Source organism: Alnus glutinosa, chromosome 13 (assembly GCF_958979055.1).
Source record: "Alnus glutinosa chromosome 13, dhAlnGlut1.1, whole genome shotgun sequence".
NCBI classification, from domain to species: Eukaryota; Viridiplantae; Streptophyta; class Magnoliopsida; order Fagales; family Betulaceae; genus Alnus; species Alnus glutinosa.
This window is the reverse complement of record NC_084898.1, coordinates 2,788,618-2,844,961: the sequence shown is the minus strand read 5'-3', so window position 1 is coordinate 2,844,961 and position 56,344 is coordinate 2,788,618. Positions and strand designations below refer to the sequence as shown.

The window sequence follows — 56,344 nt, the reverse complement described above, 5'->3', positions numbered from 1 at the left end:
ATATATATCTTGCAAGCCAAGGTTATTTATCAATAAGTCATCCAACAACTCTCAAAATACACAATTAAGCACAAATTCATACCCCACAAATTACATGCTAACGTGCTCGTGATAGTTCAACTCAAGTGAAATCTTACTAGCCCAAAAATAAGTCAAAAGACTCAGATTCCTAAAGACATGATGTGTTCAAAAACTTAAGCAAGCCGATGAAATGCAAACCACAGCTATGGCTTAACTCAAACTTGACAACATAAATTTTTTTTTTTTTTTTAATTAAAACATTTTAAGAACAAAAAGACAACTAAAAATAACTAAAAACAATTAGAAAAATTAAATAAACACACAAATGGAAACTTAAACAAACAGAAAATTTAAACAAACAAACAAATGAAATAAACAAACAAACAAATGGACAGAGTGCTTTTCCATACCCCCAAACTTGAATTACACATTGTCCGCAATGTGTAGTGTAGAAATACATTACCAGAAATACGGAAACATCGAGGTGTGAAAGGTCAAGGCGTCCCCCAAACTTAAACACCAAAACACCTGTCAACAAAAACTTAACAGCAACATTTCTCATAGACACAAACATCAAAATGTTAGTTGCTGTTAGAAATAAAAGTAAAATGAAAAGAAATAAAAATGAAAGAAATCAACTATACAAAAAAAGTAAAAGGGAAAAGAAAATTTACAGCGCCTTCTCAGGTGGCCAACTTGCTTGCTTCGCAGGATCTTCGTAGCGCCATTTTTTTTTTATTATTACAGTCCATAAATAAATAAAAAATAAAGAAAATAAAAATAAAAATAAAAAAATAAAAATATAATTATTGTCTTACAAAACGAAGTACTTCTAAGAAAACATAAATAAAAATAAAAAATAAAGAAAATAAAAATATAATTATTGTCTTACAAAACGAAGTACTTTTAAGAAAACATAAACTTGCGAATCGGACCTTTCCTGCAACATCCCCAGAGTATGCTTATACCTGACTAAGTTTCTGGGCGGAAAACCCTGAGGTTTTGGACTACACGCAAGAGGTCCTGGTGTTGCTCTTGGAGACGATTGGTATTTTGCTCCAACTCAGCATACCTCTTCTCCAAGTCTTTCGCATATGAATCTACCACCTTCTTCAGCTTTTTATTTTCTTGCTGTAGGACCCGATTCCTACGCCTAAAGTCCATGTACATTCGCTGCAAAGCCAAAGTTTGAGCTTTTAGCACTTGGACTTCATTCCCTCGAACTTGCAGACGTCGAGCCATGTTTGTAACTGAAGAAGCACTCTGAATACTGAAAGCCAAAGAGTCATTGATGGCTTGAGCATCAGTCCTATCCGCCAACAACTTATTATCTCGAGGAGTTATGATGCCCTGAGCCATGGATGCAGCTGCTGCATCATTCAGCATCACAGAGTCATTGGTCATGAGAGGACCTTTTTGCGTTAAGAATAATGGACGCCAAATCTCGGGTTGTACTACTGGCGTAGCATTCAGATCAAGATTATTTTGGGAAGAGGAAGAAGCCATTTTTCTGGAAAACTTAGGAAACGATGATATTCCTCAAAGAATCTGAAGGAGAGAAAGATAGAAATGAAGCGGTGATTCAAAATATTTGAAGGGAAGGAAAGAGAACTTAATCACTGGGCGAGACGCGGTTTAATCAACGTCATTCTGAGCGCAGCCTCCACTATCACTAGTAGACAGCCGCCCACGAATCACGAGTTCTCTTATTTTTGAGTGCAGCCTCCATTATCACTAGTAGACAGCTGCCCTCGAATCACGAGTTCTCTTCTTTTTGAGCACAGCCTCCATTATCACTAGTAGACAGCCGCCCTCGAATCACGAGTTCTCTTCTTTTTGAGTTTTCACCCTTTTCACCTTCTCGAATTCCGAATTTACCCAATGACTTTTCCGGATTCATCGCCGCACTTTCCGCAACTAGCAGTCGTAGAGGGGCATCCCGAGAATGAGCTGGATGAGCGTTCCGAGAAAGGGATGGAGATATTACGATTCACTGTCGGCACCACTTGCACCGTCCCCTCTCAAATTTTCTCTATAAATTTACTCGTCTTCTCTCTGGCAAAGCACACCTATGAGCTCTCAACCCTTCACACTTCGAGAGCCAAATCTTTCTTCTAATCTGAACTCATCATCGCTTCTTGGAAGGGAAGATGTAGTTCATAACCAATTTCAAAGTTTAAAGTTGGGAAAAATGCAGCATCACAACCAGATTCACAAACAACGAAGCAAGACTATTCTTGATCATACTATCCAGAAGCAAGATTATTCTTGATCATGCAAGACCTTCTCTTCCGTCTTGTCAACCTGGACGCTCTTCACATCTATCCTCAATCCGGTGATGGCGATCTATGACAGAAGAGAGAGAGCACTACGATATGAGTACCGCACTCATATCCTTTCCGGATTGCTTGCCTCGCCTTCTTTGCTTTCTTCACATTCCCCACCTTCCTCTCCTTCGAGGCTTCCATGTTCTCATTTAGCAAGCTTTCCATGGTTCATGTGGGTTGAAATTGTAAGGGTAGTTGGTTGGAGCAAGTGTCCTACCACTAGGTGAAACATGTTGTACAGAAGAATCTCAATAATTATCAAAATAAGAATCCATGCTTCACTTACACCCTATAGCAAGAAGTTATCCCACCATTGAAAAATTAAAAATAAACTAACAAACAAAAACAGACAACAAAATAAGGTAAAACAGAAACAAAATATTTAACAAAAATAATTAAAAAAAACAACTGTGCGAAAAGGTAAAAGAAAATTTACAGCGCCTTCCCCGATCATGTGGATGTCCAACCAATCCCTTCCATCCTTTCTTCTTACAGAATTGATGTCCCTCGAGAGAAATGTTTCGCCATCTTATGTAGCTAACTTGCTTGCTTCGAAGGATCTTTGTAGGACGATGGTTCCTAGATTTGCGCGGTTGTGTGCATAGATCCTTGACAGTTTTGGCATAAGATGGCTCTTTGAGACATGTAAGAATTAAAGCTTGGGGCTCATGAAATGTCTCAAGAGGGATGGTGATGAAGGAATGAGCTTCAGTACTCATTCCGTATTCGGACATTTTTGGATTTGGCGGGGGCGCTGCTTGCTCCAGGTGCTCCTCCTTTTCTTCCTCTTCATTGCCATCCACCATTTTCTCACTCTCAATTGTTGATGTGTCTTGGACATGCTCATGATGAAGATTGCTGGAATCATCCTCATCAATCATGTAGTGCCCTTTAGCCATCAACTGACCTTGAAACTCTTCTTCCTCCAGTCTGTTATACTCGGCAACCAGATATTCGAACTGTCTTTCTATCCTGGCAATCGCCTGAGTGTTTTCCAAGGTGGCATTCTTTACTTCATTAATGGTCAGAATGTTTTCCAAAGTGACATTCTTCATTTCATTAATGGTTTGGCTTGAAAACTGCATGAAGTCCTTGAGAGTGTCTTCTAATGACAGCTCTGGGTGTGGAGCTTGAATGGTGGAGTGGCCAGTCATCTCTATGAAGTCCTTCAGTGTATCTTCTAATGATTTTTGGGGAAGGGGATCATAGGATGAGCTTTCGAACTGCAGATATTCAGGATGATGCAGTTCCTGGAATTGGGGGGCATAACTTCCCATGGCTTGAGCTTGCCATGAGAAGTCAGAATGGTTGCTCCAGTCCGGGTTGTAAAAATTGGGATTTGAATCGAATCCCGGGCTGGAGGAGTTAGTGTTCATTTGCTCATGTGAATAATGATAGAATTGTCCCCAAGAGGGACAATTACTAGCACGGTGATAAGGATCAGAGCAATAGGAACATGGTTCATGTGGGTTGAAACTGTAAGGGTAGTTGGTTGGAGCAAGTGTCCTACCACTAGGTGAAACATGTTGTGCAGAAGAATCACAATAATTATCAAAATAAGAATACATGCTTCACTTACACCCTATAGCAAGAAAATATCCCACCAAAGATATGAACCAAATTTTTTTGCTGCAAGTGGGGCAAACAGAATTCTCTAAGAGCCCAGGTTCGTTCCCAGGAAAGTGAGGGGGGTCACACCGGACACACTTAAATCCCAAGACTTTCCTAGCCAGAACTTGCCTCGACACTTAGATAGCGCCGTAAGACCACACTAGCAAAATATACTTTTTTTTTTTTTTTGTTTTGAAGATTAAAAGAAAAAAAAAAATAGCACAAACAAAATAAATAAATAAAAAAAAATTGAAGACTAACACGAATGCATAAAACAATCAAAGACACCAGAAAGGCAAGAATTAAAACTTACAAATTTGGACCAAAAAATAAATTTTTTTTTTTGGCAAGAATTTCTGCTACTGAACTATTCCAGGTAACACCTCCAGTGTTGGTTCGATCGATCGACTTCGTAAAATTCCGCACAACCTGAAATAACAATAAAACAGAAAACCTTGCTTCTTTTTTTTTTTTTTTTTTTTTTGGGTTAGACAATAAAACAAAAACAAATAAAAATAAAAAGAAACAAAAATTGGAAGAAGAAAAAGAAAACAAAAATCTACCTAAACTAGTAGAAAAATAAAATCAATTCAAACAAAAATCAACTTCCACAAACAAAACAATTCCCCGGCAACGGCGCCAAAAACTTGATGTGTTTTAAAAATAGTACTCGCAAGTGCACGAATCGTTATGCAATATAGCGTATTGCAAGTGCGAGGTCGATCCCACAGGGAATTGTGTTGCGAAAATTAATCTCTATTCAAACTAATCCTATCTTAACCTAGTTCCAAATTTAGGGTTTTTGTTAAAAGATAATATAAACAAAAATAATGAAAATAAAGGGGTCTAGGGTTTTGGAATCCACACTCACCAAATCATATCAACCTAATCTCATGCTCATCACACTTATTCGAGGTTGTCACGTACAAATCTTAGGTATGCTCTACATTGCTTCAAAAATCATTTAGATCATTCAATGATTTCGTTCATAGCACAAATCACAAAGAGTACCAATTGAAATCCAAACATCCAATGTATCATTCAATCACAATGGATATCTTCATTCGAACCGATAAAACAATGTATTAGTCAAACGACGCACAATGAATGTCCAATGTTTTGATAGATGAAAAACCAAGCAACCGATTTAATGAAACTTATTCCACATCATCACTTGTATCCGGAAACCACAAGAGATATCAAAACATCATTTCAAGAAAATCGAAGTAGAACAATGAGAAATCAAACCCATAAACTCAAATAGCATGAACAAGCAAGAAACTCGGTTTCTCTTCAATGGTGAGGTTTCATCCTCAACCCCAAACGAAAATATTAGCTACACATGATAAAATAACTACAACTTAAAACATTAAAAGCATAAAAATCAAAGAGTTGCAAAAGGAAAGAAATAAGCTACAAGAAGAAGAGAAACAAGAAGTTATGTACAAAGAGGCTCATGCCTCTTCTCCTTCTTGATTTTCAGCCTTGGTCTCCTTTTATAGCCAAGTGGTTTGTGTGGAATGGGTGAGTGGGTGTATGAGTGGAGAGATGAGTGGTGAGTGTTTTATGGAATAAGTGGTGAGTGTTTTATGGAATGAGTGGTGAGTGTTTTATGGAATGATGTTGAGTGGAAAAAAAGGTGATTAAGTGGCTGAGAATGTGGAGAAAAACGTGTATTGGCTCTAGCTTTGGGGAGACAAGGGATGAAGCAAAAGAAAAATAATAAGAGAGATGGTTCCGGATTTTCGGGATGATCCAACGACTGAAATTCAAACAGCCATATCTTTTTCCACGCATCTCCAAATTAGCTGAAACTTGTTGCGTTGGAAAGCTGACATCTTGAACTTCAATTTAGACCTAAGAAACTCCCAAAAAGGATATCTTTTGGTTCTGTTATGATCAGTCTAAATGTACTGGTCTGCTGCATCCGAATTTCCTTGTATTTTGCTTGAATTGTATCATTTCTCTCTTATTGTCCTACAAAATATAAAAACACTAAAACTAACCAAAGCATTAGAAAATAACAAAGCTAAAGGTTTAACTAATGTAAATTAAGGGGTCCAAATACACAATATTTGGTACTCATCAAATACCCCCAAACTTACATTTTGCTAGTCCCTTAGCAAAACAAAATGAAAAACAAAATCAAAGCATGAAACATAAATCCTCTTTCGTGGGAGACACGATTGCATTTAGCATATGCAACAAGCCTTTTAAACCCCTAGGACTCCCTAGTGGACGAGTGAAGTCTCGTGAGGGTTTGCCAGAAATGATACCCACAAACATTCAAACATTATGCTGTCAACGAGAAAAAGTTTTACCCAGACCATGGTTCATACGTCATTGGCATGCTTAAAAAGACAAACCCCATCATAAACATCAACAGGGGATCCAATCATCAAATCACTCATAAATGGACAGTTAAGACATCACATTTCCTCAAAAGTGTAGAGTGAAATCAACATGCAATTATGAGGTTTCATTTTAATCTCAAGATAAGTAGTTCAAAAATCATTGGAATCCCTATCAAATGAAACAACCAAGGCAAGATATGCAAATTATTTTATTTTATTTATATATATATATATTTTTTGTTTTTTTGTTTTTTTTTTTTTTTTTTTAATATGTTGGCTGTGCAATGCTCGGCTCCCTTAAGCTTTCTAATTGACCCATGTAACGAGTGTTGGGCCAGTGGCTCCCAAACCAAATGGTCTTAGGGCACTAGATGTAGAAACATCCCTAAGGGCTTAATTACTCAAGTCAAAAAGGCTACGAAGCCAAACTAGCCATACAATTAACCAAATTGAAATTCTCACCTTTTGACGCGAACACTCAATGCTTAGTGAGGCAAGAGGCCCGGTTACTCAGTGAAAAACTCAAAATGATCTTCTTTTTTCTTTTTTCTTTTTTTTTTTTTTTTTTTTTTTTTTAATATATATATATCTTGCAAGCCAAGGTTATTTATCAATAAGTCATCCAACAACTCTCAAAATACACAATTAAGCACAAATTCATACCCCACAAATTACATGCTAACGTGCTCGTGATAGTTCAACTCAAGTGAAATCTTACTAGCCCAAAAATAAGTCAAAAGACTCAGATTCCTAAAGACATGATGTGTTCAAAAACTTAAGCAAGCCGATGAAATGCAAACCACAGCTATGGCTTAACTCAAACTTGACAACATAATTTTTTTTTTTTTTTTTTAATTAAAACATTTTAAGAACAAAAAGACAACTAAAAATAACTAAAAACAATTAGAAAAATTAAATAAACACACAAATGGAAACTTAAACAAACAGAAAATTTAAACAAACAAACAAATGAAATAAACAAACAAACAAATGGACAGAGTGCTTTTCCATACCCCCAAACTTGAATTACACATTGTCCGCAATGTGTAGTGTAGAAATACATTACCAGAAATACGGAAACATCGAGGTGTGAAAGGTCAAGGCGTCCCCCAAACTTAAACACCAAAACACCTGTCAACAAAAACTTAACAGCAACATTTCTCATAGACACAAACATCAAAATGTTAGTTGCTGTTAGAAATAAAAGTAAAATGAAAAGAAATAAAAATGAAAGAAATCAACTATACAAAAAAAGTAAAAGGGAAAAGAAAATTTACAGCGCCTTCTCAGGTGGCCAACTTGCTTGCTTCGCAGGATCTTCGTAGCGCCATTTTTTTTTATTATTATTACAGTCCATAAATAAATAAAAAATAAAGAAAATAAAAATAAAAATAAAAAAATAAAAATATAATTATTGTCTTACAAAACGAAGTACTTCTAAGAAAACATAAATAAAAATAAAAAATAAAGAAAATAAAAATATAATTATTGTCTTACAAAACGAAGTACTTTTAAGAAAACATAAACTTGCGAATCGGACCTTTCCTGCAACATCCCCAGAGTATGCTTATACCTGACTAAGTTTCTGGGCGGAAAACCCTGAGGTTTTGGACTACACGCAAGAGGTCCTGGTGTTGCTCTTGGAGACGATTGGTATTTTGCTCCAACTCAGCATACCTCTTCTCCAAGTCTTTCGCATATGAATCTACCACCTTCTTCAGCTTTTTATTTTCTTGCTGTAGGACCCGATTCCTACGCCTAAAGTCCATGTACATTCGCTGCAAAGCCAAAGTTTGAGCTTTTAGCACTTGGACTTCATTCCCTCGAACTTGCAGACGTCGAGCCATGTTTGTAACTGAAGAAGCACTCTGAATACTGAAAGCCAAAGAGTCATTGATGGCTTGAGCATCAGTCCTATCCGCCAACAACTTATTATCTCGAGGAGTTATGATGCCCTGAGCCATGGATGCAGCTGCTGCATCATTCAGCATCACAGAGTCATTGGTCATGAGAGGACCTTTTTGCGTTAAGAATAATGGACGCCAAATCTCGGGTTGTACTACTGGCGTAGCATTCAGATCAAGATTATTTTGGGAAGAGGAAGAAGCCATTTTTCTGGAAAACTTAGGAAACGATGATATTCCTCAAAGAATCTGAAGGAGAGAAAGATAGAAATGAAGCGGTGATTCAAAATATTTGAAGGGAAGGAAAGAGAACTTAATCACTGGGCGAGACGCGGTTTAATCAACGTCATTCTGAGCGCAGCCTCCACTATCACTAGTAGACAGCCGCCCACGAATCACGAGTTCTCTTATTTTTGAGTGCAGCCTCCATTATCACTAGTAGACAGCTGCCCTCGAATCACGAGTTCTCTTCTTTTTGAGCACAGCCTCCATTATCACTAGTAGACAGCCGCCCTCGAATCACGAGTTCTCTTCTTTTTGAGTTTTCACCCTTTTCACCTTCTCGAATTCCGAATTTACCCAATGACTTTTCCGGATTCATCGCCGCACTTTCCGCAACTAGCAGTCGTAGAGGGGCATCCCGAGAATGAGCTGGATGAGCGTTCCGAGAAAGGGATGGAGATATTACGATTCACTGTCGGCACCACTTGCACCGTCCCCTCTCAAATTTTCTCTATAAATTTACTCGTCTTCTCTCTGGCAAAGCACACCTATGAGCTCTCAACCCTTCACACTTCGAGAGCCAAATCTTTCTTCTAATCTGAACTCATCATCGCTTCTTGGAAGGGAAGATGTAGTTCATAACCAATTTCAAAGTTTAAAGTTGGGAAAAATGCAGCATCACAACCAGATTCACAAACAACGAAGCAAGACTATTCTTGATCATACTATCCAGAAGCAAGATTATTCTTGATCATGCAAGACCTTCTCTTCCGTCTTGTCAACCTGGACGCTCTTCACATCTATCCTCAATCCGGTGATGGCGATCTATGACAGAAGAGAGAGAGCACTACGATATGAGTACCGCACTCATATCCTTTCCGGATTGCTTGCCTCGCCTTCTTTGCTTTCTTCACATTCCCCACCTTCCTCTCCTTCGAGGCTTCCATGTTCTCATTTAGCAAGCTTTCCATGGTTCATGTGGGTTGAAATTGTAAGGGTAGTTGGTTGGAGCAAGTGTCCTACCACTAGGTGAAACATGTTGTACAGAAGAATCTCAATAATTATCAAAATAAGAATCCATGCTTCACTTACACCCTATAGCAAGAAGTTATCCCACCATTGAAAAATTAAAAATAAACTAACAAACAAAAACAGACAACAAAATAAGGTAAAACAGAAACAAAATATTTAACAAAAATAATTAAAAAAAACAACTGTGCGAAAAGGTAAAAGAAAATTTACAGCGCCTTCCCCGATCATGTGGATGTCCAACCAATCCCTTCCATCCTTTCTTCTTACAGAATTGATGTCCCTCGAGAGAAATGTTTCGCCATCTTATGTAGCTAACTTGCTTGCTTCGAAGGATCTTTGTAGGACGATGGTTCCTAGATTTGCGCGGTTGTGTGCATAGATCCTTGACAGTTTTGGCATAAGATGGCTCTTTGAGACATGTAAGAATTAAAGCTTGGGGCTCATGAAATGTCTCAAGAGGGATGGTGATGAAGGAATGAGCTTCAGTACTCATTCCGTATTCGGACATTTTTGGATTTGGCGGGGGCGCTGCTTGCTCCAGGTGCTCCTCCTTTTCTTCCTCTTCATTGCCATCCACCATTTTCTCACTCTCAATTGTTGATGTGTCTTGGACATGCTCATGATGAAGATTGCTGGAATCATCCTCATCAATCATGTAGTGCCCTTTAGCCATCAACTGACCTTGAAACTCTTCTTCCTCCAGTCTGTTATACTCGGCAACCAGATATTCGAACTGTCTTTCTATCCTGGCAATCGCCTGAGTGTTTTCCAAGGTGGCATTCTTTACTTCATTAATGGTCAGAATGTTTTCCAAAGTGACATTCTTCATTTCATTAATGGTTTGGCTTGAAAACTGCATGAAGTCCTTGAGAGTGTCTTCTAATGACAGCTCTGGGTGTGGAGCTTGAATGGTGGAGTGGCCAGTCATCTCTATGAAGTCCTTCAGTGTATCTTCTAATGATTTTTGGGGAAGGGGATCATAGGATGAGCTTTCGAACTGCAGATATTCAGGATGATGCAGTTCCTGGAATTGGGGGGCATAACTTCCCATGGCTTGAGCTTGCCATGAGAAGTCAGAATGGTTGCTCCAGTCCGGGTTGTAAAAATTGGGATTTGAATCGAATCTCGGGCTGGAGGAGTTAGTGTTCATTTGCTCATGTGAATAATGATAGAATTGTCCCCAAGAGGGACAATTACTAGCACGGTGATAAGGATCAGAGCAATAGGAACATGGTTCATGTGGGTTGAAACTGTAAGGGTAGTTGGTTGGAGCAAGTGTCCTACCACTAGGTGAAACATGTTGTGCAGAAGAATCACAATAATTATCAAAATAAGAATACATGCTTCACTTACACCCTATAGCAAGAAAATATCCCACCAAAGATATGAACCAAATTTTTTTGCTGCAAGTGGGGCAAACAGAATTCTCTAAGAGCCCAGGTTCGTTCCCAGGAAAGTGAGGGGGGTCACACCGGACACACTTAAATCCCAAGACTTTCCTAGCCAGAACTTGCCTCGACACTTAGATAGCGCCGTAAGACCACACTAGCAAAATATACTTTTTTTTTGTTTTTGTTTTGAAGATTAAAAGAAAAAAAAATAGCACAAACAAAATAAATAAATAAAAAAAAATTGAAGACTAACACGAATGCATAAAACAATCAAAGACACCAGAAAGGCAAGAATTAAAACTTACAAATTTGGACCAAAAAATAAATTTTTTTTTTTTGGCAAGAATTTCTGCTACTGAACTATTCCAGGTAACACCTCGAGTGTTGGTTCGATCGATCGACTTCGTAAAATTCCGCACAACCTGAAATAACAATAAAACAGAAAACCTTGCTTCTTTTTTTTTTTTTTTTTTTTTTTGGGTTAGACAATAAAACAAAAACAAATAAAAATAAAAAGAAACAAAAATTGGAAGAAGAAAAAGAAAACAAAAATCTACCTAAACTAGTAGAAAAATAAAATCAATTCAAACAAAAATCAACTTCCACAAACAAAACAATTCCCCGGCAACGGCGCCAAAAACTTGATGTGTTTTAAAAATAGTACTCGCAAGTGCACGAATCGTTATGCAATATAGCGTATTGCAAGTGCGAGGTCGATCCCACAGGGAATTGTGTTGCGAAAATTAATCTCTATTCAAACTAATCCTATCTTAACCTAGTTCCAAATTTAGGGTTTTTGTTAAAAGATAATATAAACAAAAATAATGAAAATAAAGGGGTCTAGGGTTTTGGAATCCACACTCACCAAATCATATCAACCTAATCTCATGCTCATCACACTTATTCGAGGTTGTCACGTACAAATCTTAGGTATGCTCTACATTGCTTCAAAAATCATTTAGATCATTCAATGATTTCGTTCATAGCACAAATCACAAAGAGTACCAATTGAAATCCAAACATCCAATGTATCATTCAATCACAATGGATATCTTCATTCGAACCGATAAAACAATGTATTAGTCAAACGACGCACAATGAATGTCCAATGTTTTGATAGATGAAAAACCAAGCAACCGATTTAATGAAACTTATTCCACATCATCACTTGTATCCGGAAACCACAAGAGATATCAAAACATCATTTCAAGAAAATCGAAGTAGAACAATGAGAAATCAAACCCATAAACTCAAATAGCATGAACAAGCAAGAAACTCGGTTTCTCTTCAATGGTGAGGTTTCATCCTCAACCCCAAACGAAAATATTAGCTACACATGATAAAATAACTACAACTTAAAACATTAAAAGCATAAAAATCAAAGAGTTGCAAAAGGAAAGAAATAAGCTACAAGAAGAAGAGAAACAAGAAGTTATGTACAAAGAGGCTCATGCCTCTTCTCCTTCTTGATTTTCAGCCTTGGTCTCCTTTTATAGCCAAGTGGTTTGTGTGGAATGGGTGAGTGGGTGTATGAGTGGAGAGATGAGTGGTGAGTGTTTTATGGAATAAGTGGTGAGTGTTTTATGGAATGAGTGGTGAGTGTTTTATGGAATGATGTTGAGTGGAAAAAAAGGTGATTAAGTGGCTGAGAATGTGGAGAAAAACGTGTATTGGCTCTAGCTTTGGGGAGACAAGGGATGAAGCAAAAGAAAAATAATAAGAGAGATGGTTCCGGATTTTCGGGATGATCCAACGACTGAAATTCAAACAGCCATATCTTTTTCCACGCATCTCCAAATTAGCTGAAACTTGTTGCGTTGGAAAGCTGACATCTTGAACTTCAATTTAGACCTAAGAAACTCCCAAAAAGGATATCTTTTGGTTCTGTTATGATCAGTCTAAATGTACTGGTCTGCTGCATCCGAATTTCCTTGTATTTTGCTTGAATTGTATCATTTCTCTCTTATTGTCCTACAAAATATAAAAACACTAAAACTAACCAAAGCATTAGAAAATAACAAAGCTAAAGGTTTAACTAATGTAAATTAAGGGGTCCAAATACACAATATTTGGTACTCATCACTTGCTAACCTAAAAACGTTGGACTCTAAATCCACAAGAGAATTACCAGCTTGTCATTTAAAGTGCAAATGAATTAGTTCATTGATGGCGAAAATTGGATCTTTAACGTAATTGACCCAATTCCGAAGGAGTCTGCCTAATAATGTTTCACTTCTCAAAATAGTAACACACCATTGAATCCAACATTGACTAGAAAACCAAGAAAAAAGAGTAATGCAAAACAACGATAAAACACCAAAAACTTGAATCGCGATATAGATATGTCCCTTAACCAAAGTCTTGAGCATTACATTTGCAAAAGTAATAGAACTATGAGCTTGTCCTTCCTTGTACTGGTTGGGAATTAACTCCTTAAGATAGAAATTAAAATATCATAATTTGCAAGAGTTGTGCCCTCGGGAGTGCCATTTGCAAGAGTTGTTCCCTCTGGTCGTTGCGCAAGAGTCCATGAAGCCGATGCGGTTGTAGTTGGAGGAGTACCTAAGGCTGAGGCGGTAGTAATTAGAGGCTTAGAGGTTGAGGCGGAGGTAGTTGGAGGCTATGATGGTAGTTGGAGGAGGCTTAGAGGTTGACGCGGAGGTGGTGGTAGGTTGAGGCCCTGAGATTGAGGCGGTGGTAGTTGGAGGCGCTAAGTCTGATGTGGTGGGAGTTGGAGGTGGCTTAGAGGTTGAGGCGGAGGCGGTGGTAGTTGTAGGAGGCTCTGAAGTTGAGGTGGTGGTAGGTTGAGGCCCTGAGATTGAGGCGGTGGTAGTTGGAGGTGCTAAGTCTGATCCAGTGGTAGTTGGAGGAGGCACTGAGGCATCATGTTCCAGGCCATTTTCAAGGCGAAATTGAACCCTGCCCCCACGTCACCCCCTAGCACCTCTTCTACCCCTGCCGACGCCTCCTCTTCTTCCGTCTTGTTCTTGTCCAACTACCACCGCATCGGCTTCAAGGCCTCTTGCACCACCACCAGAGGGAACAACTCTTACAAATGGCACTCCCGAGGGAACAACTCCTGAAAATGATGATATTTTCATTTCTGCCCTCAAGGAGCTAGTTCCCAGCCAGTACAAGGAAGAACAAGCTTGTACTTATATTACTTTTGCAAATGGAATGCTCAAGACTTTGGTTAATGTACATATCTATATATCGATTCAAGTTTTTGGTGTTTTATCCTTGCTTTGCATTACTCGTTTTTCTTGGTTTTCTAGTCATTGCTTGATTCAATGGTGTGTTACTATTTTGAGAAGGGAAACAATATTAGGCAGACTCTTTCGGAATGGGTCAATTACGTTAGAGATCCAATTTTCGTTATCAATGAACTAATTCCTTTGCACTTTAAACGACAAGCTGGTAATTTCCTTGTTGATTTAGTCCAAAAAATTCGAAATAATTTTGTGAAGGTATGTACTAGGATCCAATTTTCGTTATATTTGTGCATCTGCTTGCCCCTTTCTAATATCCCGCTACTTTGTTTTGCAGGCAACACTGGATTGCTTAGCTCTGTATTTAGATTATGAGAAGTTCCAGAAGTTGGATGTGTGGATGTGAAAGATCTGGAGTCCGCAAAAAGAAAAACTTACTGGTGGATGAGCTACTTTCGTCTGAGGAGTTCAAGGTTTCTATGTGAGAAAGCAAGCTTAAGGAAACCTTGAACTCCTTTGCCTCTTGTCAAAGTCACTCGTTTACATCTGGCGAGACATACCTCAATTTCCTTCCCTTCACACCCATTTCCTTAAAAAAAGTTTGAAAATAAATATTCTTTTTAAAAACTTTTTATGGATATAAAACCTCTATTTCTAATACAATCCGAAACATAATCTAATATATTTTAAATGATGTGGCAATTTCTAACCATTAGAAATCCTAGACATGTACCGGCTACTCTCCGATTCAAAGAAAAATGCTTCCGAGCATTCTTTGTGGTCCTTTTCTCGGCATTCTATCCAATGTGGCAAGTCCATGTCTTTTTTGAAACTGTTCTTTTATACATGTTTCAGGCTTCCATCTCTCCCTCTCTCTCATAACACCTCTCCCATTCTCTCTCTATCACGGCGCAACAGAATAAGATTCTCTGGTTCAGCTATACTTGACCTTTAACAACGATTTATTGGAATGTAGGTATATGCACAATATATAAATAAATCTGAATTTCTTGACCAAATTCAATTATTCATGTATTCCAGCGCTCTTAAATTTATATCCTAATCCTAGTTTGAACATTTTATTCAGGCAAGGGATTCATTGTATTTCTATTCCTTTATTGGTTGGCAGATTGTAGTTTCAAGTACATACATGGAGAATACAACAGACAAAATAGAGGATATCATATAATCATAAATCCAGTGAATACCTGGAAGTCATCAAAACTTCTTTCCATGATTTCCACAAGAGATGGAAGTATGCCAATAGTTCCGGCACCAAGCAAGGGGCACAAGAAAGTGTGGTTTCCCATAACTGGAAAAATACGACAATTGAACTTAGCATGAGCTGCCAGAAAGAAATGCTCACCTGTCATGCTGTCCTCTAGAAGTTCATCTGGGCTATTTATATCAATTCCCTTCGGCAGAATGGGCAGTAGCATCTTGTAGCAAATGGGTGATTGACTGCCAAGTGCAACCACAAGGTTCCGCAAAGCAGAAAGGAGCTGAATCTGCAGCAGGCTTTCACCAGAAGATTCCTCCCAAACCTATTTAAATAAGAAATAAAATAAAAATAAATAAATAAGTGCAGAGCCCATCGATTGGTAAAGATAGCCATTGCCACATTAATGGAAGTGAAAATCCAAGTTTGAAGGTTGGACAAGGTTACTAGCCAATTGCTTAATTTTACCATAGCAAACTCAGTAACTCCTCATCTCTATTGAGTGACTTACAATAGCCAGAGTCGACTCAACCAGGAACTTGGCTTCATGACCTTTATCTCTCTCATTAGTACATAATTTTGAACATTAAGTGACTAAAGACAGAAGTCACTACAACTACAATACCTTTTGAAAAAATTGCACCAAGTTGTCCACAAATGGAATGACTTCACCAACATTTGCAATAAGAACAGAGATCAAATTCAAAACCTGAAACTGAAATAAAAGAAAGAATAACAAAGACAGTTGAGTTACCAAAATTAGAGTTTTAATACAAATTATATACTACGCAAAAGTAAAGTCAGCTCTTGCAAAACCCAAACCTACTGTTTGATAACAAGCAGATTCAAAGAATTGTAGAACATTTAGACAGGAAAAATGCACTGCAAAGGCGAAGAGGCATTCCTGAATCAAAGAAAAGTATTGCATACCCAAATTTTCGTAGTTTTACTAGTTGAAACAAGGTGGACGTACAATCAAATTATGCAGAAGGTAAAAACGAAATCAAAAGGGGAAATGACATCAATCTCAATGAAAAAGGACTCTCTCTTAAGTGCTTAGTATCGAAGTGATGCAAAAGCTATGTTTTACCTTTGAGTCAAACTCCTGTACTTCCTCAACCAACTTAAAGCATGAACCCCAACATATTGGAAGAAGATCAATAAATTCTCGTTTTGAAAAGTTCGCATCTTCAATGTGTGAGCACAAAGACCGATAGGCTGCCAGCTTTACAAGGAATGCAGAACTTCAATAGTTGAAACAGGATACAGTAATACAGAATTAGGAGACAGGAATATGTCATAACCATGCAGAAAGAGCAGGAGAGGTGGTGTACGAAAGAAAAATGGACACATGCAACATACCCTGACAGAAAGGTTTTTGTCCTGTAACAATTTGATCAAAGCACAGTATACTTATCTTCTCGTGTCATCTTTAATCTGTCAAGTGCAAACATCAGAAGTTTCAATTACTCATTTTAATTTGTGATCAAAGTCTGAACAAGAATGGCTCATCAAAAACCAAAAAGAGGCACTATGTGTGATCGCAGGATCGAATTGCCATAACAAATATCAATTCAGCTGATAGAGCATTATAGATTCATTGATTATTGCAAAAGGCTCCAAACATATAGAGAAGAGGACTCACAAATGGCATCATAAACCCTCTTACTCTTTTTAGAAAACTAATGTAACCAACCAACTATCATCCACAAAAATGGAATATCTTATAAAGGATAGACCATAAGTTACAGCCTTGAATTAAACATTAAGTTATAAAGGGACAGATTTAGGACTTCAGCCCAGGGAACAGCAGCCTAGGGCACAGCTCTATCCAAGCAGAGGGCATGTGCTAGATTCTGTTGATGTATAAGCAAAATCTCGAGAAGTTGATGAGGTTGCTTGCATAAATTATGTGCATGCACTGAGCCACCTTACATCTATACACTTGTGAAAGAGAATGCAAATACTAGGACATTCTTTCCATCTCTCTCTTCCATGTAGAAGTTACATGTTTAGTGAGACTCGTCCATGTTCTTCCCTTTATATCAAATACTTTTTCTATCCCAGTTTCATCACTTGAAGAAACACATTCACTAAGTTTCCTAGGATAGAATAGACAATATATTAGTTTTAACACAGGAAATCATTGGAAGCATGAATTCTTCAATGGCATAGAAGTTAGAAGAAACAATTTTGGACTAGCTATTGATTCTAAAAGAAGGGCAATACTTCATCTCTGCATCCTTCAGTGACTATTCTGCCTTGCATAACCATATAGAGGACAATCCCCATGCAAGCAGACACCATCTTGAGAAAGCTGAGATCCTAAAAATCATAACAGCTCATGTACTACACGACTTGCAGAATTATGTTACCTCAGAAACCCACTGTCCCAATATTAGTGCAACTTTCCGATGGATGATATGCATATTTGGATGGTCATTTGAGAGTTCTGGGGATAACGCACCATATACCTGCAATCAATAGTTTCAGGAAGAAAAGTCATAAGCTCCTAATTAACAATTAAACATTTAAAGAATGATCAAATGAAAGGAGCATATTTGAAAATGTCAATGCTATCTTATCAACTCATAACACAGAGAAAGATACTATAAATTAATGATCCAAACAATCGGCCAAACTATAGATGGTGACCAAACAAATTTCCCTACTTTTCACTTACAATATGATCTTTTTTGTTGTACAAAAGCTAACTATAAATGAAAAATCAAAATGTCTCTACATAATCAAGTGTTCTTGAGGAGCTTTAGTATGATATACTAATAGCCACTGGTAACTATGAAAATAAATTCCATAACTAAAGTACTAAACATCAAACTTAAACAACCAAAAGAAAACAAATTGCAAATAACAAATAACTAGAACCAGTTGAGCTCCAGAAGCCTTCTAAATAATCCACTCTGTCACTGAGTTGAAGAGAAAAAGATTGTAGAAAAATTATCCCTTGTGTTTGTTGCCGTGTTGCTTCTCTTATAGAGATAAGAGTTCTTCTTCTTTTGGGATTCGTACAATTATAGGAATCCCAGTCTTCTATTTGTTGCACGTCTCTCTTTTACACTTAAAACAAAATACTACTTCTTTCTTTTTCTTTTTATTTCTTTAGTAATTCCTACAAAACACAATCTCTTGCATTAATATCATTTAAGCTTAAGATTAACAATTGAACAATATTCCACAATTAAACATAAAATGCAAGAATTAAATCATAATAAGGTATGGTAATGTTTACTTTAATAGATAAATTGTGCACATTTAAGTTATTATCACACCCCCAACCAGCTTATTGCTAGTCCCTAGCAATTCAAGTGACTCAAAACAAAATACCAAACCAAGGACTCAAGAAAAGAAAAACAACCTTCTTTTTTTTTTTCAAATCCTTAACAAGAAGAATTAATCGAAGTTCAAAACGCTAACATCTTTCAAAGAAATTTCACATGCTCTTAAAATTCAATGTGAATGAAAAATTTTAGCCAACACAAACACACTCTCAATGTCCAGATAAAAATAACATCGAATTTCTATCAGAAAGTATGTTTTGATTCGAGCCTTACCAGTGTCAACACTCAACAATGGAAATATCTTTGAAATGGGTGCACACTCTCAAGTATATGTGAGTGGAATAATGTAAGCAAAACCAAACATCTCACATATAAATTATATGAAAAATCACTTAATCAAGAAAGAACAAGTAGTCTCATGAAAGGATGCCGAAAAAAAATTTACACCACACTTATTGATTAGTCATGAAAATATCTGAACCATACAATCCTCAAAATCAAATTAGGGCTTTTATTGGGACGTAATGTAGGGTTATGAACAGGGAAATTAATAACAAAAAGGTAATGGTAAAATTTAGAAGTGTTTTCAAGAATAATTGGAACTTCAGCTTCTTTTGGTATTTTCAATCAATTTCTCTTTCCAATTTTTCATCAATAGTATACTTTATTTTCCATAGTACTCTTCCCAAACTTGAACATCAACTTTATTTTTCTTTTTTGTTTTCTTGATAATAATTCCTTTTGATATCTCTTTCTTCTACTTCTTCTTTTTTTTTTTTTTTTTTTTTTTTTTTTTTTTTTTTTTTTTGGATCACATGCCACCATATTGAGATAAAGTACTTTAACTCATTCTCGAAACACTTGGAATAGGGCTTAAAAAAGAAAGGCTAATCATAAGGATCAATGGGGTAACTAGCGATAATGTATCACAAAAAGAAAGTTGAGGCTCAAAGTAAAGAAAAATAGCCTAATCTCATCTCTCAAGAATTTGCATAACTCTTCAACATTCATGACTTCACAAAGTAAGTGTGGCATAAATTTTTTTGATTTTTTTAGCATTCGGCCAAAAGAAAGAATAATGAGACTACCACAACGAAATAATTTCTGCGCTTCCAAATGAAATATGATACCATGAAAATTTACCCTCCACAAATAATGATTGGCTCAAAACTCACAAAGTGTTAAAAATCTCCACATTTTTATCCTCAAGATTTTCTAATTCATCTCTATCCTTCAACAAAGAGTCATGTTTATGTGGCTAAGTGCATGTGCAGTAATTGAGTATGAAAACAATGAAATTCTTTAGCAGGAGTAGCATAATGAACTAAAAATAAAAACTCATGCTGAGGAAACAATTTTTTTTTTTTTAATAAACAAAATTGAGGATAAAAAATAAAAAATAAAAAATACACAAGACACCAAAAAGCACAAAACTATTTTTTTTTTCAAATTAAAAATACACAAATCAATACGTTTATTTTTTTCAAACATAAATTAAAAAAAATAAAAAAATAAAAAAATAAAAAAATAAAAAATAAAAAATAAAAAATAAAAAACACGAAAACAACATACATCAAACATCAAACTCCTCCCCCCAACCTTAAACTTACATTGTCCCTAATGCAACAAAATGAAGCAAATAAGTATAGATTAAGAAGAGTACTTTGAGGTGATGAAAACAAAATGAAACTTTATTATATGCAAAATAGGTTAGAAAGAAAAAAAAAAAAAAAAAAAAAAAAAAAAAAAAAAAAACAAAACAATAAAAAAAAAAATGGTTTCAAATATTCAAAAAATGGTTTCAAATATTTTTCTATAAAAAAATTACCATTTTTGGGGTTTTCAAATTTTGGTGCTTTGATACTAGATGGATGAGTTTTAATGGGTATATACAAGTCCTCAAAACATAGGTTTCATCCATTAGTATCCATCACCGGATTTGCATCCAAAACATCATTAGCTATGACCAATTCTATATCATCACAGTTGGGATTCAGTAAACATACCTCTATAGGATTAGAAAACATAGAATGAGCGACTTTACCTTCCACCAAATTTTGGATCATGTCAACCTCATAAATTTCCTCATTATCATCAATGACAGGTTGCTTACAAATGTTGAGGTTGTTCAACTCAACGGTCATATTTTCAAATGCAAACTTCATGATTCCATTCCTGCAATTAATTAAAGCATTAGAAGTAGCTAAGAATGGTCGTCCCAAAATAACAGGAATGTCAGTGCTAGATTGTGCAACAGGTTGTGTGCCCAAAACAATAAAATCCACAGGAAAATAAAATCTATAAATTTGCAATAACACATCTTCTATTATCCCTATCGGTATAACAATAGATCGGTCGGCAAGTTGAACAACAACTTTGGTGGGTTTTAATTCACAGTATACTTGTCTTTTCGTGTCACCTTTAATTTGTCAAGTGCAAACATCAGAAGCTTCAATTACTCATTTTAATTTGTGATCAAAGTATGAACAAGAATGGCTCATCAAAAACCAAAAGGAGGCACTATGTGTGATCGTAGGATTGAATTGCCATAACAAATATCAATTCAGCTGATAGAGCATTATAGATTCATTAATTATTGCAAGGCTCCAAACATATAGAGAAGCGGACTCACAAATGGCATCATAAACCCTCTTACTCTTTTTTGAAAACTAATGTAACCAAAACCAACTATCATCCACAAAAATGGAATATCTTATAAAGGATAGACCATAAGTTATGGCCTTGAATTAGAAATTAAGTTATAAAGGGACAGGTTTAGGACTTCAGCCCAAGGCACAGCTCTATCCAAGCAGAGGGCATGTGCTAGATTCTGTTGATGTATAAGCAAAATCTCGAGAAGTTGATGAGGTTGCTTGCATAAATTATGTGCATGCACTGAGCCACCTTACATCTATACACTTGTGAAAGAGAATGCAAATCCTAGGACATTCTTTCCATCTCTCTCTTCCATGTAGAAGTTACATGTTTAGTGAGACTCGTCCATGTTCTTCCCTCTATACCAAATACTTTTTCTACCCCAGTTTCATCACTTGAAGAAACACATTCACTAAGTTTCCTAGGATAGAATAGACAATATATTAGTTTTGACACAGGAAATCATCGGAAGCATGAATTCTTCAATGGCATAGAAGTTAGAAGAAACAATTTTGGACTAGCTATTGATTCTAAAAGAAGGGCAATACTTCATCTCTGCATCCTTCAGTGACTATTCTGCCTTGCATGACCATATAGAGGAGAATCCCATGCATGCAGACACCATCTTGAGAAAGTTGAGATCCTAAAAATCATAACAGCTCATGTACTACACGACTTGCAAAATTATAATACCTCAGAAACCCACTGTCCCAATATTAGTGCAACTTTCCGATGGATGATATGCATATTTGGATGGTCATTTGAGAGTTCTGGGGATAACGCACCATTATACCTGCAGTCAATAGTTTCAGGAAGAAAAGTCATAAGCTCCTGATTACCAATTAAACTTTTAACGAATGATCAAATGAAAGGAGCATATTTGAAAATGTCAATGATATCTTATCAACTCAGAACACAGAGAAAGATACTGTAAATTAATGATCTGAACAGTTGGCCAAACTATAGATGGTGACCAAGCAAATTTCCCTACTTTTCACTTAAAATATGATCTTTTTTCTTGTACAAAAGCTAACTGTAAACGAAAAATCAAAATGTCTCTACATAATCAAGTGTTTCTTGAGGAGGTTTAGTATGATATACCACCAAGTTCTAACACTTCTGCACAACATTTTGCTCTCTTTAAGTTACACTAGCTACTAGAAGTATCTCCAGACAATGGGTTCTTCCTGCTGACAGTCCATATTGTATCCATTGATGTACAGCAAGCAACATGGTACCAAGTGATCACAAACAACAATCATCTTAAATGTTGCAAAAGTTAATAACACCTAAATTTGGATAGGTGATGCAAGACATATTAATTGACCAAACACCAAACACATACTTTCTTGAGGAGGTTTAGTATGATATACCACCAAGTTCTAACACTTCTGCACAACATTTTGCTCTCTTTAAGTTACACTAGCTACTAGAAGTATCTCCAGACAATGGGTTCTTCCTGCTGACAGTCCATATTGTATCCATTGATATACAGCAAGCAACATGGTACCTTGCTAAGAATCTTATCCGTTTCAAGGGAGATGGTAGTAGGGTGTTTCTCTAGCATGATCAATGGCACCCCTCAAGTTATCTTCTGGATAGATATGGATACCGAGTTGTGTATGATTCTGGGTTACCTCTTAATTCTAAACGTTTTGCTATCATCAAGGACGGGGAGTGGTTTTGGGCTTCTGCCCGTTCTGAGGATCTGGTTGCTATCCAGGCTAAACTTCATGAGGTTGATGTAGGAGGTTCGGATCTGACTGTTTGGGACACCAGGAATGGTAAGTATTCCTATGCTGCTACTTGGGAGAGAATAAGGGAGGTTTTTCCAATTGTGTCATGGTGGAAGTTAGTTTGGTTTCCCATGGCTATACCAAAGCATTCTTTTCTTACATTTAGAGATGCTCTAGTAACGAAGCAGAAGATGCATAGTTTGGGATATACTGGCCCGAGTCTCTATCCTTTCTACTATGGTGCTTTTGAAAGCCGAGAACACCTATTTTTTAGGTGTAGTTTCAGCTCTCGAATCTGGCTTCATTTGATGACTGCTTGTTCTCTGGTCAATGTGCCCTTGGATTGGGAAGTTATGCTCAGTTGGGGTGCATATCTTCCCAATCCATGGGCTACCTTGGGAAGACTGAGCTTGGGGGCCTCGATTTACCACATTTGGCGGCAGAGGAACGATTTGTTGCATCATAATGCTCCAAGGTCTGAGGAAGCTATGTTGGTGCAGATTAAATGGGAAATTCGTGTTAGTTGTTGGCCAAAGTCAACTACAAGTGGAAGATTGTGGAGCTTGCTGCTCGGTGGAATGTTTAGTCGTTTATCTAGTTGTGTAGTTGCTGCTCTGTCTTGTAGTTTTTAGCCATGAGCTTTGTGTTGTTTGGTTGGGTTCAGTTGTGTTGGGTTTGCTGTAGCTAGTGTTTGTTTTGTTGTGTAACTTGGAGGTTGGTTTGTGTTCCAGTGTTCACTAGAGTGTGTAGTGTTTGCTGTTATATGAAAGCTTTTATTCATCAAAAAAAAAAAAGGCAACATGGTACCAAGTGATCACAAACAACAATCATCTTAAATGCTGCAAAAGTTAATAACACCTAAATTTGGATAGGTGATGCAAGACATATTAATTGACCAAACACCAAACACATAGTGGAGAATGGACACACCAATCTTTGAAGCTCAGGTAGTTTGAGAGCTCATAATAAACGTAAGCAGCAGCATCCTTCAGAAGCAACCCTGGAGTGATTTCAGTGACTGAAGTTGGCCAACGTTTCATTGCCTCTTGAAGAAGGGAAACCACAACAGGACCAAGTACCTAAAAATAAAAAGTAAAGATCACCTAAGCACAGATCTCGTTATCTAAAATGATTAAAGAGTTTAGGCACTAAAAATAACAACACAAGATGTTTACAGAAGGTAATCTGCAAAAAATGAATGCCACCTACTTGGCTATGGTTTCAAACAATACAATGTACAAAGCTTCAGCACAAGGCCTCAATTTTTCTGTCCACTGAACCATATCCTTCTCATGATGAAAAGCTTCAGGGTTCTGGTACAACTCTTCCAAATCACTTGCAGTTAAATCGAAATACCTATAGAGACATTAATAGCACAGTTTTAGTACAATAATTTTCTGAAAAGCATACACCAAAACCAGAGGGACTATATATTTAAAGGTTCTTTCTTAACAAAATCCTTGTGGAATAACAGCATTCAAAATCACAAATCATAGAACAATTTATTTATTTTAAATTTAGTTCTCTGTATCATCATATATGATTACCATCACACAGGTGCACTGGCTCACTACGAGCATTTTGCTCCTGGAATCATCAAAGTCTCCAAGGCCAATGATTTTAAGCCTGATTACTAATACTAATAGTATCATAACTAAAGCCCTTGCACCTTAGTGCATTCTGGTCATGACTTGTCCCCCAAGGGCTTTCAATTATAGTGAGGAAGATCACTTATGTCATACTCATTTCTAATGAAAGCATGAAGCCACTGGACAAGATAGGTGATTAAATTTATTGACTTCCAAGGATTTTTTTTTTTTCTTCTTCTAGAGATAAATGCTTGATCTTTGGTGGAATAATTGAGTTATGGCATCAAGTAGTACAGCTTGTTTAAGGACAAAAATTTCCTGTAAACTGGATTGTAGGAATTCCTACAACCCAGCCACTAAAAAGTGAAGTGTCCTTTAAGCATGTGATAAGCACATACTATTAAAAAAACATGTGCTTCTTAGTGGTTGAGTTGTAGGAACTCCTACAACCTAGTTTGTAGGAAATTTGTGTCCCTCGTTTAATGTCATCAACCCTATCCCTTTGGGAGCCTTCCTTTCAATGCTCAACAGCCTGAAAGTGGATAGGAATTAATCAAGCAAGATAGTCCACAGGCAAACCAATGAAGTGAGGCAGAGGTCACAGTGTCAATACCTTCTTATCAGTACATTACAAAGGAGTATTATCCGTTCATTAGGCAGCAGTGAGGTCAATACACCACCAACAGCACTTGAAATGCTTTTCTTTATCTGCTCTTGTGTAATCCCGTTTTCATCCACCACCCGACCAGTAAGACTATGCTTGTATTCTTTACATTCCAGTACACACTTAACCATTACCATACATTCAATCAAGAATTGCTCAAATGACAACAACTCTGTCCCAGGATCTGTAATCTTATTTAAGCAGAACTCCATGATAGGAAGAAGCACATTTTTATCCCAAAAGAAAAAGGATGTCTTCCCTATTGCTACTAAGACCTTCATCAATTTAGTACATGCCCTCTTTGTGAAGTCCCAAAATTTAGGGTGTACCTTCTGAAAAGATGAATCTGCAAAATAAGGTACCATAAGCAAAAAAAAAAAAAAAAAAAAAAAAAAAAGAGAGAACAAGAAGATTGAGATGGCTTCAGTTTCCTTCCTACCCAAAAGGTACAGAAACCAGATGGTTAAAAAATATGAGGGGAAAAAGAAATTTCCTCTTGCCAATCAAACAGAATGACGGCATCTACAGTATATTAGCTATGCACAGCTGTATGGATTAAACCAATGACCTCGCCCTCCATCCCTTGATTGTGGGGGTGGAGGTGGGGGAAGATGCCAAAGCCATTTGGTACAAAAACAATTGACAGGTCACTTTCTGTGTCATTGAACAGTCTAAAGGACAAAATGAGAGAATTGTGCAAATTGATCAACTAAACTCAAATGCTAGATCAAACTTTCAGGCATCTCATGCTAGGCTAGAAAAATCTTTTCGAAAGTAAGGGTGCTCAATATTCCATAGCTGATAGCAATATACCTTCAATACTAATTCATAGACAATTAAACGAGAGCTTTGGTAACTTATAAAAATGACAGCAACTGCTCCTAGCTTTTAACAAGTCAGTTGTCCATATTTAAGATCCAGATACAACTGAGCATTTTAAAGAATATCACAGTACAAAGAGCCCAAGATCCACATGCAAAAGTATGTGTGTGTGAGAGAGGGAGAGAGAGAGAGAGAGAGCCTAGTGAACTCCTGAAGTGTCACATGTGGTGGTACACGAAGTATATCATTCATTTACTCCAATCCTTATCCTAAGTTAATTAATCCAAGATAATCAATCATAAAGGAAAATCAACCCTAATTTAATTTTTCATATTTCTTACAAAACTAGAAGGCTAACATAGTATGTTGATACTAACATTGTCTTTTCGAAATAACTGAAAAGCTGGATTTGTTTTATGCAACAGTCTATGCGTAGTATGTAAAAGCAAGAGTCTCCACAAGTTTGCATTTAGTTAAAATTTCATATTAGTTACTACTTAGTCAGACACTTATATAAAAACAAGGGAAAAAGACGAGGCATAAAGCTATTGCTAAATACTGTGATATGTAAGAATGAGAGAGAGAGAGAGAGAGAGAGAGATCAAACTGCACGGAAGAAAGGACAGAATGCCATTCAAGAGAACAGGAGAGACCTCCTTAACTGGCCGGACCTCCTAATAGATAGAGATAAGTCAGTTAAAACACTCACTTCAATATGTCCAGCTTAACTAACCAAATTCTGAAACAAAACAAAAAAACAAATAATAATAATAATAAAAAAAAAAACAATAAAAAAAAAAAACAAATCCATAACACCGAAATGACTACCTGTACACATTTTGCATCACTTGGAAACCCTGAAATCATAAGCTGGCTTATTATCTTTAAACACAACAACCATCTGTCACACATTAGAGAAAGCTCATCGTGATACTGGTTTGGATCATTTGAATTATAGCTTTGAGAAAGAGTAGAGAAACCATTTAATATGGTCTGCACGTCTCTCTGCCAAATGTGCCAGCTATAATCAAATAGATGGGATGATATGTGCGAAACAAAGTCAGTAAGAACGATGTGCCTAAAAAATACAATTATCAAGGTTTCATTTTGATATATGTTAGGAAAGAGTAATTATGGTCCTTTTATTACCACAGAACATGTACAATTGCATGAGAGATTTCTTAATGCCCAAAATGCAACTTTTTTTCTTTTTTTCTTTCTTTTTAGGGGGGAAGAAATCTTATGATCATAGAAAATGGAAAAAGAATCTGCAGGATTGAAAAAGCGCAGCAGCCTATACCTCTGCAAAGGTCCTCTGGTCTGAAGTAAGACGTTTAGTAGACAATTCCTTCAAGATCCGAAAAATAATCATAAAAATCCTATGGGAAGTAAGAACATAGACATCTTGAGTTCCATGCATAGGGTCTTAAAAGAGTTCATCCTTCAATTCCCCATTACACTTTAGAAATGTTACAAGAATAGGGTCTTAAAAGAGTAATAGCCTATTATAGTTTATTTCTTATTTCAATAAGTTATCTCCAATTACCATGTTAGACAAGTAGGGAGATTTTCTTTTACTTTCCTAGTTTAGGTAATATTAGTATTTACAGGTCCTAAGGAGATTTGACTTGATTTGATTTTGTATTTTCTTTTATTTTCCTAGTTTAGGCAATATTAGTATTTACGGGTCCTACGGAGATTTGACCTGATTTGATCTTGTAATCCTATTTAAACCAATGTTTGGTTGAAGAAATATTATGCAGAAAATTAATCTCAAATATTGTGTTTGAAAAGGTTTAGGTTCTCTTTGACGAATATAAAATGGTCTAAATTCCCTCAAAATCTAATAAATTATTCCATTACGTGTTTGTGAAAGCATTTACATAATAATTGGTATCAGAGCCACACGATTCCGTGGCTGATTCACAAATTGATCGACCAGAGCAACAATTTTTCAGTCTGTTGAAGAATGTAACGCCTCACTTTTTACAAAACAACGTACGTAAAAATTTCGAATTTCCATGTGACATTACGAAATCATCAGTGTTGAGATTTGGGGCAGCAGAATATATTTTTTTTCTTAATAACTAGGAAACATAACACAACAGAGCTAACTGAATTACATCATTATATTAAAATATGAACCATATATATGTTGTAATATAATAAATATACTCAAAGTAATAACATATGTGCCACAAGCGGCACTAATAATAAAATCATTGTTTTATCTAACCTATTAAATATTACTTATCAACATAACAAGTCTCAAATAAAATTAACATAATAATTCTAGATATTTCATCCATTGTCCAGACCTGCATAAACTTGCAAGTAATTGTGGTTAACACCACAATCCCATACTTTATTTATGTGAGTCAACAGCCTTCAATAACATAATGAAATACTGAATTATTTAAAAATACACTATACAATCAAATGATGACAGTTGTATATACATGTACACAATCTCATTCACTTCTTGCATTAACTTAATAAGAGTTTATGTTGATTTCTTTGAAGCCTATGCTTCACTTAATAAGAGTCTATACTCTAATTATTTGAAGCCTATGCTTTATTTAATAAGAGCATATGCTCAAGCTGTTTCTTCCTGGAAGCCTATGCATTCCAGGTTCACTTTTATTAAATCTCTTAGGGGCCTATGCTCCCACTGGTGGCCTATGCCCGTCAGCTTTGTTATGATTATTAATCTTGAACCGTAGGTTTATCCATCAGTCTTATCAGTGTATTGATGCCTTGGTACCTAAACTTTCGGTTTATCCGTTGGTCTAGCCAATTGCTTGATGCATTGGTATCTAAACCTCAATTTATCCGTTGGTCTACTCAATTCACTGACGCCTTGATACCTAAACCTCCAATCTTTTTATTCCTAACTTATAACTCTAACACATGCAATGCTCCAACTTGTATACTATTAAATAAAACAGAAATCAAAACGTTAAAGAAAGCCACTACGTATCATCTTCAGTGAGTAAAAAATACTCACAGTTATTTTCTTCAAATTGTGTTCACAGACAATTGCTCACTGCAATATATTTTAGTACAAAAAATAGTGAATTAGTATCATTCACTAAAAATGCATCTAAACACTATTATAATTTCTGACCTTTAAACCTCAACTTAATTTCCTATTTAAATATTATCACAGCATATAAAATTAGTCCATTTAAAATTTATTACTAATATTTTATGGGGACTTTATTACGGCATTTATCAAGACCCTTAAATATTTCTTTATCAAAACAGATCTCATAATAGCATAATGTTCTTTTTATCAAAATAAATACATCAGTTTAAAACTCACCAACTTTGCAACTCAAAATAACTTGAATCTTTAATTAAATAATATTAAAGCAGGTATTATTTCAGTTATTTTAACTGAAATAGTGAGATACCAAAATAGATTTTAGCCAACATATTGCTTATTTTATATTAAATAAACTTAATAACTTCGTTAATATAATTAACATGATTTATACTTTAAAAACAAATAGATTTAGAATAACTACATAATTAACTCTTTTATGAAATTGGGCAAAATAACAGCATTAGTATTAATAATGCTTAAAAATACTTTAAATATTTAGGCATCACAACGACGTGATTTATTATCTAAATATACCATTTGAAATACCATGTTAAAACACAGCTTAATACGTTAGATACTTAAAATAATAAACACTGTAAAATCACAAAATATTAAAATAAAGTTAATAACTTAAAAATTACATAAAGTAAATCAAAGGCTTTAATTAATAACTTATCAAATATCTTAAATGATATTTTTTGCAAAAACTAGTTATTTTATCTTTTCTTTTTGTTTCTTCTTTTTGTTTTTGTCTTTTTCTAGATACTTCTTGTTTTTTTTTTTTTTCTTTAATCCACCGAACACACACACCCACCCACGTACTTCTAGAACCTCCTCTTTTCTTCCTTATCTCTTTCCTTGTTTCTTTAATTTGTTCTTTTCTTTTTTATACGTGTTCTCCTAAGGAGAAGGCCTTCTAGTCCTTTCTTTTTGTTTGTCTCTTTTCTTTACTATTGTTTTCTTTCCAATTTTACTCTTTTCTTCTTCCTGTACGCCTACCTCTTCCTCTTTTTCGTTTCTTTTCTTTTCCTTTTACAAAAACTAAACACAAAGGAGAGAAGGCTTACACAGAGAGAGAGAGAGAGAGTTCTTCTGTTCTTTTCTTTTGCTGCACCTGAGAGAATGGGACAGAGGGGATCTTCCTGTGCAAGGATGCTGGAACTCCAGCTTGCCGAGAGGGAGAAGAGATAAGAGAGAAGGGAGGTTTGGGAGTGTTTCTGCAGAGCTTTGGCTTGCTGGACTCTACTGCTGGTTTGGAAGAGAAACAAGAGAGAGTTTCTGCTGAGAGAGGAATTTAACAGTGAAAGGAGGAAGAAGAAGAGAAGTTGCGTGAATCTAAGGGGGCTGCACCTCCCTTTTTATACACAAATGAACGGTTGGATGGCTTTGGGTAGTTTGTAATCAATGGCTGGGGAAGATGGCAGGTGGTCAGTGTCCTGTTTCGAAGGACAATCCGAAGTACGAAATTCATTGCTTTGGCATCGCTACCTTATCACTATTTAACTGGTTTTTATGTTCTAATGCAGCTCTAATCTGCTGTTAATGCTGTGAAGCTGCCGTGAATGCTGTTACTTTTGCTGCTGATGGATTGGGCTTGGAAGAAAATCAAGCAATTGATCTGCATCTGGCGTGGACTGGGCTAGGCAGTAGAGGGTCTTAGACGTGGGCTGGGCTGAGTTCCACTGGATTGGATTGGTTTCATGTAAAAAGTAAAATGGGCCCACTAATGTTAGATATGAATTTTCATCCAAACCAAAAAGAGTAGTATTTTTTACGAGTCTTTTCGTACTCTAAAAGAAGTTTAAAAATTATGAAATTTGGAAAATGACTTTAAGAAGAGCAATCGACCAAATCAGAATTTGACTTTATTTTTATTATTCTAAAGTTTAAAGTTCGTTTAAATTTTTATCAAATTAAAATTATAAACACTTTTTAATTAATAAATATTTATTTTTATAAATATTCATATTTATTATTGGGTCTTAAATTTTATTTTAATATATTATATTTTATATCTTAAAATCTAGAACGTTATAAAGAAGATGGAGCAGACGCACTCTCAAATGAAAGTATTTGAGAGTGACAAATGCCAAATTGGATGAAATCCTCTAAAGAGAAACTATCAAAGGTCCTATTAATGTAGGGAAATGCTTGATGGGGGACACTCATCCGTCCACATCACCTATTTATAATAAAAAATTAATTTTTTATTAAAAAAAGCTCATAGGGAACGGATGAGTGTCCCTTGTGTAGCAAGCCCCGTTAATGTATCACCTACTATCACAAACATCACATGATTCACTTTACCACATTGTAGCCCTCCCGATCTACAAGCCAACGTTGCTACTCAACAAAATTACCTGCAACTATAGTTCTGGATTCACCGAATCCGCGTCGCCTCGATCTCCACCAGCCACCTCCAAAAGGCGTCGTACACAACATCCTAGATAGTTGCACCTCCGCAAATCTCACCAGCGCTGCTGTATATTTACCTCCTGGTTGGCATATCACTATTTGTGACCAAGAGAGAAAGAACAAAATTAAAGTGTCTTCTCCTCAATCGAGTTCAAAAAAGTATGTTATCCACAACCCAGTTCAAATGAATTTGTTTTGTGTTTAAGATAAAACAAATAAAAGTTGGTTTGTGAAGAAGTCCCCAGGTCAACATAAGAGAAGAAAAAGAAGACTTCGTTTTATGTGGTTCAAAAAAAAAAAAAAAAAAATTATCCCGTTACGTGTTTGTGAAAATATTCACATAATATGGTGACGCGCGGCCACCTTTTCGAGCCTGACTATCGGGGCCACTTGCGCGCTGTTGTCTTCGTCTTTGGCCGTCTTCCTCGTTTCTGTGCTGCGCTTCATTGCTCGCCATTGCTACTAAATTTTGTGAGAGATTGCGTGTGTGGAGCTGAGCTGGTCTCGCACCATCAAGGGAAGGTCGGTCAGTAAGTCTTATAGTGTAATTTTTTTTTTTCTTTTTCTTTTTGGGTCGGGCTCTTATATTAATTGGAAGGAAAATATTCAGATATAATCTTTTACTCTATTTCTTTACAAACCTGTAAATTACATTTAATGAAAATGAGATCGATCACCTGGCCCTCTACATTTTAGACTTTTAGTCCATAAATTAAATAAAGATGGACAGAAATTTTTATAAATTGGATTGTAAAAAACGCTTATAATTTAATTTTTAAAATTAACACGTATTCTTTAACATATGAGAAATACACATTTTTTAATAACATGTGAGAACTTTTTTAATGGGATTGATAAACCATACAAGTAATTAATTCTCATATATTTAATGACACGTCATTTTTAAAAACTGATTTGAATGAATTCTTCCAACTCAATTTGTTGAAAATTTCAGCCTAATAACAAAGATTTCATAAAAATTGCTTTCTAGCAATGCGCCAGACCCGATCAATTTTCATGAACAATCGTAGCTAAAAGGCATGATAATACCTCTAGAATCTGAAACCCACATGCTACGTACTAAAACGACGTTGTTCTAAGGTTTAGGAATATTTTATTTTAAATTAACAAACTCTACTAGCTCTCCAGTACTCTACAACTTGTTTGGGTCCTTCGTTCAAACTCATATATGTAAACTAGTCACTTTCTTTGCGCCGTTCATCCAGACTCATCTCCTTCTTGCTTGGGTCCTTTGCTTAGCTTTCGGCTTCATAAGCTTCACATGCAACTCTTTCACCTCCCTTTTCTTCCTAACGCCACTCAATTTTATCACTGACCAAGACGTTTTTCTAGGTTTCTCGTCTTCAAGACGAAGAAGCTAAGATGTCGTTCCTTGCCTTTGAGACGAAGAACGACGTCGAAAAACAACATCGCCTTCCGACTCTACCGCTCGACTCCATGCACCTTGACATTTCGAAAGCAAAGATCAAACAGAAATAATATCGGTTGAAAAAGTCAGAGGTCACTTCAACTGTCCGACAATAATAGAGGTAGAATACAGAATGCCTATTTTTCATTTTTGCCACCAAACCCCTAGGCACTTACCAATCATGCGGAATCACATCATTATGTCCGACAAAGCAAAAGAGATTAAAAATCAACCATCGACAAGTTTATGGTAACATATGGCCGGTAAAAAGGATAGTAAAAATGTTGTTTGTTATTGAAATTCCAATTAATTATACACCTTGTGCATATAAAATTAAAAAAGCTAAAGATTTGCTTGAAGATACGGCAACTAGACAAAATATTGACTTGTCGCATGATTTGTCTTTATTAGTAAATGGCATAGAAACACTATGTCATCTTGAATACAATGAAAGTCCTATCTCTACATGCACATTCACTAGACGACATAGAATATCATAATCATGTCAACCAGTTAAAAGGATAAGATAAAGCATACGAGAAGCTTAGTGGACCATTTGTAAAAAGCAGAGAATCTGCCGGCCACCATAAACAAAGATGCTTGGTGGACCATTTATCTTTTTGTCCTACACTCTTATGTAAAACCGTGCATATAACTCATTTGGAATCAACTAATATAAAATAGTTGAGTATTCTATTATAAGTTTATAAGAGTTCTTTAAGGGAAAAGTACACATAAACTCCCTTAAACTATCAATTTATTGTCAATATACCCCTCCAAACTACTAATTGTGTCAATTATTAGAAAATATATTGATACCGTATATTACGGTACTCTCCATATATTGAAAGATTTGATTTAATCCTCATTAATTGTAATTGATTATAATCAAATCAGATTTGAATACATTCAATTCTGATTTGATTATATTCTCTTTACATATTATTTTGTATTCTCTCTATATCCCTATAAATAGGGATCATTTGTACTGTAAATTAATCAAGCAATAAGAGCAACAATGTAGCCTTTTGGGCTTTACTAGGGTTGGCAATTTTTGACACGACCCGCGAACCCGACACGAACACGACACGAAAAAACCGGGTTTGGGTTTGCTATAATCGGGTTCGGGTCATAATCGGGTTGACCCGATTATGACACGATTATAATCGTGTTTGGCGGGTCAACCCGCGGGTTGACCCGCCAACCCGATTATGACCCGATTGCACGGGTTGACCCGATAACACGATTACCCGCCAACACGATTATAACCCAATTACCCGGGTTGACCCGCCAACACGATTATAACCCGATTAAAAAAAAAAATTGAAGGTAAAAAAAAAAAATTGAAGGTTGAAACATGTGAAAACAGTGAAATTGATGCCGTGTCGGGTCGTGTCGGGTAAACGGGTGACACGTTTTTTAGTCGGGTTTGTCGGGTCGTGTTCGGGTTACCCGATTATTAATCGGGTCGTGTTCGGGTCACGTGTCACAACCCGATTAATAATCGGGTCGGGTTCGGGTTGACACGTTTATATAATCGGGTCAGTCGGGTTGACCCGAACCCGACCCGTGAACCAGAATTGCCAACCCTAGGCTTTACTCTTTGGACGTAGGTCATAGACTGAACCACGTAAAATCTCTTGTCTCTCTTATTTTATTATTCTACATTTTATTTCTTTTAGGTTTTAGATTTCTTTCATCAATGTCCCCCCTTAAACTACCAAAAATGTCAATGTCCCCCTAATAACAGAAATACCCTTCATAAAATTATTAAAATAAAGTAAAAAATAAAATAACAAAAATTTATTCCAAAAAAATAAATAAATTTTTTTTTGTTTGTTTATTTTCTTTTTTAAAAAATAATTTTCAGTTATTTTTTCGTTTGTTTTTTTTAAAAGAAAAAATTTGTTCTTTTTTCGTTTTTTTAATTTAATAAAAAACTGGTTTTTATTTTTATTTATTTATTTTTTTTTAAAAAAAAATGTTCTTATAATTTTCAATTATTTTTTCGTTTGCTTTTTTTTTAAAAAAAAAAAAAATTAGTTTTTTTTTTTGTTTTTTAAAAAATAATTTTTAAATTTTTTAAATTTTTTAGTTTTAGTTTTAGTTTTTTTTTTTTTTTGAATTTATGAAGACATTTTTATCTTATTCAAAAAAAATTAGGGTCAATTTTGTTCTTTTGTTAGTTCTAGGGAGGGCATTGACATTTTTTTGGTAGTTTGAGAGGTGAACATTGATATAGTTGGTAACGTAGATGATGCAGGAGGAAATCGGACGCAACTATAGAATTAATTAGTCTATGATGTGGCGATGCGATTGGTTTGATTTAAGCAAGAAAGGGAAGGGTCAACTACTCAAGAAGGAAAGAAGAGACTATCAACAAATCTCTTGATTCATCTTTTAAAGAATTCCCATATTTATATTTACGTTGTGGTCAAGTAATATTATAATTATTATTTTTTTCCCTAAAATATGGTCATTCTTTGGCACCAAGTATTTTCCATTAATTTGGAGATATTCTTTGATACAAACTATTTCTATAATATGCTTATTTGTATTTATTTCAAGTCTTAGGAGATTTATTAGGCTTTTCGGGATTTTGCTATTTTTGGCAAAATTCTTCTAACTATAGAATTAATTAGTCTATGATGTGGCGATGTGATTGGTTTGATTTAAGCAAGAAAGGGAAGGGTCAACTACTCAAGAAGGAAAGAAGAGACCTTTGACAAATTGTGATTTAGAAGATATTCTCTATCGAGTTGTCAACATTCATCAAGAGAAAGACTAAGAAGGAAAGAAGAGACTATCGACAAATCTCTTTATTCATCTTTTAAAGAATTCTCATATTTATATTTACGTTGTCGTCAAGTAATATTATAGTTATTATTTTTTTCCCTAAAATATGGTCATTCTTTGGCACCAAGTATTTTTCATTAATTTGGAGATATTCTTTGGTACAAAGTATTTCCATAATATGCTTATTTGTATTTATTTCAAGTCTTATGAGATTTATTAGGCTTTTCGAGATTTTGCTATTTTTGGCAAAATTCTTCTAAAAACCTAATTTTCAGCTATTTAAGCCCAGCTTGTGGGCGTTTGTCAGGAGATTATTGTTATTGATTAATTATCAAAATTCAGAGTTTTCTCTTTGTTTTTAGGTGATTTTCTTGTTTCTTCCTTGCAAACTACCTATTGTAAGTCTACAGAATAATCGCTATTCTGTTCCGGCGTCAGTAGAAGGTACATTAACAATTGAATGGTAGCTTGAAAGAGATATGTGTACTTTTTTCATCCTTTAAATACTCTTGGCCTTTTTAAGTTTTAACTAAAGCAAACTTCTTTTATTGGTGCTGGCCGGTGTTTTACAAAATCAACATATACTGTTTAATGATAGAGCAACTAAAAGCTAAGCTTCTAGCTGCTCCATTGTTATTTTGTTTGAATTATATGGCCGATGGGCCATTTAATATTCTTGATACTAATCAAATCTAAGAAACGACAGTCTTGTAGTATTCAGATGATGGTAATTGGTTGACATAAAAAATCACAATGATAGGGGATACGACAAAATTAGCAAAAAAAAAAGAGAGAGAGAGAAACATTGATATGATTGATTAAATGCTGAGAAACAATGGCGGAGATGGCCACGTAGTTGCATGACACCCTTCAGAGCCGAGAGCATAAGTTTTCTTTGGTGTTTATTCCTTCCCCATCATTCTTATTGCGGATCTCTATTGGTGCTTATTTCTCATTCGAAAATGACAGATATTGGACTTCTAACGGAGTACCTATCAGAAACCCATTTCAGATATCCCTGAGAAAAACTCTGAATTACGTACCCTATTGCTTTGTGGGATGAATGTCACGCTGTAAGTCGCCTTCTGGTTCACCTCTGTGAATGTGATCTCTGAAGGTCCTACTGCCAAAGCTATCCCTGTAGGAAGCGCAACCTCCAGAGTATAAGTTGAGTTAGCTCGGCCGACGTCATTTGTCACCGTCCGCGTGTAAGTCTGAGAGCTAGACCCCAGTATAATTGAAAACGAAGGATAATCCAGTTGTGCCTCAGGTATGCTTCCAACTTCTGAGCACTTCACCCTCGGGCGTTGCACAATAACCCCTACCATTTCATCTGTGTAGTTCAAACCGCATAAATAAGGAATGTAATCGTCGGGTTGGATGTCGTAAACCAGCCCCGGCTTGTTTGCTCTTGATGGGTTAACATGGCCTGCGCCGGTGGCAAAGATGTCAGCGGGAAGAAGCCTTTGATCGGCAATTTTCTTTCCTTCAAGGTTTAGTAAATCAGCGGTGGTCATGATTGCGGACTTAATGGCAGCAGGCGACCAGTTAGGGTGTGAACTCTTGAGCAAAGCTGCGATGCCACTGAGGTGAGGGCATGACATTGAGGTGCCGGAAATAACATTAAATGTTGATTTCGAATTCGTGTTGTTGTCCAGAGGAACAGGCCATGCAGCAAGAATGTTAACGCCGGGTCCAATAATGTCTGGTTTTAGAATTCCTGGGCTGGCGGTGCTTGGTCCTCTGGAAGAAAAGGAGGCAACTGTCGGAGCCGATGACTCCCCTTGTTGCCGTTGGTGCTGAGCTTGAGTTGATGTAGGCTTTGATTTTCAACCCCGCAGAGTAGCTGACATGTGTAGCGGGAAGTACATGAGCATCAGCAAGGGTAGAAAAGCCATCAGCCTCTTGGTTGATAAGAATCATGGCAGCTCCACCAGCAAGTGCAACTACTTCGCCTTTGACAATTCTTCCACTCTCCCCACCTCTCTCACACAACACTACCTGTTAGAATATAACTTAAATAATTAAATTCATAAGCTTTTATCGGCTTAATTTTTTAGATAAGTAGTGATTTAACATGGTATTAGAGCAAAGATCCTGAGTTCGATCATCGTCTCTGTCAATTCAACCTCTATTTCATTTGAATATTCAACGTATTGAGCATCACTTACTATGAAAGAGTTTGAACTTCACTTATTAAGGAATAGTTTTAACGCACAAGTGAGAGGTTGTATTGGAATATAAATTAAATAATTAAATTTATCATTTTTCCAATCAACTTAGGCTTTCCAAATATGTGGTGAGTTAACACTACCTTTCCCTCCACATCGCTGTCTTTCAATGAACCCGGGTCACAGAAAGCCGAAGAGCTATTACCAGTTGCACCTGCATAAACAAGAGGCAACAATTTTGGATTGAAATCTCGAGGCTGGAATAGTGATTCGCCATCAAATTCTTCCCCATTTACAAGCTGTGCCGTTGCCTTTATGGTTCTGTCAATGGTGCTTGCTCCAACTGTGAGAATCCATGGGGCCTCGTTCGATGTAGAACCATAGAAGGGACCAGAATTCCCAGCAGAACAACTCACAAGAATTCCCTTTTGGATTGCACTGAATGCACCCAATGCAATGCCGTCCTGGAAGAAAGGAATAGAGCCTCCGCCAATAGAAAGGGAAAGCACGTCCACACCATCCTCAACAGCAGTGTCTAGCGCAACTAACATGTCACTCTCAGCACAACCCACATTTGGGTAGCATACTTTGTAGATTGCCAAGTGGGCGAAAGGTGCCATGCCAACCGCAGTACCTATTAGAATATAAATTAAATGATTAAATTAATTTATTCCTATTAGTTTAACTTTTTAGAAAAAATGATAATTTAACATGGTATATATCAAAATAAAAGCTCTGAATTCAAACTTTGTCTCCGTCAATTGACTCTTCATTTCTTTTAAATAATCCACATGTAGGGGTGTGCAAAACCCGCAATCCCCGCCCCGCCCCGCAACACCCGCCCCACCCCGCCCCTCAGAGGACCAGGTTTTCAGGTTTTTTTGCAGGTTAGGGTCTTAATTTGAGAAATTTATGCGGGGCGGGTTGCGGGTTTAGCCTTTTAAAAAATGCAGGTCCCCGCCCCGCCCCGCACCGCACAAAGGAGAAAAAAAGAAAAAAAATCATGTTTCTTAGAATTTTATCTATAATTAATAGGGCTTTTAGTTTAATTTACAAGGCTAATTCCATGGAAAATGTTCTTGTATGGAAATAAGAACGATTGAAAGATATGTGTCAACATGTCAAATGACTAAATTTAAGGAACTTTGAAATTATAATTTTTTTTCTTTAATGAAACAGAGTTGATTTCCTAAAAATTTGACTTTGCATTCATAAGATTCTGTGAAAAATTAATATGAATTTAATTTTTTTTATTAAAAAAACCAGTATTTTTTTGAATTTTTATTTTTTACAAAATAAAATCAAAATTTCATAAATGCCACTCAATATATATACCCGCCCTACCCCGCAATCCCCGCCCCACGCGAACCCGCCCCGCACGGTTAGTCTTTATCAAGTGCGGTTTGCGGGTTAGAAATTTCCAACCAGCAAAGGTGCGGGGTGGGGCCAAAAAAGGCGGAAACCCGCACCGCCTCGCCCCATGCACACCCCTATCCACATGCATGTTTCAATACACTTATTTAGTGAGAGTTTCAACCCATATGTGATGATGTTAGTATATAAATTAAATATTGATTAAATTCATACCCTTAGCATTCCCAAGTGCATTGGCATCTTTTACAAAATTTCCAGCTGCCGTGCTGGCTGTGTGAGTGCCATGCCCTACGTCATCAAATGGTGCAGCTCCCACTACTTGACTTCCTTTATGGAAAACTCTTGCTCCGATTAATTTGTTGTTACACACTGCGCCATTGAATTCACACTTGCCTTTCCATTTAGCAGGCGGGGAAGGCACTCCTTCATCGCTAAATGAAGGATGATCCGGCAATACCCCGGTGTCCAAAAGTACAATAATCACACCCTTGCCGAAATTGGAGCCTTTCCAAAATCCCACCTCCTTGTGCAACCCCAAGAAGTTAGGAGTGTGAGTTGTCTGCAAGGGCAGAATCCTTTCTGGACGTGCCGAAATGAATCCATCTTTCTTCTCCATGGCTTTCGCTTCCTAGCTCGGCTGTCAATCTTGCTGCAAAACCAGTAGCCACGTTTCGGTACGAATAAACCATGCGTGGCTGCTGCTTCAAGCTATCGATGCTTAGAGGTAGAAATGATTGATACCAGCTCTCTAAATCTTCTGATTCCATAGTAATTCTGCCCTCCGGCTTTCTGACGTAAACAATGTATGTTTGTAAGCTGCTTTTCTTCTCATCTAGCTCGGTGATTTCTTGGGCAATTGATGGTGTGAGATTAAGCATGAAAATGACACTAAGTAGAGATGTAATTACCACCATTGCTGTCGAGAGTCCACACTTGTTCTCCATGTTTGTGGAAGAAATAATGCAGTTGCTTAATTTGTGTCATTTCATCGATCCCCATCCACATATATATATATATATATATATATATATATATATAGAGAGAGAGAGAGAGAGAGAGAGAGAGAGAGAGAGAGAGAGAGAGAGAGAGAGAGAGAGAGAGAGAGAGAGAGGGAATGTGGGTTATACAATTTGTGGGTGTATATGCCGGCATTTCTTGTTGGAGACATTGTAATTAGAGCATCTGAGGCCGCTTGTTTGGACTTGGTTAACTTTTTGGCAAATGGGTTGCGCACAAGAGTTTAAGGTATATGGAACAGTTTAATCTATGTAGTCAGGAACAAAGCGAGCGGCGATGGAGATTATGATATTTTGGATTTATGTTAACTTCCGAGGCCTGCTATAGCTGCTCCTCCGATGCCAAATGGCCATCTTACATAATTAATTATTGTTGTTAATTGCTAAACTACTGATTGTTAATTCTTTCACATTCCAGATTTTGTTTTGTTACGTTTAAGGGTTTTCATATTACTGTTTTGTTTAAAAATTTTAAATAATGTGTCAATATACTCATTATTTATTATGTGTCAACATATACATAATTTGATCTATAAAATCTAATATCAATCATCAAATGATTCCTCACTACTTCAAGTGAAATGGAGATCAATCGATGACATGATCTTGATCCCTTATATATTATTGCTCTTTACTAAAAACATGCATCAAGTATTTTTAATTTTCATATATATGATCATTAATTAAAAATGTTTATCAAGTTAATATTCTCCAAATTAATGTAAGCTGCAACAAACTCTCATCCCTAATAATTGCTGTTGTCCAATCCAAATTCGATGGTGTGCGAATCGAAGAAGCTGAAAACCTAAGCTGGTGTCGATGGACGCTAAAACTATGCCATCACGTATTTAATTAATTATTCTTAATTTATTTAAAGACCTCTAATATAACGGTTGTGATCACAACAGAATTTATTTAAGAACATAAACCTCAAAGATAACAATGTTAATCTTTTGTCATCAATAGTAAAGAGAAAAAGAGGAAAATTTAATCTGAAAAGAATGTCAAACTTTCCTAGAATGTTTGTTGAAATGAAGTGTTAACAGAATAAAGTCTTTTTGGTTATTATCTCAGTCTTGGGTATATGTGATAAAATACGATATAATAATCACCATTATTGGATCGAAAAACTGATTTGAAAGAGTGAAGTAAAAGCCTATCGATTGAAGTGTAGAAAGAAAAGATACAATGGTTTGCATGCATGATACCTTGAAAATGTGAAGAGACAACTGAATATGGAAATGTCGACTGTTAAGGTTGGATAAATATTGAACCTCAAGGGATTGGCTCAAGTAGTGAAGGCCTTCAATTTGGTGGCACCTTTATCAGGTACGTCTAAGGTTCGAATTTTATTGGATGCAAACAATTTTTTGGAGCTACACCCGTGGCAAAGCTGAGTCTTACCCGACTTGTGTGGGGCAGACGCTTTACACAAAATTTAAAAATTGGTTGGAACTGTCAAGTTAACATTGTGAAATAATAAAAATGTAATTTTTAACGTTACTCTTAAAATTATGTCAAACACTTCAGTTTGTGGATGGGTAATTAAATTAAGAAATGACATTTATGACTTATAGATTGTCATTGGAAATTCATGGATTCCAGTACTTACACTACAAAAAAAAAAAGGAATTATTGACGGTTTTTTTATAGACGGTTTAAAAAACCGTCTATAAAAAAAAATTCTGGACTTTTTTGGTAAAACCGTCGGGAAAAAAGATATACAGACGGTTTACTAAAACCGTCCTTAAAAATACGGACGGTTTTATTAAAACCGTCCGAAATTATAGAATTCCCAATGGTTATTTTAAAACCGTCTATAAATAGTATAGACGGTTTCAAAAAACCGTCTGGAATTTTCTAATTCCGGACGGTTTTTTAAAAACCGTCTATACTATTTATAGACGGTTTGAGAAAACCGTCCGGAATTACTAATTCCGGACGGTTTTCTCAAACCGTCGAAGCCCTAGATCTAAATGGGGAAAAAACGCAGGTAGCTCATATCGATCTGCACGTACGTTCTCCAGCTGAAATTAAAGTTCATCCACTCTCTCCCTCTCAGAGTCTCTCACACCCGGCTGCCGCCAGCACTCTCTCCCTTCTCCGGCGCTCTCTCCCTCTGCCGGCGCTCTCTCCGATTTAAAGGTTGGTTTTTTTTCCACTTCGTGTTAAAAATCATCCACTCTCTCCCTCTTTGATTTCTATTGAATGGATTGGGTCCTCTTTGGTTCAAACCGATTGGGTTATGGTTCTAGGTTGTGAATGGCCGATTGGCCCTTTGATGCTCAAGTTTGGTAATTTTGGGGGGTTGGCCGTATGATATATGTGTTGAAATGGATTTATTTTTGTCAACTTGAATAATATTGTCTATGTTTTTAAGTCCGTTATTTTACATTATGATGTTTATTCAGCTTGATTTAATTTGTATTGGTGTCATTTGAAGGAATATTGTGGTTAGGCCTTTTAGCATAAATGATATAGAGATTTTGTTTTTCCGGTTTGATTTTCTTCAAATTGATTGTGCTCCTATGGAATTGAGGTCTTAAAACAGGTGTTGGATCTTCAATTGATTTTGGTTTTGAGTGCTTTGAGATTAGAATGGAAATGGTTACTTACTACTTTTTGTTAGAACAAGTACAAAATCAGGCGAGCCTTTTCCAGGCTGTTGAATGTAAGTTCAGACCATCAATTACGTCATATAAATCAAATATGGAAACACATGGCTGAACTAGTATTTTATCAAAATGATTATATATGCTTGAAGAACAAATCGGCTGCATTAAACATATATATGCCTACGAGAATAGATTAGACTACCTAAAACTCAAATATCACTTTCATCAAAATGAACTTACAGATGTCAAATATCTCATTCCCATAAACTTCTTACTCCAATAGATGATCTGAAATTTTGATTTGCTCTTGTACATGCCATATATGGAAGGCCTAACCATACTAACTGTTTTGGTAACTTAACTTCTAACCACTTATCACTAGTCCAAAATTGCTCTAGGAATTTTATTGTCTATAGAGTACTTAGTGGCTAAATGTTAAATGAAATCTCAAAACTTTCTTATGTGGTAAATAAGGAATCCTCTGGAAATCAATGATGTCCAAAGATTTGTTTCACATTAATTTTATACCAGCAATACAATCAAATATCAATGGAAACATCTCAGTAGAATCTCTTCAAAAGCCAAACCAACTTATCTAAGAGATCCTCCAAATTCAATTCATGGTGGATAAACTGCCTCTTGACACTGATGCTGCACACAGAACCACCATTTCTGGTGTGTTTCTATAGCATAAATGATATAGAGATTTTGTTTTTCCGGTTTGATTTTCTTCAAATTGATTGTGCTCCTATGGAATTGAGGTCTTAAAACAGGTGTTGGATCTTCAATTGATTTTGGTTTTGAGTGCTTTGAGATTAGAATGGAAATGGTTATATGGTTAGGCCCATTTGGGGTATCATTAATTTATGGGGGAACCTATTTGAGAAGTTTGAAGGAATGATTAAGTTTCTTTAGTTCCTCTCCCTGTAAAAATTTATTTATGAAACATATCTAGATTCTAGAACAGGCTCTAAGTGGAAATTAACAATTAATTAATTGATGTTGTAATATTTTCACTTTCATATATGATATATATCTGAACACTAACGTACCATCATGCTGTCACTCTTTGTCAAACATGCAACTGCTTAAGTATTAGGTTAAAAGATTGATCAAAAGTCAATGCAAGTAACAACTTATGTGAAATTTCCCTTCAATTGCTTATGAGATCACTGTATATAATGACTTCAATTTCATGATGGATGGATGGATATCTGAGTTTACACCTAATTGATAAAGAAAGCGGACAGATTTTCGTCCTATGAAAGTTTCTCCACTCTCTCTAGCTATATATATAATGTTCCCCTTTATTTTATTTTTTATTATTGAGAAATTTTTTATTTTTTATTTTTCATTTTATGATGGAGGGATATATACAGTGGCCGTATAGAGTAATTTACAGTACTCCACAAAATAAGGAACTCCAATATATACTCTAGGTTTTTCAAGAGAATTATTTGGCTAGCTCCTAAGCTTATATATATATATATATATATATATATATATATTATAAGGAGAATTGAATTAGCTAACTTTAATGGAATAAAAATCCTTGCATGATTAGTACTATTCGGTTTTAATTGGAGGGATCGGAACAGTTGTACTAATTTATTTAGTTCCTCTCCCTGTAAAAATTTACATAAATAAAGGTTAAAATATTGTGATAAAGAATGAATATCCATGTAGTTTTCTTTTTGTTAGTTTCTTCAATATTTCCAATAGGAGGTGCTCATGAGGATAAAAATATAAAAATAAAACTGAATCATGTTAGAGATCGAGTATATGGATTGAACTTCTCTTACACCAACAATTCTCCATTGAAGGCCAAGATGAGCCGTAGCTGCAACACATTTCTTCATACTTTGGAATCGAAGAGCGTTGCACAGGTTGCACGAGAAATGGTACGTACAAATTTAAAACACTCACGGTTTGTAAGCACTATAGTAAGATAATAAGCTTATAATTGAGTATGTTAATGATATTGCAGGAGGAAGACACAGGTGAAACCCCGAACTGAGACGATATGTTCATTGTCTCGCATACCAAGAAAGATGGGACCCCTGTGAATGTAACGGCTGGGGAAGCTATGGTAAGTACGTAATAAATACGTAAACATTATTCTCCGGTTCAAGGTTTTTTTTTTTTTTTTTTTATATATATATATTTTTAACCTTTTGTCCACTTGAGAAAGATTCAATTTTTTATTTGCATGTTTTGTGCAGGCGAAGATAAAGGCAATTATCGAAAATCAGTCGCCTTCAGGACGAGAAAGTTCACAGGGGTCGGTATATTGGTCGCACAACGATGCGTGCGCACAAGTGCTAGGACGGGAACATTCCGGACGTGTACGAGGGGTGGGGCTAGGGCCGACTCCCGGTAAATCCTCCTCTTATTCCTTCGAACAAGGATCAATATCTAGTGCGCCTACTTCCAGAGAAATAGAGATGGCTGCTGAGGTAGAACGCTTGGGGAATTTGTGCGAAGAGCAAAACACTAAATATGCAGCGCAACAGCAAGAGTTGGAAAGTGTCAAACGTATGGTAGCCATGATTATGACGGGAAAAGTACCATCAACAGAAAACAACCAAGAAGGTGATGTCTAGTTGTCTAGGTATTTGGACTTGATTTTTGTTGTTCTTGTAATTGAATTTAACTTATGATATGTAAGCTAGTACGTATAGACTGTTATCGTGTGAATTTGAATTTGCACAAGTTGTTGTTGGTGCCATTTAATTTGGATTTGGATGTTGGATTTGGATATGGATGATGTTGGATTTGGATATGGATGATGTTGGATGTTGGATTTGGATGATGTTGGATGTTGGATTTAGATTTGAAAATGAATTTGGATTTAGATGATGTTGCAGGATTTTGTATTAAGGAATTTTCTATTAATTAAATTCATATTTAAAAAAAAAAAAAAAAAAAAAAAAAATATTCTGGACGGTTTGGGCCCAAACTCTCCAGAATTTTTTTTTTTTTTTTTTTTTTTCCAGATAATTTAGAGACGGTTTCGGCCCAAACCGTCTGGAAAATTGCAGACGGTTTTGACCTAAACCGTCTGCAATAAGTTCCAGACGGTTTAGGTCAAAACCGTCTGCAATTTATTGCAGACGGTTTGAGAAAACCGTCTGTAAACAGTGCTCGACGGTTTGAGAAAAACCGTCTGGAATTGCGGACGGTTTTCCCCAAACCGTCCCTAAACTTAATCAGCGACGCATTCTCCTAGACGGTTTTAAACCGTCTGGAATCAATTCCAGAGGATTTTTCTGCATTTCTGGACGGTTTAAAACCGTCCAGAATTTACGTTTTTTTTTTGTAGTGTTAGCTATATATATTAATTTTTAGATCTTTTTGTTACCCCCTTTTCGCATATATTGATGATCTCATGCGTAAACTATGGGAGGCCAGGGGATCTCTTGTAATTGGAGAGCCTCCCATTTTCAGGATGTACAAATTAATATTAATTATGACTAACAACGTTACTGTACTACGTTCTTAAAACATCATATTGAATATATCAATCTTATCACATAAGCCAGATTATCAAACATATATAAAAGGGGAAATACACTTTACCCCTGATGTATCCACCTATTGGCAATTTGACATTTAATGTTTAAAAATTGGTAGATAATCCCCCTGATATAACCAACTTTGGCACTTAAAACCTTCCATCCACTTGATCTCACATGCAGCTCACATGACCACTTAAAAGCCAGCTTTCCAAAATTATCCCCGTTCAAAACGGTGAGTTTGGCCAAGACACACCGTTTATATTAAAAATCCATTTCTCTCTCACTCAACTCCATTTCTCTGTCTCGCTCTCTTAGAACACCATCACGGTGCAAGGCAACGCTGACCCAAATGAGAACACCATCAGAACACTGGAATCTCAACCAACCAAAACGGCGACGTACATGACTACGATTCCACGATTCGTGCTCTTCAAGATTGCTGGTTTCTAACCGAACTAAATGTTGATTTCTTAGTCTCTCTTCGATCGTCTTCCACCCACCCTCGTCAGAGAGTCTTCTCGATCTGTTTTTGAAAGGGAGGGGAGGCGAGACAAAGAATCACCAGCTTATGCAGGGAGAAACACACGCACACTCAACATGCCCAAACACCACCAGCACCAAGCCACCAACTCCACGCATAAACCATGACGACAGAAAAACTGAAAATGAAAAGGAGAAAACTTGGGAAATTGAGAAAAACAAAAAGGACCTAAAACAGGGACTTTGCCAGCTTCATCTATGCCCATAATGCAAATACTTTCTACAAGCCACGTGCATCGCCTGCCGAGAAGAGGACTTTGCCTTGGAGCTTAGGTGAGTGATGGTGATGGAAACAGTTGGTAGTTAGAAGCTGAGAAATGGTCCTCTGTTCACACACTATAAAACAGGGGAGAACAGAGTGAAGTGCAAAAAGCCAAGAGAATTTTGTAGACACATGCATGTGCATCACAGGAGTTGGCTTGCAAGAGTTGCTTGAACTTATCGATGAGAAGCTAAGGATTCAGGATGAAAAGATGAAGGCCAATTAAGGATTCAGCTCTTGCAGAAGCTGTGCTCAAAACAGGCACCATACCCCGATAAATGAATCTATGCTTCTGCTGGAGCTCCTTTGCTGTACTTTCACCTTTTGTTAGGACCAAAATTAGAGCTGTTTTAATGCAACGGGCTGTACTCCTTTGCTTTAATGCAGGATGCCAAAACTTGCTTGCTGGCACCACAACATGCTTGTTAACGCATGTTTTAGAGTGTTGTGTATTTTTGGTTTTAAATGTGCTCCATGCACTTGCAAGCATATATGAACAAGAAGGGATTCTAGGTTTGTATAGAGGGATGGGCCCTAGCTGCATGAAGTTGGTCCTTGCCGCCGGGATTTCTTTCATGTGCTATGAAGCATGCAAGAGGATACTGGTAGAGGATGATGAGGAAGCATAAGATCGTTTTTTTGGAAGTAACAAAAATTCACATAATGAGTCTCTTGGAGAAAAGAGGGGGAAGTGAGACTCATTTTTTATGTGCACCAGGTTAACTTAATTTTGTTTTGTTTTTGTTATTTATTTTTTTTTTTCACTCTGCGACTGGATTTTTTTATTTTTGTGGCTCAGTTCAAGTAGGTTTGTGAGGTTTTATATCTGATGTTTTTGGAAAATAAGAAATTCCAGTTTAGTGCCATCAATTTTCACCTTGGATACCACTTTCTTCCTCATGCTAGAAGACCATTTGCTTTTATGCTTGGACAGTTGGACATACGTCATTTTGTCGTTATGGAGATTTGGATTTCAAGCTATTTACAGCAAATGTGAGTCCTTATAGAATTGACCTGTCCGAAGTTCATTCAGACAAGTTGAAAATATCCAATCGCTTTCCTCAGCTTTTTAAATAGATAAAGGTTGGAGATTCTTTGGTATTGGCAGCTGGGTGTCAAGAGATGACCACTGACACGGGACCATTTGACATCTTAATACATTAGCAACTGCAGTTTCTGCACCACACGGGTCTGCAGAAACTACAGTTGCAGTTTGCAGTAAAACAGTAATCTCCTCAAGCGTACGCATGCATTTCTTGATGCCTAGTGCGCATATAAATTATGCCAGTCTCTAATACTATGCAATCTCTCTCTCTCTCTCTCTCTCTCTCTCTCTCTCTCTCTCTCTCTCTCTCTCTCTCTCTCTCTCTCTCTCTCTCTCTCGGAGAAAACGCGGCGGTCAAACAGAGGACGTGGAACGCTAACCACCAAGTCGGTCACGATGTGTCTCATGCATGTCCTATTCTTGATATTGGTTTGCTACCCGGAATTGGCAACGTAGACATCCACAATATCACATGCATCGTGGGGGTCTCTTTCCAGTCTATGCGTGCCATAGCAAGGTTCGGTGCCGACAATAAACCTGCAGAAGATGTGACCAATCTAACGACCTATAGGATGCTGCAGTTCGGTGCGGGGAGGAGAACGGATTACAATTATTTATACATGTCTATTTTTGGAAGTGGAGGATTTTAAAGATTATCGTCATACAATATGATGATCATATGAGCTGAGAACAACCTGAAAAGGAAGTGATATGCATTATAAATTTGCAAGGATGCCCTCTTTGTCTCTTTGATACAGTTAGTGTCTGGAAAAACAACACAACCAGTTTACTAAAGTTGTTTTTCTTATAAGCAAACTCAAGGCAAGGTCTTACAAGTTACGGCGCGCCTTTTTTCCCAACATGGCAATGGCATGGTCGTGATCGCTGACATCCAAGGCCAACATCCCAAGAAGTTCGTCGAACTATTCTAGAGAATAACTGGGGCCTCCCCACCATAAAAATCGTCTATGTAGTCTCAGAAGCGCAATACCGAGGTAGAGATGAAGAACAAGTTCATCAACCACGCGCGCAATGTCTAGGACCGTGCGGTGTCACTCCTGCTGAGAATGAACCAGCTCTGGTACAAGTACATATACATGGAGGAGATGCTCGGCAACATCGCAGGCGCCAAACAAGTGTTAAAGCTTTGACCAAGTCTCCACTTCCCTTCCCGAATGCAAGAGACCTTTGAGCTGCGCTTGTTTTGGAGGTCTGTAACGATGGCTTGGTGAACGACGGCGCACAGTTCTAAGTATATCAGAGAAGGTATATGCGTTAAAAGTTACTATGGGGTGCAACTCACCGTTTTGAGCAGGGATAATTTTGGAAAGCTGGCCTTTAAGTGGTCATGTGAGCTGTACGTGACCTCTTTTCCGTCATTTTTGACAGACCAAGTGGACGGAAGGTTTTAAGTGCCAAAGTTGGTTATATCAGGGGGTCATTTACCAATTTTTAAACATTGGGCGTCAAATTGCCAATAGGTGGATACATTAGGGGGGGTAAAGTGTAATTTCTCCTAAGCGATCGCTATAATGTATAAGATTAAAATACAGGCAAAGTAAACTTTTTTTTCTTTATGAATGAGTAACTTTTCATTATCAATAACGAATCTAATTACAAAGAAACCTTAGCAGTGCTAAAGTAAAAGATAACTAAAGAACCAACAAGAGGAGTATAGAAGGAAAAACACGCAACAAAATCAAACTAAAATCTCATCTAAACTCCAAAAGATAACTAAAGAACCAACAAGAGGAGTATAGAAGGAAAAACACGCAACAAAATCAAACTAAAATCTCATCTAAACTCCAAATCTTGCAAACGATAACATTTCTTTTAATGGCCTTAAACTTACCTATAGAGAAAATCATAGTTGTATAGAGTTTTTGAAATAAAAGGTGGTTTGTGATATCCTTGAAATCATAAATTGTTGAGAAAGTCTTGGTTATACGAACAAGAAACTCTCTTGGCACAACAACAAAGAAGCTATGGAATCCTCACAAAAGGATTTAGAGCTCAAGAAAAGCCTATTCTTTTCGGTCCACAAAATGGACGTCCTATTCTATTTATAGGGAAATGGATTAGGTCCATGCAACATGTGAAAAAAGGTTGCATTTTTAGAGCAGGAATCCCCGCACCGTAAAGACATGAATATTTTGTCGGCATGATAAGTAGGGTTTCATTGTTAACTTTCTGACATAACTCAGCAGCATCAACATGTCTAGGTGATGTTTTAGGTGACAAAACTTTATTGCTGGATTTCGTCAACATGGTCAAGTAACGTCCAAGCCAGGTGACAAAACATTCTATGATAAATTTCGTCATGAGGTCAAGTGGATGCGGCGATAGATACTTCAAACAAGAAGATGGGTGTGGGTACAATTGTTAGAAATTATAGCAGGAATATGTTAGCATCTTTGTGTTCATCTAAACCTTATATAACTGACCCAATAGTAGATGAAGCATATGCAACATGGAAGGCAGTAAAGTTTAGTAGAGATTTGGGTCTCTAAATATCAAAATAGAAAGGGATGCACCGGATGTTGTTCATGCCTTGTGGAAGGAAGGTCAATGTTGAAGTCGGTATGGGTACGTAGCTGGTTGATGATGTGAAGATGATACTCAAAAGTCTTCAATCATGGCACATGAGACACATCAAAAGAGAAGCAAACATGGCAACTCATCATTTAGTGAAGGAGGCAATCCAATAGTCACTAGATCGAGCATGTTTGGATGGAAGATTACCCTATTTTTCTATTCATGACATTATACTTGTTGATCGAGATGCTTCGTCTTGATTTTTAATGAAAGCTTTGAAATTTTACCAAAAAAAAAAAATGCTAAAATGCTCTCAAACGATGTTTTTATCTTTCTAAAATTTCAATTCTTCAAGACAATAGAGTAAAAAAAAAAAAAAAAAATGGGAAAAAAAAAAAAGAAAAAGAAAGAAAGAAAGGATAGATTCGATTGCATTGCACAAACAACATTGTTGTAATTGAAGCAACTTTATTCTCAACCCAAAAAGAAAATAGAGATAAGAACCTAAATATTTGATCCCCCTTGTATGACACTACTAGCTAGCTAGGAATGCTACGAGTTTTTTGAATTACCCTTTTCCCAACACTCCACACGTACATGTTGCTTCATATAAGTTCAACACCTATTGGGCTTCTAACGCTATACTCATCAGAAACCCATCTCAGAAATCCCTGAGCCACCTCACTCACATTCCTACTACCATTGATCAATGGGCTAAATGTTACCGAGTACCTTCTCGTCTGCTTCAGCTTGGTGAATGTAAGCTTATTAGGCCTTACACTAACACCAACTCCTTTGGGTGGAACAATCTCTACTTGGTAAGTTGAATTAGCCACGCCAACGTTTGTCACTTTCCTCTTAAATGTCTGAGGAGTACTAGACCGCAAGACCACATAAAATGAAGGATAATTTAGCTCTCCCTCATGTATGTTTTTCACATGCAAGCAGTTAAACTTTCTTTGCAATATGATTCCTAGCTCTCTATCTGTGTAGTTCAAACCACATAAATAAGAAACATAACCCTTGGGTTGGATATCATAAACCAGCCCAGGATCATTTGCTCTTGAGGGATTGACATGGCCTGAACCTATGGCAAAGAGGTCAGCAGAATGAAGCCTTTCATCGAGAATGTGCTCACCTTGGAGGCTTAGATAGTTGGCGGTGGTCATGATGGCCGATTTAATGGCAGCCGGCGACCAATCAGGATGGGAGCTCTTGAGCAAGGCCGCAATGCCGCTTACATGGGGGCAAGACATTGAGGTTCCAGACAGGATGTTAAATGGTGACATTGAGCTTGGCTTCTTTGCCAAATGGAGGGGCCATGCGGCTAGAATGCTCACTCCGGGACCTATAATATCTGGTTTCAAGATTCCACGACTTTCCAGCGATGGCCCTCTAGAAGAAAATGAAGCAACCCTGGGAGGCGATGATTTTTCAATTACAGTTCCTTTGAATAAGATTGTGGCCATTGGTTTTGAGGTTGAGTTTATATATGATTTGATCTGTAACCCTGCTTCATAACTCACATCTGAGGCAGGAAGAACATGAGCTTCGGCTAAGGTACTAAATCCGTCCCGTTTTTGGTTCATAACAATCATGGCAGCGCCACTAGCATTTTTGACAAATTCTCCTTGTACAACACTTGGAATGTCCCATTTTGTCATACATAACACCACCGTTCCATTCACACTCATCCCTTTCAATGTTCTCGGGGCACAATATGAAGATCCTCTTGAACCGTTTGCATAAACCAATGGCATTAAAGTGGAGTTGAAACTCTTTGGCTGGAAAAGGGATTCGCCATTGAGTTCCTCCCCATTTCCGAGACGCACAACTGCTCTTATGCTTCTATCAATGGTGCTTGCTCCAACGGTGAGAATCCATGGGGCCTCGTTGCTAATAGAATATCTATATGGACCAGAATTTCCAGCCGAACAGGTCACAAGAATACCTAACTGCATGGCTGAGAATGCTCCAAGTGCAATTGGGTCCAAATAGAATGGACGAGAAGGTCCACCAATGGAGATGGAAATGACATCGACACCGTCCTCAAGTGCAGCATCAAGAGCAGCCAAAATATCACTCTCGCCGCAACCAAACAAAGAGCATACTTTGTAAATCGCCAAGTGAGCGTAAGGAGCTATGCCAACCGCCGTGCCATTGGCATTCCCAAACGCATTAGCATCTTTCACAAAATTTCCAGCTGCTGTGCTGGCCGTGTGGGTGCCATGTCCTATCTCATCATATGGCAGCACGGATTCCCTATCTTGAACTGAGCGTTGGAAACTTCTTGCTCCAATGATCTTGTTATTGCATGAAGTCCTACTGAATTCACATTTGCCTTTCCATTTAGCGGGTGGTGGAGGAATTCCCTCGTCGCTAAATGAAGAATGGTATGGCCAAACGCCGGTGTCCATGACTCCAATTACCACACCCTTACCAAAGTTTGATTCTTTCCAAAATCCCATCTCTGGGTGCAAACCCAAGAAATCAGGAGTGTGAGTTGTATGCAAGGGCAATATTTTTTCTTGCTGAACCGACAAAACACCATCCTTATCTTCCATGGCTTTGGCTTCCTCAGCCGTCAATCTTGCTGCAAATCCTTTAACCACATTTCGATACGAATGAACAATGCGTGGTTGCTTTTCTGAGCCTTCTTTAGTAACTTGCAAGAATGACTCGTACCAGCTATGCAAATCTTCTGATGGCAAGGTAGCTTCACCCTCTGACTTCTCAACATAAACAATGAAAGTTTTTAAGCTGTTTTGCCTCTCATCTACATCACTAAGCGACACAACCTGAGATGGGTGGAGATTAAACATGGAAATGATGCAGAAAAGAAGCATAACTTTCATGATGGGCAACACTCCACACTTTTTACTTTCCATGTTTGCAAAAGAACTAAAGAGTGCTTGTTCTTTCTTACTTCACCACCCCATGAGAGTATATGTAGTGGAAATACTGGCCTGCGTCTCTAAATTAAAGGTGAGAATTGTGTTGGGGAGCTTTGAAGGTCAATTTGTTGGGATTGAGCTTTCGTAAGAAGTCCAAAGGCTAAATGAATTTGGAATGCGTCAAAAGGCAAGGATTGGGGTCTATTACAAACTCACAAATGTCCTATTGTAACTCGATAGTATCATTTTGTGACTCATGAATTTATACACAAGCTTTTATCCTTCTTTTTTTTAAGACTGTTAGATCTCGGTCGAATACAAAGGATAACATCTTTATTAATTCTAACGAGTGAGCGTCTCCAATGGCTTATATATATATATATCTAAATTGGTTGATCAAAAGCTTCCTTCTTCTTTTTTTCTTTTTCTTTTTTTTTTAATTTTACCTTGCCGCTTTCAAAAAACAATCATACATCTACTTATAGAAATTGTTTCTTTATCTTATTGAACTAATATTTTTAATCATTTTCTACTCATTTGTTTATAAAAAAGGGAGAAAGAGTACCGAAAGAAAAAAAAGGGGAGAGGGAGAAAGAAATGAATAAAGAAAAATAGGGATCTAGCCCCGCCTAATACCATATAATATAATAGCACTCATGCAGAGCGGTGCCCTATGTTGAACTTGTCATTATTTGTAATACCACAAATTATTATATATAGTTAATTGAGCTTTGGAATGGCTAATGGGTTTGGTAAGGTTCGTTAGGGATTATTGGAAGTAAGAATATTGACTTTTGTTACTAGCCGAACGTTCGAGTCAAACCCTTATGCCAAACGTCCAATTTTGGAAGTCCGAACGTTCGCCTGTAACCCTAGATATGAAGGGTTGATGTTGGATAACGTTCGATCGATTGTAGTATGCTACAGTCGACTGTATTGAGGTACATATGTGTGCCCATGCGTCTGGTGTGTACGTCAGACAGTACACCGATCTTTCGACCGTATGTCGGGAAAGTACAGGTGTGTACGTCAGACAGTACATCGATCGTTCGACCGAATGTCGGGAAATTAAAGTACAGGACAGGCGTGCAGACATATGTCCAAACAGTACATTGAACGTTCAATATAAAGGACGAACGTTCAACTAAAGTACACCAAACGTTCAAGAGGAAAACCAGAACATTCGATGAGACTCTAAGAACTTTTATTTTTTCACCTCAACCCTTTTGGAAATATATGGTAACTAAAGGGAAATTATTAGGATAATGATTATGGAATCAATTATAGTGCAAAAATTAAGATAGGATTTCTAAAGGGGAAGAAAGCATTGGAAAACACCGTCTTAAGAGGGAAAACATTGGATTTTCGAACTCTAAGAAGACACTCAAAAATATTGGAATGGTTACCATGACATGCATATAGAAAAGAGCTAGATTTGAAAAGTCATGTCATTTTCTAAAAGCCAAAAGCCACCATGTTTCATCAACTAATTACCCACTACCTAGATTCTCAAAACAACTCCACTTTAATGAAAAACTTTCGTTTATGCATAAGTTTTCAACTACTTATTCACCCTTGGATAAAAGCCTAATGCAATTGTCTTGATTGGAGTTAGATTACTTATGATTTCTAATGTATTTGAAACAGCTAGAAGATGCCTATTCTGGGTTGCCTCTAGTCCAAAGAATCTACTTCTTGGATTTTGTTCTTGAATAAAGTAATATTCTTGTGTGTGACTCCTTGTCAAGGAAAAGGATAACCCAATAGATGAAAAAACAGAGTTTCATCTTCATCCTCATCAACAAAACAAACGTATCACAGTGATAATACATACTAATCCTTGTGTTAGAGGAGATTGATACCTTGAGAAATTATTTAATGAGCTCATAATATACCTTGTTGAGACATCATTTAACCCAAAAGTGTAAGTCTATGAGTTTAAGCATAACTATATGATATATTAATCACTTACACTTATAACATCTTTCTAATGTGGGACTTAAACCTTTTTACACTCACACTTATATGCTCAACAATATTCCCCTCACGTGTGATTCCATCACCACATTGCTATACTCTTAGGACTGGTAAAACGGGTTGGCGTGTGTGTGACTTTCCAACCCGTTAAGGATCAACCCTGACACGATTCGTTTAGCTAAATTGGGCAGACCCCTTGACCCCGATACAATCATTTTAATAACGGGTTGACACAACACGACCCGACCTGTTATTTGATAAATTCAAAACAAACAAAAAAAATCATAAATCTACAATATAACCTTGGCTACAACATCCAATCTCTGAGGTTGAACAATATAACGATTGACGATAGATAAAAAAAATATTAAATTACTATTTATTTCAAAAGCTTAAGTTGATAGAAAGAGGTAAATTTAATCATTTAATCAGTAGGGATAATTGCACCATTGGTCCCTGTGGTTGGCCTAAATTACAAATCACTTTATGTGGTATCAACATGAATTCAGAAATCCTTGTAGTTGGCTTAATTTACAAATCGATTCTTGGAGTCAAATTCCATTAAAAAATTTGACAGATTTCGTTAAACGCCA

At 36.7% G+C, this 56,344-nt stretch overlaps 4 protein-coding genes and 1 pseudogene across 4 annotated transcripts; 1 reads left to right on the top strand and 4 right to left on the bottom strand.

Annotated features, from left to right (window-relative positions):
* Positions 1-13,453: 13,453 nt before the first annotated feature.
* On the bottom strand, positions 13,454-13,963 carry LOC133854584 (uncharacterized). The gene is made up of 2 exons (XM_062290821.1): positions 13,807-13,963; positions 13,454-13,737 (listed from the first exon to the last, which is right to left on the bottom strand). The coding sequence occupies exons 1-2, from the start codon at positions 13,961-13,963 to the stop codon at positions 13,454-13,456; spliced, it is 441 nt and encodes a 146-aa protein (XP_062146805.1).
* A 640-nt stretch (positions 13,964-14,603) lies between these two features.
* On the bottom strand, positions 14,604-27,475 carry LOC133854583 (uncharacterized; annotated as a pseudogene).
* A 9,281-nt stretch (positions 27,476-36,756) lies between these two features.
* LOC133854581 (subtilisin-like protease 3) lies at positions 36,757-40,293 on the bottom strand. The gene is given in 6 exon segments (XM_062290820.1): positions 36,757-36,837; positions 36,839-37,589; positions 37,591-37,805; positions 38,119-38,609; positions 39,563-39,980; positions 39,982-40,293. Coding segments are annotated over 6 exon segments (2,268 nt in total).
* A 4,400-nt stretch (positions 40,294-44,693) lies between these two features.
* LOC133853815 (uncharacterized) lies at positions 44,694-45,667 on the top strand. The gene is made up of 3 exons (XM_062289845.1): positions 44,694-44,881; positions 44,968-45,069; positions 45,203-45,667. Exons 2-3 carry the CDS (start codon positions 45,004-45,006, stop codon positions 45,581-45,583), a joined length of 447 nt encoding a protein of 148 aa, XP_062145829.1. The 5' UTR covers positions 44,694-44,881; positions 44,968-45,003; the 3' UTR covers positions 45,584-45,667.
* A 5,661-nt stretch (positions 45,668-51,328) lies between these two features.
* LOC133853717 (subtilisin-like protease 3) lies at positions 51,329-53,823 on the bottom strand. Its single transcript, XM_062289738.1, has one exon. The coding sequence runs from the start codon at positions 53,766-53,768 to the stop codon at positions 51,486-51,488; it is 2,283 nt and encodes a 760-aa protein (XP_062145722.1). The 5' UTR covers positions 53,769-53,823; the 3' UTR covers positions 51,329-51,485.
* Between the last annotated feature and the right edge of the window lie 2,521 nt (positions 53,824-56,344).

Bases quoted from the DNA above. Each gene is read 5' to 3' on its own strand.
- LOC133854584 (XM_062290821.1), bottom strand. From the start codon at position 13,963: ATGAAAATATCATCATTTTCAGGAGTTGTTCCCTCGGGAGTGCCATTT. The intron at 13,738-13,806 runs GTGCTAGGGGGT...ATGATGCCTCAG, and splicing joins CGTCGGCAGGGGTAGAAGAG to TGCCTCCTCCAACTACCACT.
- LOC133853815 (XM_062289845.1), top strand. From the start codon at position 45,004: ATGTTCATTGTCTCGCATACCAAGAAAGATGGGACCCCTGTGAATGTA. The intron at 45,070-45,202 runs GTAAGTACGTAA...TGTTTTGTGCAG, and splicing joins TAACGGCTGGGGAAGCTATG to GCGAAGATAAAGGCAATTAT.
- LOC133853717 (XM_062289738.1), bottom strand. From the start codon at position 53,768: ATGGAAAGTAAAAAGTGTGGAGTGTTGCCCATCATGAAAGTTATGCTT.